The sequence below is a fragment of the Neolamprologus brichardi genome, chromosome 3 (genome assembly GCF_056152115.1).
Source record: "Neolamprologus brichardi isolate AB-2024 chromosome 3, ASM5615211v1, whole genome shotgun sequence".
In the NCBI taxonomy this organism is placed as follows: domain Eukaryota; kingdom Metazoa; phylum Chordata; class Actinopteri; order Cichliformes; family Cichlidae; genus Neolamprologus; species Neolamprologus brichardi.
In genome coordinates, this window is record NC_142106.1 from 17,957,686 (window position 1) to 18,025,945 (window position 68,260).

At 38.2% G+C, this 68,260-nt stretch overlaps 3 protein-coding genes and 1 pseudogene across 3 annotated transcripts in view; 1 reads left to right on the forward strand and 3 right to left on the reverse strand.

Moving 5' to 3' along the window:
• Positions 1 to 1,528: 1,528 nt before the first annotated feature.
• On the reverse strand, positions 1,529 to 4,952 carry LOC148103702 (low affinity immunoglobulin gamma Fc region receptor II-like). Its single transcript, XM_087838189.1, has 4 exons — positions 4,766 to 4,952; positions 2,555 to 2,809; positions 1,872 to 2,117; positions 1,529 to 1,711 (listed from the first exon to the last, which is right to left on the reverse strand). Exons 1-4 carry the CDS (start codon positions 4,950 to 4,952, stop codon positions 1,563 to 1,565), a joined length of 837 nt encoding a protein of 278 aa, XP_087694315.1. The 3' UTR covers positions 1,529 to 1,562.
• A 3,845-nt stretch (positions 4,953 to 8,797) lies between these two features.
• Positions 8,798 to 9,719, reverse strand: LOC148103703 (syncytin-A-like; annotated as a pseudogene).
• Positions 9,720 to 18,913: 9,194 nt separating this feature from the next.
• On the forward strand, positions 18,914 to 26,104 carry LOC148103704 (uncharacterized). The gene is made up of 6 exons (XM_087832985.1): positions 18,914 to 19,119; positions 19,600 to 19,638; positions 22,438 to 23,475; positions 23,570 to 23,725; positions 25,079 to 25,168; positions 25,787 to 26,104. Exons 3-6 carry the CDS (start codon positions 22,453 to 22,455, stop codon positions 26,102 to 26,104), a joined length of 1,587 nt encoding a protein of 528 aa, XP_087689111.1. The 5' UTR covers positions 18,914 to 19,119; positions 19,600 to 19,638; positions 22,438 to 22,452.
• Positions 26,105 to 63,469: 37,365 nt separating this feature from the next.
• The window catches only part of LOC148103705 (uncharacterized), a 6,384-nt gene continuing 1,593 nt past the window's right edge, over positions 63,470 to 68,260 (reverse strand). The window contains exons 7-9 of the mRNA XM_087839514.1: positions 67,760 to 67,846; positions 67,502 to 67,596; positions 63,470 to 63,505 (exon numbers count right to left, since the gene is read on the reverse strand). Coding sequence (XP_087695640.1) covers positions 63,470 to 63,505; positions 67,502 to 67,596; positions 67,760 to 67,846 — 218 coding nt within the window. The remainder of the gene's footprint in view (positions 63,506 to 67,501; positions 67,597 to 67,759; positions 67,847 to 68,260) is intronic.

Consider the following 68,260-nt stretch of genomic DNA (forward strand, 5'->3'; position numbering starts at 1 on the left):
ATTTCCCAAATACTAAAATTGGTTTAGTCTTTGTTTAATTAAGTAGAAAATGCATAAATCTTATCAACTAAGAATATGTTGATAATTCACTGCTGTGTCTGATTTATTAAGTTAATTTTATTTTTTGAAAGATTTTCTCGAACTTATTTTAAGCTAGTTAAGCAACCAATCAATTATTTGATCAGGTAACAACTCATGAGCTAAAGCACTATTCTGGGAACATTTGTGTGTCTGTGTGTTTAATAGGGTTAATATTGTGTTCATTTGTCTGTGTCAGACAAATAGAACTGTGATGTTGCTGTGTTATGGTGTTTCAGAAACATTTATATATAATAAAAAAAATGTTAAGTGAAGTAAGAAATGGAAAAAATAATCTTGATCTTTTAATATTAAATTTCAAACTTAATACTAAAAAAAAAATAAAGTTCCAAAACATGTTTCACATTTTTCTTTTTCTGTATGTAAACATATATTTTGTTTCTTTCTTTTCTCATAGATGATATTTTCACTTGGTGTCACATAAATGGACCCAAAAGCAGACACTATGCTCAACAGCGACAAGTTTGCAGTGAATTTATTTGGGACGAAGTAGTAAAAGTTCACGGCGGGAGTCTCGCGGGGCACAGTGCCTGAAATGGGAGAGAGAGTGGAATTAGTCCATGGCGAAGTTTGTGACGACGAGAGATTAAACAGTGAGAAAGGGGTTTGCCTTACTTGTAGCGCGGGGGGCAGGAGAGCTGTGGATCGAGGGCAGGTAGTTAAGGGCAGTTTCCAGCAGGTGAAGAGCCGCAGATGTCCTTACAGGTGGGTGACAGCGTGGGAGGAAACCAGGTGAGGCTTGGATCCGCCGACTAGAGGCGGGCCGCTCTTCAGCAGAGAAGAATAGCTGAGCCCCGATCACCAACACCCGAGTGGATGACACTGAGATTGTCTTTATATATATATATTTTGTCAATTATTTTAAAACAGTTAACAAATTTAAAGGTGAATGAATGAAATGAAAGTAGTAACTGAGATCCACACCCCTCTGTTGGGTCATTTTATTTTAAAATATATTAATATATATATAAGTTATTGTTCTTGCCATGCTTACTATTTAGCTGCAGAAGATACACTGACATGTAGAATTTTTAAGCCACAAGCTGGCACTGAAATGATCACGCTGACGTATTTTAACTCTACTGTGAACAAACATTTTCTCATGCGGTTTGTATCTAAGAAGCTAAAATTACTGGAGCGTCTGCAGCATCGAAAATAATCACACGCTGAGTAAACTGAGATACTGAGAGGTCTACATGCTCAGCAGGCCTGTGGTTTTAAACTCTTCTGTGCATGACTAGTTTAACAGCAACCAACAAAGTCAACGGAATAAAAAAGGAAAAAAAGTATATAGTAAAAAAAAACTGAAGTCGAAGTATTTTTTTACAATATTTGCAATCACCTGTCATAGTGTAGCTCTTATAATTGTCCAGTTTACTGCACTGTTTTATTATCTAAATGTTAAAACATTCAGAACATTCTACATCAGTCATCAATCAGTCATCTTTATATACAGATACCATTTATGTCTGTGTAACACTGAGTTTTCCAAAGTGAAGTAATCCCACTAACAAAAGCAGCAGAACCACCATCACAATGGTGAAAATAGTCCTCAACATTAGGAACACCTGGACGGCAGAACAAGAAGATGAGCAGGTCTCTCTGTGAAGTGCTGCAATGATAAAAATACATCTGCTGTAAAACAAATAAGGTTTACCTTTAAATGACAGAATGGGAAAACTGATTGTCTCCACTTAATTATATTTAGCTACACTCTAAAATTATAATTTATTCTAGCTCTTAATGTCGGATTCAAAATGTCTGATTTGTACCTGTGACAGTCAACAAGCTCTCTGGTGATTCTCCAGTATTAAAGATCATACACTTGTAGAGTCCTTCATCAGACCTGGAAACTCTGTGGATGGTCATCTCTCCTGTGTAGCTGTTCCCAATGAGGAAGCCATCTTTATAGAAATCAGCTGTGAGGTTTGAAGTCTTTGTCTTGTTCCTGCAGCGCAGAGTCACATTGTTTTCCTCCTCGACGGGGACAACAGGACTCTCTAGGACTACAGAACCAGCTGAAAAACAAGACTTTTTATCTGATACAGAAATCTGTAACATTCCAAACCAAACAAGCAAAACACTGAAATAATAAGTGGAACATTTTTTTAGTTAACAGCTGCCATGGCAACGAAATTTTGGACTCATTGATAGTCACTAATTTTAATGTTAATTTTTATTAATAGTACATAAGACTGAACAAATACTGTGTCTTGATTCATCAATATTGTGGCAACATTTGAATGGAATCGTTATGGTTCGTTAAAATAATTAAGTTAAATGCTGTTTGCAATAAATAATCACAATAATAGTTCCGAATACTGTAGCTATAGATACCAATAGAACATTTTTATGTTAGAAAATCTTTCTGAATGACATTTATAAATCCATCAGGTCATTAATGACCTCATCTTTTCATAATAAAATATTTCGGTCACTCGAATGTTAAACATACGAGTTATTGTGATGTTGACACTGATGCTTTTCTCTCCTGCTCCAGTCTCACACCAGTATTCACCGCTGTCTGTTGCATAGGCTCGATGAAGCGCACACAGTAGTGTTGGTGAGCTCTCATCACACGCTGAAATGAAGGCCTCAGTATTTCTGATCCCTTTTAACTGAGAAGCTCCATCAAGACCCTCACAGTGAAAGAAGACAGACTCCAGTTCAAAGAACTGCAGTCTTTTTGGGACGATGCGAAACGCAGCATCTTAACCAGAATGAGATCAAATGTAGTTACTGTATAGAGTAAAGGAACAATCAATAATTTCTGTAGTAAACAAAAGTTTGTGGACAAAATCATGTGATTTAAGAGAGAAACTTGCTCAGCTGCTTACCCCTGTTTTCAACATGTGTGGCCAGCAGAATAAATACAAGTAACACTGAAAAATTAAATAAATTATCAGCCAAAGAGTTTGTTACTGCAAATATAAACTCGGTTACAAATGAACTTCTGCACACCACCTCCTGCTGAATATTTATAAATTTATATTTATAATAATATAATTTATATATTTATAAATTATGACATTTTAATCTGTCAGACCTTCAGTGAGTTTTATTTAATGCAAACTGTGAACATACTGACAAACATGACAAAGACCAGATTGACAGAAACACTGTAATTAAATAAGTTTCCAATGTTAATGCTGTTAAAACCGTTTGTTTTATTCAAGGACACAGAAATATGTAAAACCAGAGAACTCACACATTGTGAAGCCGACAGCTGTAACCTTCATGTTGTACTGCAGCTGAATGTCTGAGCCTGAAATACAGCTGCTCTGTACTGCAGATGAAAACTTCCTCTTCCTGTGCAGTTTGACTTTAATAACATGAAGCCTGACTCACTGTGGTTCTACCAGAGAGCAGGTTAAGGACAAAGAGAGTAGTTAGAAGTTTGATACTGACCATGAACTGCAAAAACAAGTCCAGCTGAAACTATTCTTTACATACAGATGAGTTACAATATATTTGTGTCTTTGTTTTAGGTTTTGAGTTTTAATCGCTTCCTTTAAATTCAGTCTGCAGATTAAACAGCAGTTTAAGATTAATATCGTGTTTTAATTTGACATTAACAAACAAATTTTACAGATTTTGACCTCTACTACTCCAGTCTGCACGTCAAAGTGTCCTTAAGAAAGATAGTAAACGCCATGTTGCCCAAATGCATCCACCAGAGTGTGAGTGAATGTTAAACTGCTTAAACACCAAGTGCTCTATGAATGTCTGTGTGATTGTATCAATGAGGCTTGTAGTAAAAACATCTATGAGCACTCAGAGTAAGAAAGACTGAGAATGCGTCATCTATATTTATTCAAAGTATAAACTGTATTTATAAATGTCTCACATGTGAAGTCTCTTTAAACCACATACTCTATTGTTTTTATTACATGTGATTAGCTGTTGTGTGTGTCATGTGTCATGTGTAGTGTTATCTGATTACTGTTGAGCTCATAGTGATGAAAAGTGTGAGTGACATTGCTTAAGGAAAGTCACCGGTTACAGTAATGTTGAATAAACACATGGGATGATCCATGTCTGGGGCGAATTATGGCAATAATTCTGGTTTAATGATTTGAGAAAACCTGCACAGGATACTTGTCTTCGATGCTGAATACTTCATTACTCTTATGATCTACAATTGTGTGCAAGTGTGAAGTTTGATTTACCTTCCAGATCTTGTTTTCCAGGCAATGATGGTGTGTATGCAGGCTCCTGGCAGAGCCAGGTGTTAAGCAAACCTAATATGCAAAACACACTAACATCTTTTATTGCAGGGTTCCAGAGCCCTGATGTTGCATTGGCAATGATCTAACTAACCTTTTTCTTTAAGAAAGGAGCCTATTTCTGATGAGTTGACTCATGGGAGTGTCCATGCATCAAGCGGAGGAATTCCAGGTTTAACATGAAACTATGTAACATGAAACAATGTTTTCTGTGTTTTCCATGAGTTTTTCATGATGATTTTCTCCACGGCTTTTTACTGTGACTTGTGGGATTAACATGTTATGGACAGGTATTAAACATCAGGTGGTAAATCCATGTTCAGATGAGGGTTTGAAAATCTATAAGTGAAATTCACTAAACCGAAAGGATAAATGTGGATTGATGTTAGTTGATATATTTCCCAAATGGTTAGAAGTTTTTCCTTCTACTAGGGAGCTACAAGTGCCACCCAAGCCAGAGTATTGCTGGAAGAAATCATCCCAAGGGTGGAATCTCCTGACTGAGACTGGGTGCTGATCAGAAGTCTTCAGAGACCCAGCAAGAAGCAGGGACCATTCATAGCAGAGCTGACAGCCCAGGCAGTAGTTGAGGTCAAAGGTCGTGCGGTTTGGGGCCCTACTAGTCATTATGAGAAGATTCCAGAACCACAGCAATAACCATAAAGCTGTGTTGGAACGAGAGGGTGAGGGGTGAAAAGAGCACCCTCCTCCAACAAGAGCGCACCAAGCTCCAACTCAGCGACTGCAGAGCAGACTCTGTGTCACCCAAGAGGGATCATAAATGCAGATGACACCTTATTAAACAATCAGGCAGTTGTGCCTGAAGTAGTTCCGTGTGGTTTTGTGTTAAGGGGGTCGTTGGTGTGACATTTCTAATCATCTTATAACTGATATGCATTTACATGACTCTCTGAACATCACAAACTCTGTTAGATTCCTGAGCCTGATTAGAAGTGACTGGAGTAGTTATAGCATGCAAGTTTTAAAGCAACCTAACTAATAATTATTTGTGTATATTGTGTAGGGCAGCTAGACTGATTTTCTAGCATGTAAGTTCCTGATCCGTAAGTGCATTAGGCCCTCATTGTCTGAGTAAACATAGTAACAACAGTTGTGAGTTCTTTTGACATGTGTACTCAGCTTTGACACGTTGTTTGACAGCCTAAAGTAGGATTTTGGGTTCATCACATTTCATTGAGGGATTTTGATAGGCCTCAAACATGCTGGAAGCACCTAAGGATGAGGTTGTTCTTCTAGAGTTAAATGCGGTTGTTTTGGTTTCCCCAATCACTGATGTGGGGACAGTAAAGATAATTGTAAATGTCTTTGAGAGGGTTTACACTGTTTAGATGGGTCTACAGTAGTAAAGATCTATGCACACTGCATAGATAGAGAGGAAAGATCTCTCTCAGATCTCTCTGTTGTAAATGTTGCTCAGAAGTGTTTGATTTATGTTGGCTGTGTGGAAATTCATGGCTACGTCTGGGTTGTACCCCAGACTGTAGATAGCACTAACACTGAAGTTAGTTTATGTTTGTGGTATTCACTTAGGTACAAATATAGTCACTGTCCTTTATCGCAAACATCTGGACAGGGCAAAGCAAATGGCACAAAGGAGTGTGTGTGATGTTTGGTGAGGCATTTGTGCCTCAATCCCTAATAACACTGGGGATGAGGGTCTTTTACAGAAACCGTTAATAAAATGGGAAACATGGGTTGATGAATTTAATGATAAAGTGGAAAATATATCACATTGAAAGACTTCCTTGTCTAAACAACGGGTTCTTATGAAAGAACAGCTTGATGTAACTAAGGTTAAAGTTTTCTTTTGCAGATGAACAACGAAGGCTGTTTCATTTCTGTATATGATCTCATATTGTGTTTTCTTTTATGATATAACTGCCATCCTTTGAAGAAAGGGTGGAGACTCAGATGGAGCGAAGATGACCATAAAGTGTGAATTTGTTTTTTTCCTCCTGATTATAGGGAGGATGCACATTATGGAATTTCTTTGAGTACGCAATTGTGCTGATGTTATGTTCAGTAGTTAGAAAAGAAATCTCCATGTTTTTATGTGATTCTTAATTGTGGTATCACAAAGGGTGGAATGTGGTGGCAGATTTCTTTTCTCATATATTAATTACATATTTAATTATTTCACATTAGTTATAGTAATATCACTTTCTCACTTTACCATAGTAAGAGCACTCCTGCCACTACTTTACATGCATGTGGAAAGTTAACACAGTGAGTCCGTTGTAATGGGTGACATTAAACAGATAGTGAGGCTCCTTCTGCTTATCAGGGATGTAAATCCTTAGGTGAAGGCTAAGCAGAAAACAAGGCCATAATTCTCTCTGTGAGGGAGGAGGTATAGCCCCCCACCCCATGAGAGGGGCCAACATGTAAGAGTTTGAGGATGTTCTTTGTCTGTGTCTCTGTATATAAGATGTAAGGGAGGTGGCCCCAATTCAGAGATGGTCCTAATGTTTCACTGGGATGCTCGCTCCACATTGCAATGTGTTTATTAAGCCCACTTCAAATCAAGCTCACTGCGTGAGTTGGAGGTTATTGTTAATATTTCCATAACACAGCGTTCCATTTTCAGCCATCCTTATGCTTACTTGTATTTATCTATTTAAAAGGAAATCCTTCAGCCATTTGAAAATCCAACTTAACTAATAAGCCATGTCTCCACATCAAGTCATGCTTTTTCAATATCAAAAAATACTACTACTACACCTTCTTTATTTACCTGTATTTACCTAAACATAAAATCGGATCCATCAGATCCTCTGCTAAACCCACTTTGATACTGTGATATAGAGCCTTTACTTTCTATGTAATACATCAATCTATCATTGATCATTCTCTCCATTATTTTGCATTTGTTAGAAGTCAATGCTATTGGTCTGTCATCCCCTGGTTTTGTTTCATCTTTCCCTGGTTTGCGTTTCAGGATTATCACTGCTTCCTTCCCACTCTGTGCTTGTTTCCCACCTTTCCAAATCTTATTGTAGACTTAGTAAGACATCCTTGGATGCCTCACTATGGTGATTCATCGTTATATAGCAGATCTGGTCTTTTCCCGAAGTTGATATCTTGGATTTCTTAAGTGCTCTGTTCAATTACTTTTTTGTAAATTATATACTGTATTTAGTAAATCATTAGTGTCTTCCTCTTAATAATTCTTAATTCTCAGCCAGTGTCCGTTCTTTTCCTCTTTTCCTTTCTTCATCAATATTGTCTGAACTGTGAATTTTAGCAAATGATTTTGTCATCACATCAGCCTTCTGTTCATTTCTAATTGCTTTTATTTCTCCATTACCCAGGATTGCATCCCCATATTCTCTTTTAATCCCATTAATTTTCCTTATCATTGACCATACCTGATTTATTTTAGTCTGTCCTCCCAATGAATTACAAATATTCCTCCACAAATGTGTCTTTGCATTTTTTATCATTCTTCTCAAATTACCCTGTGACCTTTTATACTCAATAGGATTCTGAGTGCTATGATTTCTTTTCAACATTTTGAAAGCTTCATTTCAAGACTTAATGTCTACATCACATTTCTTTCTCCATCACAATAAGATCTTCTTCTTGGTCTTACCTCCTTTCTTCTTTATTAATTGATTAGTTGCTTCCAGAATGGCACAACACAGATAAATGTAAATCATCAGCATCAACACGTAAATCAGCTCTTTGTAACTGCTCTTCACTTATGGGCCTAAATGATTCCCAGTCAGTGCTACTGAAATTCCACCTCTCTACTGCTCCTATTTCATGCTCTTCCACATCAAATTTATTTCTGTCATTATAGGATAGTGATCACTGCCTATTGTGTTACTTTCTGTCAAGAGATGTATTCTAAAGACACTTCTTCAGCTGAGAGTCAGAGAGTGGAGACACACACGCTGCAGTTTTTACTTGCAAAGGCGGTCACAGAGCGCTCGCACCCGAGAGTGGGGGCTCAGGGACTCGAGCTCTGCCACTGCTCTGGTCTTTATTTATATACAAAGGTAATACAACAGTGAACACAATGAATACACTTGTAGGAATGTTATGCGTATGTGAGTGTGTGTGTGTGTGTGTGTGTGTGTGTAGGTGTGTGTGTGTGTGTGTGTGTGTGTGTGTGTGTGTGTGTGTGTGTGTGTGTGTTTGAGTGTGTGTGAGCGGGGAAGCAACTCCTCTTCCTGGTACGAGTGAAACTGCTTGTTCAGCTCTTATTATCGCTGTGGGAAGAAACTGATAAAAGAGAACAGAACAAGTCTCTGTAGTGAACAACAGTCTAAGTCATCAAAAGGTCATCATGCAGTATTCTATCATATGTAAACTTATATCATTAAAAGCTCATACTGACTACTAAGTACAATTTTCCATTGACATTCCCTCCTGTTGTCATGTATAACTTTTAGTGAGATATCAGTATGTAACATCTTGTTGTACATTTTCTGTCACATCGTCATTAATCACACAAAGTCTTCATGTTCCAACAGGTCGGGGTCATCATCATCATCATTTGTCACGGCTATGCATGCAGCAACAGTGGAAACAATTATGCGGTTAATCATGAGTTTTAGACATGGCAGTATACATGTTACAAAAACACAAAATAAAAGTAAAAATACTCCAACTCCAATGAGCAGTCTTTTTAGCACCTGTAGCCAGGAGCCAGTGTAAAGCCAAGAAAACCAGTCACTTGTATCACTTACATAGTCCTGATTTTGGGCCTGTTGGATCTGTCTCAAGGTGTTCAGGGCGTCAGTCATGTTTGATGAGTGTACACTGTCTGGTATGTAAGTGCAGCAGGTGTTGTTGAAGAGGACGCAAAGTCCCACTTTCTCTGCTAGTATCATGTCCAGAGCTACTCGATGTTGCATCACTGCAATCCGAAATGCATCAATTTCCTGGTTCTGTTGTTCGTTGATCTTACACGAAGAGTTCAAGAAGACTCCAAAACGGTAGTCCAGAGTTTCAATCCTCAGCATGTTTTTTTCCAGTTCCCACCCAGGGGAACAATGAATGGAGTACTTTCTGTCCGGTAGTCCACAATTTGAATTCCTTGGGTACGACGCTCCCCCATATTGGGTCATGTGGCTGAATTTTGGGGAACGTTGATCTTCTTTTCCAGCATGCTGTAGAAGTGGTGTTTACTGCGGTCAGCCTGAAAGTGTGGTCTGACAGGAATATGGGAGCACATGTTCCTGTCCAGCCTGGGGGCAGTATGAAATATGCCTATTGTCCACATAGCCAGGCCATTCCTTGCACCCAGTACGTGCCATTAGATGGTCCAGTCGTGTTCACAGGGGCACCTTCTCCTCCTTCAGCGGTCTGGTTGCAGTTAGTGGTGTTTCCAAGCGGCCTGTTACCTTTGCTTTGTTTATAGCACATGGAGTGGTTCTTCCCTGGGGTTTGGTCCAAGAACACTGGGAAGTGTATTCCGGTTTGTCACATTGAAGTTGATCCAGAAGTTGATTTTTTCAAATCTAGTATCAATCAACTAATTTGCATATCAGCTCATAATGCGCTAAGTTGACAGGTCAATGAAAATGCACGTTCAAAATGTTATCACAAAAGAGAATTTCCTTCATACAGTAAACTACTTGTGTTGCATCAATCAAACAGAAAGCATCTCACAATTTATTGTATTACCAAATAAATGTATTGTCTGATTACTGCTTGGTCATACCAGACTCTCTCGGTCTTTATTTTTTCTTCTCTGTTTTCACAAACGTTTCACCTATTGTCGAGCTGGAGAGTTAAATGTCAACAGTGGATAAATTCAGCATTTGATAACAAAACTCTGTTAAGTTTTCCCTGCTTTAACACCAATGGGAGATACAGGCGCATGTATAGTGTGTGCTGTAGTGTAAGCTGTTCTTCATTGCATGTATGTGTGTTAGTACACTTGCATGCAGGGCCTGTGGGCCTGTCTCACCCAAAAGGGCATTTTCTTAACAGCTGCCTTTCTCTCACGTGTGTTAAGAAAGGCAAATGTGCTTGTAGCAGTTGTGAGATTATTATGCTGTTATATGTTACATTATACCTGTAATCAAAATGAGTATTGATACTGCTGTAGGCCACATCATACTTCTTGTGTAATCAGTATGTAGTTTTAGTTTGGATCATACTTCTGAGTTAAAAGAATGTGAAAATCATTAGATTTATTAGATAGGTTTGTATCATCCTATGCTGCTGATTTTCTGTGAGTGAGTTTCACTGTTTCATGACATTTCATACCAGACATTTCATACCAGACATTTCAACCCAGCTCTCAGCTGGCTCTGAACTTATCACCATCAAGGTCGCATGGTGAGAGCTACTTCAGAAGTCAGAAAAGCAGAAAAGAAAGTTTTGAAAGAGAAAGTACACTGTAGAGGTCTGTGCAAAGTTATTCTTCCAAGTATTTTTTCTTCTGTTTTAACAATGTTCTACTTTGAGTAAAGAAAACTGAAGGCATTAAAATATTTAAAATATTTTATATTTGACTGATTTACAGCAGCTGTGCAAAGTCAAGCAGCTAAAAAGTCAATTTGCAGTCTACACTCACAGCAAACTGTCTCTGTTGGCTGAAGTTTACCAGTTGTGATTCCAACTTTTCATAAACAGCTATTTTATGGAATTTATGGTGAGACCAGCTTTTGTCCATGTGCAGAAAATTATGAGATGGAAACAATAAATAATAAACTTTAAAATACTTTTATTATGGATATCTTTTGAAATAAATGAGAACATGTGCAAACATCAGATATGGTTATCCAACTCTGAACTTTTAATCTATAAACACAGATTTTGATCAGATCACTTTGTATTTATTTGTTGTTTATTTTATATTGCACTATTTTTTTTTCTTTATCCTGCTGCTGTAACAAACCAATTTCCCTTGTGGATCAATACAGTACCTATCTATGAAACCTTATTATCTGATAGCTAAGCTTTCTTTGCGGCCCGTTACACAATCAAAACAATCAGCAGCAGACAGAGTTCATCTCAAAGCTAAAGATGACACTGACCAAAAGTTATTCTCTAGGCTGCAATTTAGCACTAATGTGAAGTAATGTGTTCACTTTAATCAGTAACTAAATGTCTGGTGCCTTAACTCTGGAGTTAACAGAAAGTTATAGTTCTAAGTGCATGTTGAAGGCCTCATGACAGTACTTGACATATTAAAACATATAACATGTAAAATATGTTTTGTCTTGAATAAGTTGATTTTAATGACCTCTTGTGGCCACACTTGTATTTATCATTGATGTATTTTCAGAGGAGGATGCTTCCACAGATAGATGCCCTCTCCCTTTCTCCAGTCAAAGTCTTCAGTATTTTCATTTTCCATCTTCTAATACACTTAAATCGAGGTAAGTTTGATGTTACATGCATAATATTTTTATTACAGTGCATATAAAAAAAATAGTGCAAATATGTTAAATTTGGTACAAACTGTAGTTTATAATTTGTTTTTTATGATTTGTTGCCTGCCTGCAAGTGTTTATTTAATTCTTTAGTGAAACATGTTTTTAATATTTTTATCTTCATCAAAATTTTTAAAACAAGAAAGAAAAATAATGCTCTATGCTGAGAAGAACCTCATAGGGAGCTGTGCTTTTGATTTTTACTCCGTCGCATGCGATGAGAGCACCGATGCTACAGACGCTGCACAGCTGCTCATTTTTTTGCGGGGAGTGGACGAGAGCACGAGCGCTTTAGGTGAGTAAAAAATATATTCCACAGTACCCGTGTGTTAATGTGCAGGTACACATGCTTCAAATATCAATAATGCGCATCAATTCTGTCACTACCCTGCTTTTGCGCACCACTTTCTTAAATGCTTTTTTTTCTTGTTAACACACAGAGTAGACACCGCTGTGCACAGGGCACGCACACGCAAAGTCAGCTGATCTCATCTGATGCAGATTTGCTCCTTGATCAAGTGACATTTGTCCGGATTTTTGGCACGAGTGGCGATCAGCACCGCAGCTGGATGGCCTGATTTACATACCCCAGCGCAGCTGATACTCACCAGAATAATTTACTAAAATTATGAACTGCTGTTATTAAGTCCAGTTCAGTCTGTTAATGTTGATAACCATTTCAAACGAACGTTAATAGGTGTGTTGCTAAGCCTAATAACTTAAATAACAAACTTGAAACATACACGTCCCATTTTCCCCTTTATTGTTTTTTCTCTGTGCTGTAAATCTTCTGTCTAAGAGGAAATCTGAGGCTGCTGTTCTGAGAATGAGCTAACAAAGCTTTTTCTGAATAAATCAATAAAGATCCATTTATGGAAAGCTGTGATGAAGGCAGTTTTGTCTTTAATCATATTCAACAATATACCATATTTGACCACTTTTAAGGGATTTTTCTAGCTTTAATACACTAAAGTTAAGGTTATATACCTAATTTCTAGTAAGTGGCCCAGCCCCTCCTATATTTTTATGTATGTGGCCCTCAGTGAAAAAAGTTTGGACACCCCTGCTCTACACCCTACAGAGTTTTATCAGAATACACAACCTTTTAGAGCTGTTTAGAGACAAAATGAAATGCAAATACTACCAAAAACATGAGCTCCTTGTTGACAGTAATAACAAACTGCTGAGCCATTTGCACATGATCTGAACTGATCTGAAGCAGTATGCAATCAAGGTCAACCGTCTCTGTGTTCATTATGCTCAGTGTTTATCTGATAGACCAAGGAATGTACAGCAATGAACGTTAGAAACTGATCCAACCAGAATGCCTGGTTTGCAGTGACTCATTAATACTGAGTTTTTGTTTCCTGCTCGGCTCCAGTGACTTGTTTCACTTTGACAGTTTGGATCACTGTGTCGAAGTCTGGGGTCTATCTGTGGTAAGTCTTCTTTTGTTTGTTTGTTTTGTTTTGGGGTTGTTTTTGAGTCAGAGGACAAACAAAAAAGAAGCTTATAACAAAACACTACTATTTGTGGTAAAAAAAAAAAAAAGAAGAAAGGAATATTTTCTACATGTTACTGAATAAACTCTGAATAAAGTCAGACTGCTGTTTCTTTGTCAAACTGTAAGAAACATACTAGATGACAAATGTCTGTCAGTTGTTAAAAGCTCCCACAAAGCTCCAAATGTAGCAGCAAAGTGTGAGAAAAGCTGTATTTATGTTTATAAAGAACTGTTCTTGGAGTCAGAGACCTGCACTTAAAGCAGGACTTTGTCTCATCGAGGTGACTTATTAAAAGAAACTCTGAGCTTTCAGTTTAAGTCGTGTGCTTAGGTTACACTGCTATGGAGCAGGTTCATTTCAAAATAAAAGGTCATAGTCTAAGCCAGGGGTAGGCAACCTTTCTGATGAACAAATGTAATTGTATAAAGTTGTTCTATATAGTGTGTAACTGTTAATACAGAGTGTTATTAAATTGATTGCTAATGCACTCGACACATTGACTTGTTTTTTTGAATTGAATTTTTATTTATTTCATTTTAAACTTCAATAACAGAACTTAAAGAAAAATACATAAATAAATAATTTAAAAAAGAAACAAACAAAACAACAACAACAACGAAAAAACAAACAACCCCCCCCCCCCCCCCCCAAAAAAAAAGAAACCAAAAAAACAAAAACACCCCAATCCCCACACCACCACTCTGTCATTACTCCTCTGTTCTTCAAGTTACATAAAGCCAGCTTGTAAAGGGGGACCAAATACAATCATATTGATGCAATTTGTCTAATAAACTATAAGTCACTTTTTCGTAAGACGCCAACTTAGCCATTGTCATTAGCCACTCTTCATAGGGAGGGGGGTTCTTTTTCCACCAATGTCTTAGCAGGACCCGTTTGGCCGTAGTAAGATGGCACATTGACTTCTGAGGAAATTTTAGATGGCACTCATCATCAGAAAGGTTGCCTACCCCTGTTGTAGATGCAAGCTGCTATTCATATTTTAGGTCACCAGATGTCACTAAAGAGGACTGTTTAGAAAAGCTTTGAGTAATGAACTGTTTTTCAATAAAAGCTTCAGAAAGTTTTATTTGGTCATTGCTAACCCTGAGTCTCTTATCAGTGTGCATTCAGTCGTCTACTGCCACCTTCAGTAAGATAGCTGAGACAACACCTACCATGTGAATGCATCTTTTTGAACACTGCAAAGACAGATATGGTTTCATCTTGATTATTTTATAACAGGCTCAAAGTTCAGCATTTGACACACTGGACAACTGATCTAACCAGAATCAACAATGGATGCGAGCACATATGAGGCATTTGGAGTTGATAAGCCAAAGTAAGGCCAGCAGGTTAATGATTTTCAAACTTCACCCTTTTAGGCTCACACAACTTTCCACAGGTAAGTCTCTTTCAAATTGTCTATTTATAAGTTCTACATGCTTTTCTGGTGTCTCGTTATGAAGTCTGATTATAGTATAATTTATTTCACTGACATAAATAAATCTGTGTAAATGAAATTAAACATTTTACAAATGAATGACAAAGGTTTCAAATATTTGATGTGAAAACTAAAGGCATTAAAACACTGTAAATATTATATATTTGAGTGATTTACAACATTTGTTTACAGTCAGGCAGCTAGAAAGTCACTTTTCAGTCTGCACTCACACCAAACTGTACTTTATTAGTTGTGATTCCAACTTTTCATAAACAGCCAATTTATGGATTTTATGGTGAGACCAGCTGTTGTTCCTGTGCAGACAATTATGAGATGGAAAACAATAAATGATACATTTTAAAATACTTTAATTATGGGATGTCTTTGGAAATAAAGGAGAACATGTGCAAACATCTGATATGGTTGTCCAATTCTGAACTTGTAATCTATAAACACAGATTTTGATCAGATCACTTTGTATTTATTTGTTGTTTATTTTATATTGCACTATTTTTATTCTTTATCCTGCTGATGTAACAGAACAATTTCCCTTGTGGATCAATACTGTACCTATCTATTTAAAAGAGATGATCTGATGGCTAAGCTTTCCCTGCGGCCCATTACACAATCAAAACAATCAGCAGCAGAGTTCACCTCAAAGATAACTGACCAAAAGTTCTCTAGGCTGCAATTTAGCAATAATGTAAAGTAATGTGTTCACTTTTATCAATACCAAAATGTCTGGTGCTTTAAATCTGGAGTTAATGGACAGCAATAGTGCTAAGTGCATGATGATGACCTCATGACAGTACTTAACATATTAAAACATGTAACATGTAAAATATGTGTTCAATCGTGAATAAGTTGATTTTAGATATGAAATTGACAAATTCTTATTATTACAATAACTTCTTGCAGCCACACATGTATGTATCACTGATGTATTTTCAGAGGAGGATGCTTCCACAGATAGATGTGCTCTCCCTTTCTCCAGTCAAAGTCTTCAGTATTTTCATTTTCCATCTTCTAATACACTTAAATAGAGGTAAGTTTGATGTTACATGCATAATATTTTTTTATTACAGTGCATATAAACAAAATAGTAAATATGTTACATTTGGTACAAACTGCAGTTTATAATTTGATTTTTGTAATTTGTTGCCTGCCTGCAAGTGTTTATTTAATTCTTTAGTGAAACATCTTTTTTTAAACATTTTTATCTTCATCAATTTTTTTAAAAAGTGAAAGAAAAATAATGCTCTATGCTGAGTGTCATCTTTAACTATATATATGCATTCAAACTGGCTGCAGAAATTAATGGGCACGTCTTTCTTTCTTTCTTTGTTTTGTCTCCTGTCTACAGCGGAGTCTCAGGTGGTTGGTCCACATCAGCCAGTAGTTGCATTAGTTGATGATGATGTTATTTTACCATGTCACGTGGAGCCTGCAGAGGATGTTACAGCTGAGATATTGGAGTGGACAAGATCTGACTTGAACCCAAGATTTGTCCATGTGTGGCGATCCGGTCAGGATCTGGTGACTACAAGAAATCCTTCATACAGGGGAAGAACATCACTGTTCATCAATGAACTGAAGCGTGGAAACATTTCACTGAAACTCTCCAGAGTAAAACTCTCTGATGGAGGAACATATGAATGCAGCATTCCTTTAATGGAGAAAAAATCTTTTGTTAAGCTTGTGGTTGGTAAGTAGACTTTAGAAAAGAGAACACGCCAAATGCGTCAGAATTATAAAATTTAAATAATTTAATAACTGTGAATTAGTGTCCATAATGGGATTTTTTTCACCCACTAACATCTTTTTGTAAACTCTTCTTTTTGCTCAGCATCAGATGCTGCCACCTCTCCTGTCATCAGTTTATCAGGGATTGACAAAAACAGAGGAGGAGTGGTGTTGCAGTGTGAGTCTGCAGGCTGGTATCCAGAGCCTGAGCTGCTGTGGTTGGACGGTGAGGGAAACCTCCTCTCTGCTGGACCTACAGAGACCCTCAGAGGTCCTGATGACCTCTATACTGTCAGCAGCAGAGTGACTGTGGAGAAGAGACACAGCAACAAGATCACCTGCAGAGTCCAACAGAGGAACACCAACCAGAGCAGAGAGACACGCATACATGTTCAAGGTTCAAATTATATTTTTACATTTATGATAGAAACACTTTTTGAACATCTGAAGTCCAAATTTATTCAAACTTCGTTCTTTTGTACGATTTCAGAGGATTTCTTTGAGATTTTGAGAACTGAGCCCAGTTCTTCCTCTGTCATCATCGGTTTGGCTGTTAGTTTGGCTCTTTGCATCCTCCTGTTAATTTTTTCAGTTGTTGTTCTTGTACGTAGAAAGAGGAAACACATGAGTAAGTCACTGATTAATTATTCTTTATCGGTACTATGAATCAATGTTTTCATTGAGACTCTGATGAGAGGTTTAATATTTTAATCCAAGTTTGGACATTTCCTTCTTATTTAATTTTAATTTCAAAAAGAGAACAACAGAAGACCAAAGGATCAGACTGACACAGTAGATGCTGAAGAAGCCAGAGAGACAGAGCATCTCAATACCAGCAGCTCTTCTATCAACACTAAGAAGCAGACTTCATGCGTGAGTAGATAAACATGAATAAGTTAAATATCAAGATATGCATTGTTTTCAGAAATGAAATTAAATACTAATACTAATCAGGATTTCACAATTAAAGTACCTGAAATAATAATCAACAGAAAAAAGAAGAAAAGAAGAAAAAAAAAACTGCACAGAGTTACCACACAGACAATAACTGTATTTTGGACATTTACTAAGGTTGAGTAGAAAGAATCCTCTTTTGATTTTAAAGAGATTATTAAATACAGTTTTTTTGAATTCTTTTGGCGGCAGAAAAAGACTGGACTCAGAGTGGTCAAAGCTCAAAAAATAATCTTTATTTTACATTTCCGGAAATGGAGGCCTGAACACACTAAGACAAAAGCTCAGGTCTGAAAGCTTTAGAAGCCAGCATGGTTATATGTATATTTCCGCTGCACGTCACACACACCAAGTTTCGATGAAAACACTGCTTAGTTTCACTTTCTGTCTGCACCTCCTGTGCTCTGTAAAAGCATGCAGTTTCCTGTCAGTACTCTTGGCTCAGACTCTACTCAGAGACGGCTCTTTTAGACTATATTTAAAACAAGTAACAATAAGCACTAACAATATATTTATTTTATGACAAGATGAAGCAGAAATAATGTGTTTCACATTATCATTATTAGATTACTATTTCAGTAATGTCACCACAGTCTCTGTTTTGGTAAAAATGTTGCTATACTGTTTAAATGATTTTATATAATCAAACCTTTCCTGATGAAAACACACATCACCAACAAAGACAATAGGTGTGCTCATAAATAAAAGAAACCGCATATTTGTGTTTTTATGTCATATAAGCAGATTTATTGATTGTGGCTTTAACCAGTGTTCTCTCATGCTGTAGAAGTTACATTATTTATTACCTGGAGTGAGTAATCAATTACACTATGTGTTACATTACTTTTGTGTTACTAGATAACAAAACCAGAAATCCACCTTTACATAATTACCATTTAACAATATAATCCTTAAGAGTACAATCCCACAGACTGACACAAATCTCCATCCTAATGACGAGCAGACAAAAAAAAGAACATTTAAAAAACCTCCATTTTCTGTTGGCTCCATTGTAGAGGGTCAGACTTACAGCAGCTGGACCTTTAAGAGGACATGAAAGCTGCGCACATAAAGGCTAATTTACACAACGAGCCCTCAAACACTGACACAGATGTGTGTGAATGTGTGTGTGAATGGGTGGATGACTGGATATGTAAAGCGCTTTGGGGTCCTTAGGGACTAGTAAAGCGCTATATAAATACAGGCCATTACCATTACCAGGCCATTAGAGATGTAACTGTGAAGCTGGATTTAAGAATAAAATGCTTAAAGTTTTAAAAACATGTTTAGCGCCATCTTCTGTCAGTACTTGATGTCATGTGGTTGGTTACGGTACACTGAAAAAAATGTTTTTTTGGCCCTGTAATTATTATTTCAATTAGCTATATAAATTTTACAAAAAAATACAAATTCAGTGCTATTACTTTAAAATAGCAGTTTTTCTTGTAGTGCATTACTTGAGGATTGTTTGTAATTATGTGTCCTCAGTTTTGTATGTAAATTGAATCATTCAATCCAAGTAATATTCACTAAACCAATTCATTGGCTTAATTAGTTGATATTTCCAAGTAAAATGTAATGGAGTGACATCAGTGAATATGGCCACCTTCTCTGCATTCGGAGCATGACGTCAAAGCCCCTCCCCACATTTGAGCGGTCTTTCTTCAGACATACCATGGTCCACATTTCGGCGGTTGGCAGACTTGACGGAAACGGGAAGAAGTGGAACCATGAATGTAAGTTTTAAGCGGGCAAACTTTGTACGTTCCTGTTGTCTCACCTACTTAAGTCAGTTTCTCCGCACTGAAAGCAGCTGCGCTAGCAAATAGTGTATTTTCCTGCTAGACTTGCTAACTAACTTTCCTGGCAGGAGGTATGTCCAGAATTTCCCACAGCACTTTACAGCTTAGATGGCCACCTAAACAACACACGCCTGCTGCCTTAACTAACGTCTTTGTGAATAAAACGACCACGGTCCAGTTTAAAATAATTGCTGCACCGCTGCTACGAGGTGTATTTTGAAAAACAAAAAACAAAAACGATGTACGCACTCAATTTCACTCAAGTCTTCATGTTGACCTGTTTTAAATTTGACACCGAGCTGACATATGTTTAAAAAAAAAAAAAAATCAGTGTGCATCCTTGAGTTAGTAGAAATTAGTTGAAAAGCATATAGATAACCTTTTTTCTTTTCTTTTCTTTTCTTTTTTTTACAGAACATAGGACCTTCTGACTGCTAATTTGAACTCCACAAGGTAAGATCAAATTAGTAACGATTAGGTTTAACTTGTCACATAATTTCTTTGTGTGGCAGTTTGGTTTAATTTTGAGATGGTCAATTTGTCTGTTTAAGGTGCCACAACATGAGATGGATGTGTAAGATATGTAGCTTTGAGTCAGAGAAGAGGTTGGGATTGTTAAAACACTACAGACTAAAGCATGGAAATGGTGGTCGCAGCCAGTCAGTCCCTTGTCTTCACACTGATTGCCCTTGCTCGTTTAAAACATTTAATGCCCTTAAGACCCATTTGTCTCGACACCATGTGAAGATGGTCACACAAAGTGGACCTCTTTCATTTACTTGTCTACTTTGCTGCTCTGTTTTTTTTAATTCAGAGAAGCAGTATTTTGAGCATCTTAACAACCACTTAAGGAAGTTTGAAGTAGTTGCATGTGTCTTCAAAAACTGCAACTTCAGTACAAATATTTATTCCACCTTTGCTACACATAGACACAGAAAACACCAGTCACACACCCTTGAGGATTTTAAAACTGAAGTATTAAAAAGCAAACCTAATGAACCCATGTTTGCTCAGGATGAGACCTGTGTGGAAGAGAGCTTAGAACTTTGGGATGGGGAAACACAGGAGTTGTCTCAAGATATAGAAGAGAAATTTGGCCATCTATTTTTAAAGTTAGAAAGCATGTTCAATGTCCCAAACAAATGCATTGATGAAATAGTAGATGAGCTTCAGTTTATATCCACCTCTGCATCTGGTCCACTTTTAAGAGATGTGGTGGTGTCCACCTTGAAAAGCCATAATTGTGATCTGGATCCAGCCATTATCTCAGATTTAGTGAAAAATCTTTGTGAGACACACCCTATAAGTACTGCCTTGGGGACAGGTGGCCCTTTCACAACTTATTACAAGAGAAGAGAATTTATGAAGAAGCATTTTTCAGTTGTTGAACCAGAAGAACACATACTTGATAAAAAAAGGGGCAAAACCTTCCAGTATGTCCCAATATTGCCCTCCTTGGTGCAGGTCCTAAGTAAGTCTTTTCAAGAAAACACATTTGAAGGTGAAAAAAAAACTGAAAATGACTTTAAGTACCAGACATTTCGTGATGGATCTCACTATCAAAACAACAAGTTTTTCTCTGTAGAGGAGAACAGAGTGAGTCTCATCCTGTACGTTGATGACTTTGAGGTATGTAATCCTCTTGGGACATCTCGAAAAAAGCACAAAGTCACAGCTGTCTATTGGGTGTTGGGAAACATTCCGGTGCAGTTACGTTCCACATTGACATCAATCTACCTTGCAATTCTGTGTAAGGCTGAAGACACCAAGCAGTTTGGATTCCAGCGAGTTTTAGAGCCACTGTTAACAGATATCCAAAGCTTGGAGAAAGATGGTCTTTTTGTTCCAGCGTTAGGGAAAGCCATCAAAGGGACTGTGGTCAGTGTGGTGGCAGATAATTTGGGGGCGCACTCTGTGGCAGGATTTGTCGAAAGCTTTGCAGGGTCATACATCTGCCGGTTTTGTGTTGGGGAGCGATCCAAGTTTCAGTCCAATGAAGTGAGATCTGGGTCTTTTCATCAAAGAACCAAAGATCAACATACACTGCATGTACAGACAGCTGTGTCTAGTCCAGATCACCCTCATTGTTATGGTGTAAAAAAACAGTGTGCATTGTCAGAAAAACTTGAGCATTTTCATGTTACATCTGGTTACCCTCCAGATGTTTTACATGATCTGCTGGAGGGCATTGTTCCAGTGGAACTGGCTTTGGCATTTGATAACTTGATCAAGAAAAAATATTTTTCTCTCATGGAACTGAATGATGCCATTTCCAATTTCCCATACAAGTGGAGTGATAAAACAAATCGCCCTCATCTCATTCCTGCTAACTTTTCGACTCGAAAATCAGTAGGGGGCAACGCACATGAAAATTGGTGCTTATTACGTCTTTTGCCTCTGATTATAGGTTTAAAAGTACCCCAACAAGAGCCTGTATGGCAGATGCTGATGACACTGAAAGACATTGTGGACCTTGTCATGTCTCGAGCCCATACTGAAGAAAGCATTTGCTATCTTGACAGCATCATTTCAGAACACCGAAGCAGATTCCTTGATGTTTTCCCCCAACATAAGCTCATTCCCAAGCACCATTTCCTTGAGCACTATCCTCAGCTCATTCGGGAATTTGGCCCCCTGGCTGCCCTCTGGACAATGAGATTCGAGGCCAAACACAGCTTTTTCAAGAAGGTGGTCAGACACACTGGTTGTTTCAGGAATATTTTGCTGTCCCTTGCAAATAAGCACCAGCTCATGGTTGCATATCATCAATCACATTCTGTCAAACCATCACTTGCAGTCACAAAAACAACAGAGGTCTCTTTAGATGTGCTTAAGGATGATCTAAAAGACCTGGTGAAATGCAAATTCCCTGCTGTTACAGCTGTGCATGTTGCCAATAATGTGTGCAGTTTAGGCACCAACTATGCAGTGGGAATGTTGTTGTGTTGTGGTTCCACTGCAGGACTGCCTGACTTTTCTGAAGTGTTACAGATAATGGTGATTTATAACAAACTGACTTTTTTCGTGAGACAACAAAATACATGGTACAATGAACACCTGAGGAGTTATGAGCTGGAGAACACAGGGAGTGTGCAGTTACTTGAGCAAAGAGAGCTTAAAGATTTTTATCCTTTGGCTTCATACACCCTTGCAGGAAGACGCCTGACAACTTTAAAGCACCACATTTGCCTATCCTTTTGAAATGTGAGGAGTGAATAAATGTCTGTGTATTTCTCTTCTCTGTTGTTGCAGCTTCTTCCTGTTGATATGGCACCCTCAGCGAAACTGCGGATAATTTTTGGGGAGGATGATGTCCACAAACTACTTTTACCTGCAGGCATCCCAAGCACACTTCAGGACCTCAATGATGTTCTTCGAGAGACATTTGATATTACAGGACCATTCACTGTTATGTACCAGGACATGGATTTCGACGGTCAGTTCTTCACTTTGACCTCGATTGAGGAAGTACAAGATAAAGCTAACCTCAAAGTAGTAAAAACTGAACCAGTAATCTTGAGTCTCACTACTGTGGACATGTCAGAAGTCGAATCTCCAGTTCCACTATCTACAGAAGCAAGCTCCTCCTCATCTGTATGCGACACAATCCTGTTGTCCTCCCCAGATGAGAGTGGACCATCCTACAGGTCTAAGCCATGGCCATTTAAGTTTGAAATACCAGACTTCTCTTATGATATAGACCTTGCACTGGAAGCAGGAAAGCAAGCTTATGAAAATGATGGCACACTTTTGAACAACCCAAGCGTAACTAGTAGCATTCTTGAGAAGCTTGCAGAGACTATATTTGGCTTCACAGCATATCCAACTGGTGTCCAGATTTTAGCTGTTGCTGAAGCCTTGGTAGCAAAATACCCATGCCTCAAAGAGCCAGGGTCTTTTAATGGCCTATATGGTTGGCAACAGAGGATAAAGTATAAAATGGGCAACTACAGGGCAAAGTTAAGAGGTCGCCAATTAGCCATTCCAGAGCTCGAGGTGAACACACTGAAGAGACGATGCTCCAGTGACGAGGGTTCACTTAAAGGCTTTAAAAGGGCAAAAAAAGCTGAAGTCAACTATCTGCCACCACTGCCATTCGGTGAGACTGAGGAAACCTTAGAGATGGAGAGACTAGATTTGCTGAAGGAAATGAAGAAGAAGCACAATGAGAGGGCAATTAATGAGAAAATGGAGAAGTCTTTCGCTATGAGAAGAAAAGAGGTTGTCAAGGATTGCCCTGCAATCCAAGACCTCTTAGAGAGGTGGCCTTCTCTGTTCTGTGAAAATCAGGTAAATCCAGTTCTTGTTCATGCAGCAACTAAGTGTATGTGAGATCTCATGAGTCATCTTTGACATTATTTTGTGTTTTTATCTCTCATTTCAGATCAAAGAGGAGTTTAAGCGAATAACCACAATTCATCTGGAGCGAACGTTTTTGTCCAGATTGGACGGGTACACCACCAAACTCCTGGAGATATTTCGAAGGAAGGGTGGGACTGCAGGGACCAAAATAAAACCAATGTTGGACTCACTGAATAAGGTAACATTTTAAATTATTTTAATTACATAATCTAATGGAAAAGATGAGGTCATACACACTGAGAATGTATCACTCTTATTTAAAGGACAAGTTTGTTATTTTACACTTAAAGCTTTGTTTTCAGATTGTTTATGATGAAATCGAACGATTTTGATTGAAATTTGGACACATGCTGCTGGCCCGAGCTTTTTTGGTTTCTGTGGTAGCACACCCCCACCTCCACAATGGCTTCATACAAAGACGTGAAACTCACTGAGTGGTCAGGGGTGTTCACTGATATGTTCACACACATCGCTGCAAAAATGCTTTCCAACAGGTGTTTTACCATTTGTTGTAAAACTGTGGACCTATTTTTTCAAACGCCTCACACCTGTACATTCTTCCGTACAGAGCTTGAATAATAGAATAGAATAGCGGCGGACTAATACCGTACATCACAGCACATCTAATACAAGTCAATGGAGTTGGACAAAAACTACAATAAAAACCAGTTGGAAAGTATCTTTTGCAGCGATTTTTGTGTGAACATATCAGTGAACACTCCTGACCACTCGGTGAGTTTCATGTCTTTGTAAACGACAGTTTTATGCGTTTTAGGAAGGATTGTTCCAGTGCACCTATGAAGCCATTGTGGAGGTGGGGGTGTGCTACCACAGAAACCAAAAAAGCTCGGGCCAGCAGTATGTGTCCAAATTTCAATCAAAATCGTTCGATTTCATCATAAACTGAAAACAGGGCTTTAAGTGTAAAATACTGAACTTGTCCTTTAATCTGATCAGTGTCTGTGTTGGCTGAAACTGTTCTCCTGATCCTGACACTGTGGCCACAATTAACAATTTATGCACATGATTGTCTCTACAAGTGTATACAAACCTGTCATCTCTCCCTTAATATGCGCTCAAAAGCAGAGAAATTTACAGAATTTTCAAAGTGACCCTCTGAGTGCAGCGAGATCCCTTCCTGCTGCCCATAGACTCCAATACAATTATTTCCCAAAATATTACTCTTGTGTGTGGGAATTCCTGTCCTTGACTGGTTAATATTGTGATAGGAGGTACTGATATGTTGCGAAAAATTCATTTGCATGTCCAGTGATGAGGCAGAAAACTTTCCTCACTGGGCAGAGACAGTTTCTGGACCCACAGATTATGACATGCACTGGACTCTTGTCTTAACACACATCGTTGAGAAATTCATGTTAAGTTGCACACTTCACAACGTTAGAATGTAGCTGCAGGCTTACATTCTCCATGGGTAACTTTCTGTTTACATCTGTATGTGCTGTTATGTATGTATGTTACATATGTTATGTTGTGTATTTTCTGCAATAAATTTTCTTTTTGGGTTTAATAGCATCATGTCGATGGCAGAAGGGACATTATCATTCGTTGCTTAGTTGAGTATCTTGGAGAGAGTGGAGAGGAGCTGATCAAAGACCATCAGGTATCTGATTATCATAATGACTGTATTAAAATTATTGTCTAACCTTATAATCTGGTCTTCACTTGTGATGATATATTGAAGGTCAAAGATTCTCTACACTCGTGATGTTTTTTAAAAAAGACTCAAGATTAATATTTTTAATCAGGCTTTGAACTAATTTCTTAAATCTTTATGCTCTTACCCTTTATTTTTTAAATCATATTTAATCTTTATCTTATCTGCCTTAAACTTTAACTTGCCTTTTGTCTGATTTTTTTCTGACTATTTAACGATCACTTATTAACTTTATTTTATGAGCAAAAGAGTATTTAATTTGATTATACCTTTATAACCTATTTTAATGATTTAATGGTTCTGGTCTACCAACACGCATGCCGTCCCATGGACAGCTCCAGGCTGGATGGCCCCCAAAAGTGATTTTCTTTGTCTCAGGGTCAGCCTCTGTGAAGCACATTCTGTAACTTTACGTATGAAAAGTGCCATATGAATATTGTTTGATTTGAGTATACTAAATTGAGTATACCTCTTTTTTTATTTTTACATTTTTTTCTCTTAACCTTTTCTTTTACTTGGAATCTATTCTAGTTATTTCTAATTGTGGTTTGTTTGTTTTCACAGGACGTCAGCCAAGAAGCATTGAAAGAGGACTGCAGTAATCACATGATGAAGATCATTGTAATCCATCCCAATGTGGCACAGGAAAACCAAGATCCTGTGAACATGTCGGTCATCATTGAGGGGACAGAAATTCTGGAGGACTGCGGAAGTGTGACAAACGCTTGCCTCCTGCTCATGGGTGTCATCTATGCTGTCAACTTAAGTTACCCACTGAAACTGAAATATACATTTGAGGTATTTCAGAAGCTGTTTCTTGAGCTTGACATCCTTAAAATGTCACCAAAGGTCCAGTCTCTCCACAAGAAACTTTTAGCGTGAGTGGTCAGTGTTATTTGTGCTTTTGTCCAGCACAATTAATTTGTTTGCATTTTGTCTGTTTTCTGACAGTAATTTCAAGTGTTGCTCAGTTTTATACAAGTTCTTTCTGTCCTGAACGTTCTGAGAATGTCTGCAAAGGTGGTGATTGCAACTGTTAATGGACAGAGTTGATGTATGTGTTCTGAAAGTTAATTAGAAGAAAGGGGACAGTGCACACTGAGTTTTTGAATAGCATGTTTTTTTTTTGTATATGTGTATATGCTCTGTTTTGAAATTTGCGAGCAAGAAGTTCTATGGCCATGTTTTTTGTGGTTATAATGTTATGTAGATATTTTAAATATATCTATGCCATTTCAACTGTGAAATAAAAGTGTCCCTTAAGCTGCAAATATTTGTTTTGGAAAATATTGATTTATTATTTAATAGAATAATAAGAATATTTATTCAATTCGATTAATATTAACTAGTACATTCATAATAAATATTACTTAATAATTACATAGAATATAACAAAGAAAAGATGAGTAAGAAACACAAAAAAATATCAGCAATGTTCACTTGGGTTTTGTAATTGGATGCAATGGTATTCTGAGTAAAAGTTACAATCTATAGATGAGTATTGCCAGTGCAATTTACTTGTGTATTTCACATTAGAAATAGATGGTTCTAGTAAGTAAATATTACTTAGAAATAGCCCGAGTAAAGATTACAAGCACTTTCTGTGTGAAAAAAGTTGCCTAGCTTTTTTTAAGTAAATGTCACTCCAATTTTTTTTCAGTGCAGTAAACTTGAAGCCAGTTCAACACAGTCTGCTTCCATGGCTGTGACGGCTGGATTGCTGTCCTGATGCAGGTGCAGAGGTCACGAAGAAACTGTTCAATTGCTCCATTTGCAGCTGGGTAGTAGACAGATGTTCTGCTGTGAGATATGCCTGTATTATGGATGAATGAGGTGAACAATTCAGAGTTAAACTGTGTACCATTGTCTGTTACAATGTTTTCTGGGTTGCCGTGACAACTAAAGACAGACGAGAGGAGTTGAATAAGCTCAGGCCATTTGGAGTAGTAGTCAGTCAATGCCACCAGTAGAGGTCTCTTAATCTTTGCTTTGTGTTCACAATCCTTTGGTGACTTTCACTTTCTAGTGCGATCAGTTTAGGTCTCACTGAACATGGTGCAGTGAGTCTTGAGCATCTGTGAACATAATTACTTAGAGTTGAGAGTTCATTATGGGTTTTGTAGTAAGATGCAAGCGATGCAGACAAAACACTTTGTATTTGTGAGCGCAAAGCAAACAGTTCAGGTCAAGTCGAACAGGCAGAGTGAAAATCAGCAACTGGAGGTGACGACATGGCAGCAGAAATTTGAGCTACCATTTCAAGTTCTGCATCCGAAGTGTGATGGGAAGAAACAGGCAGAAGCAGACGAGATAGACAGTCAGCTGTATGACTCAGAGAATCTGGGCAGTAAATAACAGCAAACCAGCGGGTGATACTCATTCTCGCCCTATGAATCCCTTTGGCGTTGTCAGAGCTTGGTGGTCTGTCTGCAGAGTGAAACATCAGCCTCACAAATATGTTCTCCTTTTCTCTGCAGCACACACACCAGCAAGAGCTTCTTTTTCAACAGTTGAACATGTTTGTTCTGTTGCTGACAGTTTGGGGGAAGCAAACACAGGTTTCTCTGTGCCATGTGGTGGAAATTTCTTTATTTTATGTATTGATCACATATTTTAACCATATCACTTTAGTAACAGTTGTATCACTTTGTCACTTAGGTTAGCTCCACAAACGTGTCTTATGCTCTATCACGTGTTCTACACAGAAACACACAGCGGCCGCTGCAGTAAGTCAGAGACATTCAGGCGTGTGGGGGTTAGATAGATAGAGTGGGGCACTCCTGCTCATCTGTGGAAGAAGGGAGGCAACAGCTCAGTGAAAAACAGTCGTAAATGTCTCTCCTTGAAGGGAAGGTATAAGCCTGTGAGGCGAGGCAACATATAAGAGTTGTGGAAAATCTTTGTGTCTGTGTGTGTATATAAGATGTGAGGGCGGCAGCCATCGTCAGAGAGGACCCTGGTGTTTGTCTACAGCAGTGGTTCCCAAATGTTTTTTGCCAGGCCCCCTTTGTTTTACAAGAAAATCTTGTCTCGTTCGGAGGCATGGGAGTTGTTTTTCAGAGTTGTTTCACTTTATGCACACAGTCAATATCCGGGGCAGCAGGGATGCAGGAAGCAGGTGATGTGTTTGTAGAGATCACAGAAGCAGTAGGAGCAGCACATGGGGGTAGAACAGTGTTGCCTAAAAGGGTGATGTTCAGCCTATCACAGGAATTATTTTCTTTGTGTATGTAACCATGTGGTTTTAGTGGTGTATCACTGAAGTGCTCTTTCTATGGACTTAGTTTGTTGAACGGCAAATTCCGTTTGTGTTGCCAGTGTAGCATCCAGAGTCAATCAGGTTCAAGCAAGACTCTTTCTCTTATGCTGGAGCTAAACACATGTTCAAACAGCTGATTGTTTCTTCTGTTCTGTCATCAAACTCACATTTACAAGCAAGGTGACACAAGCTGACCACATACTGAATGTCTTATGTGAAGCTTGTGTTTACTTTGTGAAAGCATGTGTTTCCACAACAACATTTACTTTAAGTAAAAAGTGTTGTTTTAGGGCAGCAACAGCAGAGGCAAAAGTGTCACCTGTATTTGGAAGTGAGTAGAAAATTCTTTGTCCCTCTGTTTCTAGGAGTGATGTAAAGCAGCTCTTTGTGCTTCAGACATTACCTGTTGCATTGATGTATGTTTGCAGCCATGATGACTCAGCAAAACTCAATGTAGGGGGAAAATACACGCAGAGTCACTCGTTGCCAAAATGTAATAGTGACTGATAATGAAACAAGTCCTCAGCAAGGAACAGGTGCCTTTGAATGTCTGCAGCACATAAACACACATGTAATGCCACATTCAACTATGTAGGTTTATCAGCTCGCCATCATTCTTCTACATTTTTAAAACACCACCCTCTAGTGGTGCAGTTTGGTATGTAGCATTATAGGACAACATGGATGAAGCCGCAAACACAGTTTGTGTCCTACAGAACAATAAAAAAAAATCCTATATGTCATTTGTGTATAAGCGAAAAGCATAAAGTACTAAAACAATATTGTTTCTGTGTTAAAAACTGTGATGTTTCTTCGTCCTGTCTGCAGCTGGAAAATAAACTCAAGGATGAGGAAAAGAGGAACGAAGAAACAAAGGAAAAAGTCAAAAAGGTACTTTTGTGTTTTAATTCTGACACTGATGCTGTTAAATTTTACCAACAAACACAATACACCAAAAACCTTTTAGTGACACTGAAATCCAGCTGCACTCAAGTAAAAGATAACTAAACCGTCAATAGTTGTTTCGTTTTATAAATCAGATTTTATAAATGTTATATTGTGTGTGTGAGTGTTTAAGTAAAATCTCCCTTATATTTACATAATGCAGCTTTAATGTGACTGGTTGTGTTTCATTATTGTGTCTTAAACATGAACATTTCTTCCTTCTGCTCTTTCTTCATGTAACATTTCACCTGCAGTCAGAGAAGATTACTGAAAACATTAATCAGCAGCTCCAGCAGTTGAAACAAACAACAGCAACACTGAAGGATCAGGTGGAGAAGAATTCTCTTGAGGTTTGTCTTTCAGTTGTAAACATTCAAAATGTGCTGACTGAACTCTCTTCATGAATAGAATGCACATCAATATTTACTCACCAAATCTGAAGGTCTGAAATATAAAAAAAAGAATCCAGGATGTGTACATGTAAGAATATGTGCTGGATCTCAGGGTCTCATTGTCCTAACCCTCCCCACTCAGTTTAAGATCTGCATGTTCAGGCAGTCTACAGCCAAACATCAGTCACAGCAGAAATTTCTCTGTAGAGAGATTTTTTGGATGTTGTGGAAAAAATAAATCAAAGTGATTTTCTGAGATTTTTTAAAAGAAAGTTAAAACCTTTACAAAGGGATCAATACAGCATGAACAGGGTTCTTACAAGCAGTGACAAACAAGCAAAATAATAACATCTCCTTTGAGACCGCTCTCTTTCCCAACGTGTAACATGCCGGCATTTTGTCACATCCTGAGGCAAAAGGTTCTACAACAAACCTTCAGTGTCCCTATGATACACGCTCCTGGTGGTAAGACACGATCCAGCTGCTTATTCCAGCCCTAACCACAGTCTTAATCGTGTCAGACAGTGTTTTTCAAAGTGATGATAAAGTAAAATAAATGTACATGTGTAGATTCATTCCAAACGGTTCTCATGTTTTCAAACGTGTAACATACAGACATGTTGGGTGGGTGAAAGCGTAACGTACCGACAATTTGTCACAGTGTCGATATGTTACGCTTTGGGATAAGAACATGTTGCTCTTTTATGGCCATCGTGTGGATACAGTTTTTATCTGTTCAGTTGTAGGAAGCAGGATGTAGAACCTTCACTCATTCTTTGTTTAACAAACTTTAGCCACATACCAAAAGCACAATGAGGGTAAAAGAGGATGAAACATTACATTATCACACAGCTGATCAAATAACACTGAGTGAAAGTGAGATTTATAGCTTCTGTTTATTGTTACGTTTGATGTGATTAACTGTGTGTGACGAGACAAAGACAAGAGTGAGAATATTGCACATGTTCATTTTATTAAAGATACAGTTGAAACCAGATATTTACAGACACTTCAGAAAAAAAACAAAAGCATTTTTCTTTACTGTCAAACATCAAATCAGAGTAAATTTTTTTGTTTTGATCAATAAATATTGACATATTTTTTGTATTTGTGAAATGTCAGAATAGAGAGAGATATTTGTTGTGGGTTTTTTATTACTTTCATCAGAGTCAGAAGTATACATGCACTTCTTAGTATTTAGTAGAATTACTCGCAAACTGTTTCACTTCAGCCAAACGTTTCAGATTTCCTTCCACAAACTTTGTCAATAGTTTTCTTGAATCTGGGCTCACTGAGAGACAGAACTGGTGTAACTGGGTCGGGTTTGTAGGCCTTCTTGCTGGCACTCACCTTTTCAGTGCTGCCCACAAATTCTCTGTTGGACTGAGATCAGGGCTTTGTGATGGCCACTCTGAGACCCTGACTTTGTTGTCTTTAAAACACTTTGTAACTAATTTGGAGGTATGTTTGGGGTTATTGTCCATTCGGAAGACCAATTTGCACCCAAGCTTCAACGTTGTGGCTGATGTCTTCAGATGTTGCTTAAACGTGTACGTGCTATCTATTTTGTGAAATGCATCAGTCCCTTCTGCAGCAAAAAACAGCTCCACAACATGATGCTGTCGCCCCCACACTTCAGAGTTGGGATGATGTTCTGAGTCTTCAGAGCTTCCTCCTTTTTCCTCAAATATACAGTTTATCATTACAGTTCAGTTTTTGTTTGGTCAGACCTCAGGACATGTCCCCAAATATTACGATTTTTGTCCCGATGTTGCAAACTGTAGTCTGACTTTTTTATGATGGTTTTGCAGTAATGGCTTTCTCCTCCCAGAGTAACCTTTCAGCTCGACTCAGAATCTGTCTCCTTCCCGAGCAGTATGATGGTTGTACGTTCCCATGTTTTCATACTTGTGTATTATTGTTTGAACTGATGAACGTGGGACCTTCAGTTATCTGGAAATTGCACCAATAGATGAGCCACACATGTGGAAGTCCACAGTTGTTTTCCTGAAGTCTTGTTAGATAAAGACACAATAAACTTAGTGCATGAAAGTAATGGAAAAACTGTGTTCTTTGTCTTTATACTGACATTACACAAATACAAAAAAATATGTTAATATTTATTGATCTAAAACAAAACAAAAAAGTTTGATCTTTGCCAGTAAAGAAAAAAGTTTTTTTATGAAGTGTTTGTAAATATCTGGTTTCACCTGTGTACTGAAGTATCCTTGTAAAAGCTGTGGTTCTGTTTAAATCCTTAATTATTCTATAAAATAAAATTCACATTAACAGAAATAATAAAGGTTTTTTTCTGGCATCAGGGTCTGCAATTATTTTTCAAGGTCATAACCTGGAGCAGAGTAGCACCAACCCTCATTTGTTGTATGTAAAGAAAGTGCTGAAGAAATAAATTAATTAATAAATTGACTTCAGTTTAGTGAGTTTGTGACCGTAATTAAATGAATCATTAAAATAACTGCACCAATCAGATTGAATAAGAGGACACAATGGTTGGAAACATGCTGCTCACAGTGAAGCTTCAATAATTTTGTCACTTTTACAAGCAAAACACTGCAGAAACATCAACATCTGTCTTTATTTCTGACAGACGATCAAATCCGACATGGAGCTGGATGAATTCATTCAGAAGGTGATGCCAACATTTCTTACACTGGAATCAAAGGTCAGTGAAAGCATCTCTCAGCACACAGAGGTAAACATGGACACATGTGATGCTGTCATCCTCCCAATGATCATAGACCTGTGCACTTATATTCCTGCAGTTTTGTCCAGCAGCAGTTTCTTTATCATTAATCAAACACAACTTTGACATCCAACCACTGCAAGATTGTTGACATCATCACACAACACTTAATGTTGTTAGCATCATGCTACATCAGCTCCCTTATATTTACATAATGCAGCTTTAATGTGACTCTGGTTGTGTTTTCATTATTGTGTCTTAAATGTAACATTTCATCTGCAGGGGAGGTGGAATACTGACATCAGCAAAAAGCTCCAGGATGTGAAACTAACAGCAGAGAACCTGAAGGCTGAGCTGGAGTTCAGAAGTCGTGAGGTTTGTGTTTCCATAAACATTGTGAATTTGTTGACTCAACTCTCTTTATAAATAGAATAAAAGTGCACACAAGTATTTTGTCACCATCACACCGTACAATATGTGTAGAAAAAGAATTCTAGGCTATATTTATTTAAGAACATAAAAAAGTCTTTATGCAAATTATTAGTGCGGGAAATCACAGAATCTTTGGATCTTTGAGTTTAAACACATTGAGACAGTTTACAGCCAAACATCAGTCACAGCAGATATTTTTTTGATGTGGGTGTTGTGAAAAAATAAATCAAACAGATTTTTTGAGATTTATCTAAACGGAGTGAGTCATGACCTTAAACACAGTTTACAGTTAGTTTGTTTTAAATCTGATCGTTAGTTCAAGTAAGTTACAGCTACAGACCAACGGCAAACTGAGGTTGAATCAGGTGAAACACAAATTTCACATTTCTACCCTTTTGAGTATTTTTAATCATTTTAATAACAATAAAAATTAAAATAGAAAGTTCACAGATTACAGAGTTTACATGAACACATCATAAACTGGAAATATAAATTACCATTAGCAGTTTAACTGTTATCTGAACTTGATTTAAATAAATTTAAACTTGATTTAAATAAAGCTGTTCACTCATGAGAGATTGTTGTTCAATTTGGTGTGAGACATCTTTATCAAAGTTCATCTTTAAATCCATCAGCTAATGTTTCTAATGTGGAAAACAATCATCAGCAACACACACTGGATGATAATGAGCCTAATGCGAAGATGTTCTGAGACCGCTGTATATCCAGGACTTTGACAGGTGTCTGGGTGATGCTGAACCATCCAGATAAAAATAAAAACACCAGTTAGCCAGCAGTGTGTCCTGTAGGTCAGTTTGGTTGAACAGATTTCAGAAAAAGCTGCTATAAAGTCACATGGTTCACAATCTGCTTCCAACAGGGAGAAGTGAAGCTGAACTCTGTGTCAAAGATTCAAGTTGCAGTTATTTATATTTCATATCACCTTAAATCTTCACTCAAAGACCAGTATCTTTGATAGTGTATATACATATGTATTATTTATAAGAGACAAATATTGTTCGTTTAATATGTTGGCATTACTAAATTTGGCTCGATGCTTACATATATGTATAAAAAGAAAATGTACAAGCTGTGATAACTGTTTCTGATAGAATGAAGAGTAGACTGATATATTAAATATTCCTTTATTGGGTAAGAAAATCAGACCATGTCTGATGCAGAAATATAAACATCTGTCTTTGTTTCTGACAGATGATCAACTCTGAGAAGGAGAAGGATGAAATCATTCGGAAGCTGATGAAAACATTTCCTACACTGGAATCAAAGGTCAGTGAAAGCATCGCTCAGCAGACAGAGGTAAACATGAACATATGTGATGCTGTCATCCTCCCAATGATCACAGACCTGTGCACTTATATTCCTGCAGTTTTGGCAAGCAGCAGCTTTTTTGTAGTAACTAGTAACTATAATTAATTACTTTTTCAAAGTAACTTGCCCAACACTGGTCACCAGCTGCTCTGTGTTGGATGAAAAGTGGTTTGTCTGAAAGAAGCCAAAAGGTTTATTATAATGGTTATTTCTCAGATAGCTGCGATATGAACTGTGGTCCATCCCAAGGCAGCTGCCTCGGTCCTCTTCTCTATTCAGTTTTCATTAATGATCTGCCACATGTCTTGGGCAAATCTCATCTTGTAATGTACTTAGATGATTTCACCATGTTTTATTCAGCTAGCAATAATTCAGAATTGACCAGCATATTTGCTGAACGTGTTTTACTGGATAAGTAAAAATAACATGATTCTAATTAATCTAAACCTAAATCTATGTTAACTGGAAGTAGACTGTGTTTAGTCAACAGTCCACAACTAATTCTTCATAGCTGGATCAGTATAAGAACAGGTCACCCAGATTAAACTAATTGGTGTTACTATAAATCACCACCTCATGGTCTCAACATATAGACTCTGTCATTAAGAAAATGAGACAGACCATAGCTGTGGTTAGGAAATGCTCCTTCTAAATAAGATGTTATTAATGCACAATCGAATAGATAATAAACATTTTTGGCTTCCAGTACAAACTAAATTACACTTTGGCTTCTTTTTATTTATAAAGAAAGTAACACTGTTAAACACAACACATTTTTTTCTCTGCTCAGCTGCAGTATCGTATTAAATACACAATCATGCTACACAGTGTGTACAAACTGCAATTTAGTAATTCCTTGATCCAAAACCAATTTTTTTTAAAAATCGTTATATTGACAGCATATTTTAAGTGGAATAAACTGCCTTATGCAATTAGAGAACTAGCTACTATTCGTAATTTAAAAAAAAATTAAAAATCTATTTACGCAGTTTTTAATTATTGTAAATACTGTAAGAGCGTTTCTGATTTTTATGCATTGTGCACGAAGACCAGCAATTACTGTTGTGGAAGCTAATGGGGTTCCTTATATATAAGTAAAAAATAAATAAAAAACACTTAATGTTGTTAACATCATGCTACATTTCACCTGCAGTGGAAGAAGAACACTGATATCATCAAACAGCTCGTGCAGGTGAAACAAAAAGCAGAAGACCTGAAGAAACAGCTGAAGCCCCAAACTCATGAGGTTTGTCTTTCCATTTTTTCTATAATTGAATAGAAGAAAAGTGCACATCAGTACTTACTCACCAGCAGACTTTACAATATAAACGAAGGTCTAAATATATCATCCATACATGATATTGAGGCAGTCTACAACCAAACATCAGTCAATGTCATGGTAAATTTTCTGTGGGAGGCAGAGTTGTGGACTCTCAGGCAAAACTGTGTTAGAAATAGTTTTATTGCTAAATTCCCAGAAAACAGGTGATGTGAACATGAACTGGGAACTAACTCTTTGAAATACTACAGAAACTTTCAAAACTGACAAGACACACAGCTAGACAGAGCACACAACACCAAATAGACGGAGACACAGACATCATACACAAGAGGACATCAGGGCAGAGAGGAGACACCCGGGGAACACAGCTGGACATGATGCACACAGGACAGGAGACTGAAATAAAATGGGAAACCTGAGAAACACACACTGAGACACACTGAGTGCAAATGAGATGGAGAGACGTGACCTAATAAGTATTACTTATACTTACCTAATAAGTATAAGTAATAAGCAAATAAGTATGGAGACAAGACTGAGACACAAATAACAAACAGAACTAGACACAAGAGGACGGGGAACACAGAGGGAGGGATTATTCTAACCTAAACACACTTAAAGTATAATATAAATGAAACCAACACAGAATATTCAAACATTATAAAGTCCAGAGACCTGGAACCACTGTGTCACTGACTCAGGACCATGACAGTCAAAGCAGAAACTTCACTTTTGGTGTTTGTGATCATGTAGAGGATCAGTTCTGTTTCAGCTTCTCATTAAACTAAAGCTGCTGCTTCACTTTACATACATGATTTGTTGGCTTTGTGTGATGGTGCTGCTGTCGTAGGCTGATGGAGAGGAGTAAACTCACTCCTGTGTAAAAGGATCGTTCCTGATTTGTTTGTCATTCACATGTTAGAAGGAACAAGTTTCAGTTTTCCAGTTTAGATTTCAATCTGGAAAGTCTCCTGTTGATCTCAGTAGAGAGCATTTCTTCCTTCTGCTCTTTCTTCATGTAAAATTTCACCTGCAGTCTGAGGAGAAAACTGAAACCATCCATCAGCTCCAGCAGTTGGAACAAGCAGCAGAGATCCTGAAGTTTCAGCTGGAGTCCAAAAATCAGCAGGTTTGTCTTTTCATCATAAATATTATGAATTTGCTGACTCGGCTCTCTTTATGAATAAAACAATAGTCCAAATCAGTATTAACACACCAACAGACTATTTAAATAAATAAATAAATAAAACTAAATGTAAAGGTGTAAAATATATTTTAAATACAAATTTAGAAGCTATACATGCTGCTGTGGATCTCAGTAAATAAACAGTCACCTTCCTCCCTGTACAGGGATTTTTAGATGTTGATGAAGGAAGATGAAACACTGTACAATCAACTCTTCAGTAAAGTAGAAAATGTTTTTCCCATCAAATCAGAGTGTTTTCTAACTTTGATATGTAGAATCTATCAGAGCTGAATATTTGGTCTAATGTAGATTTTACTTAAACTGACAGCATTTTGTGTTGTTGAAATTTGAGCTTATTTCATATTAAATATTGATGTTATCACACACCTGATCAAATAGCAGGTGAGATTTAAAGCTTCTGTTTATTTTTACGTTTGATGTGATTAACAGTGTGTAAAGAAACAAAGACAAGAGTGAGAATATTGCACATTCATTTCAGTAAAGATATAGTATCCTGTAAGAGCTGTGTTAGGTTTAAATTCATCATTATTCTATTAACCTTATATTGACAGCAATAATAAAATTTCTTTCCACTATGTTTTTATTTATTGTTCTGATTACAGTTCATAAGCTGAAGCAGCGTAGCACCAACTCTCAGCAGTTATGGTTGAGTTTAGTTTTTATGAGTTTGTGACTTTACATAATTTAGATTCTTTACATTTTATCATTTATCTATTTCTATAGCACATTTCATTACAACAGCAATGTTGATCAAAGTGCTTTACAAAAATACAAAATAACTAGTAAAATAACTTATAATATTCATACCAAACATCAAATACCAAATAACTCTCAAACTTTATTAAAAGCCAGTGAATACAAATGTATTTTAAGATAAGATTTAAAACGATTGACAGTAGGAGTCTGTCTGATGTGTAGCCGTCAATTATTCCATAGTTTAGGAGCTACGACCCCAAACGCTCAATCACCTCTGTGAACCAGCTTTGACCTTTGTATGGCTAAATGCAAAAGATCATCTGATCTAAGAGACCTAGAAGGTGGTCAGACAAATACCTGAGAGCCTGTCCATTCAGGGCTTTGTAAGTTAACAATACAATTTTTAAATGAATTCTGAAGTGAAGGCAAGCACCGGGGAAATATGTTCAAGTCTTTTAGTTCGTGTTAGAAGACGAGCTGCAGCATTTGGACCAACTGCAGCTGGTCTCCAGCTGGGATGTAATAAAAGCATGGATCATCCTTTCAAAGTTTTTAAAAGATAAAAATGATTTCATCTTAGGTAAAAGCCTCAGTTTAAAAAAAGGCCGCTGTAAGTTAACTTTGTAAGTTAACAATAAAATGTTAAAAATAAATTCTGAAGTGAACAGTGTGCCAGTGAAGAGAGGCAAGCACCGGGGAAATGTGTAGTTCGTGTCAGAAGATGAGCTGCGGCATTTTGGACCAACTGCAGTCTTACAAGGTAGGTCTGGTCAACTCCAACATATAAGGAGTTACAATAGTCCAGCTGGGATGTAATAAAAGCATGGCTCGTCTGTTCAAAGTTTGTAAAAGATAAAAATTATTTCAGAGATAGATATAAGGTTGAAAAAAGACCGCTGGGCTGTTTTTTCAAATGCGAACTTTCTGCCAATTATAACCCCCACATTTTTGGCATGCGATTTAATAAAAGGCTATATACTGTGCAGGTTAACAAGAGACGTGCTGGGATTGCAACTTGGTCCAAAAATCATGACTTTGGTTTTGTTCTCATTAAAGTTAAGGAAGTTAGAAGACATCCAGGCTTTAACTTCACCAAGACACTGAAGTAAGGGTTCAGGTAGGGCAGAACAGTTTCTGTTCAGTTGAAGACAGATCTGAGTGTCATCGAGATATGAATGGAAACATGTTATATTTTCCAAAAAATAGACCTGGAAGCAGCATATAAATAGATAATAAAATTGGCCACCACAAGTAAGGGGAGCTGAGGAAGAGATAAAATCTCCAAAGCTCACAGAGAAAGTCCTGTGAGACAGGTAAGACCTGAACCACTCTGATGGAGTGACCTTGATGCTGCAATGCTCCAACTGTGAGATCAAGATCATGTGGTCAACAGTATCAAAGGCAGCGGTCAGATCCAAAAGCAGAAACAGAGCTGAGTCACCTGAGTCAGTGGCTAATAAAATATCACTAAGAACTTTTAAAATTGTCGTTTCAGTGAAGAGGATTTAAACCAGACTGAAACCTCTCAAGAACTAGTGTCCATTTACAAAAGATTGCAGCTGAACAAATACAATCTTTCCCGAAATTTTTGATAGAAAAGGAAGCTTTGAAATAGGCCTGAAATTTGGGAGAAAAGAGGACTCGAAGTTAGTTTTTTTAAATACAGGTTGTACAACAGAATGTTTAAAACAGGCTGACACAACAACTGTTAAAAATCCTGAAAAAAAAAGAAAAAAAAGAAAAGATATTTAAATTAAGATATTCACAGTCTGAAGGTAAAGGTTCCGTAAAACAGCTGGACTCACCTGCCAGGCTTCTGCCACAAGGATTAGATGCAGTTCCTGATTCGTGAAGAAGTCCTTAAGAATGAAAGTTTTATTTGTTACCGACCGAGCACTAACAAGACTTATCCTTCAATTCAATTCAATTCAATTCAATTTTATTTATATAGTGCCAAATCACAACAAAGGTCGCCTCAAGGCGCTTTATATTGTACAGTAGATACAGAGGAAAAACCCAACAATCATATGACCCTATGAGCAAGCACAGTGGGAAGGACAAACTCCCTTTTAACAGGAAGAAACTTCCACCAGAAACCAGGCTCAGGGAGGGGCGGCCATCTGCTGGGTTAGAGAAGGAAGACAGGATAAAAGACATGCTGTGGAAGAGAGACAGAGGTTAATAACAGATATGATTCAATGCAGAGAGGTCTATTAACACATAGTGAATATGAAAGGTGACTGGAAAGGAAAAACTCAATGCATCATGGGAATCCCCCGGCAGCCTACATCTATTGCAGCATAACTAAGGGAGGATTCAGGGTCACCTGGTCCAGCCCTAACTATATGCTTTAGCAAAAAGGAAAGTTTTAAGCCTAATCTTAAAAGTAGAGATAGTCTGTCTCCCGAATCCAAACTGGAAGCTGGTTCCACAGAAGAGGGGCCTGAAAACTGAAGGCTCTCCCTCCCATTCTACTTTTAAATACTCTAGGAACAACAAGTAGGCCTGCAGAGCGGGACCGAAGTGCTCTAATAGGGTGATATGGTACTACAAGGTCATTAAGATAAGATGGGGCCTGATTATTTAAGACCTTGTATGTGAGGAGCAGGATTTTGAATTCAATTCTGGATTTAACAGGAAGCCAATGAAGGGAAGCCAAAACAGGAGAAATATGCTCTCTCTTTCTAGTCCCTGTCAGGACTCTTGCTGCAGCATTTTGGATTAGCTGAAGGCTTTTCAACGAGTTTTTAGGACATCCTGATAACAATGAATTGCAGTAGTCCAGCCTGGAAGTAATAAATGCATGAACTAGTTTTTCAGCGTCACTCTGAGACAGGATATTTCTAATTTTAGAGATGTTGCACAAATGGAAGAACGCAGTCTTACATATTTGTTTAATATGTGCGTTGAAGGACATATCCTGGTCAAAAATGACTCCAAGGTTCCTCACAGTGTTACTGGAGGCCAAGGTAATGCCATCCAGAGTAAGAATCTGGTTAGATACCATATTTCTAAGATTTTCAGGGCCGAGTACAATAACCTCAGTTTGATCTGAATTAAGAAGCAGAAAGTTAGCGGCCATCCAGGTCTTTATGTCTTTAAGACATTCCTGCAGTTTAACTAATTGGTGTGTGTTATCTGGCTTCATAGATAGATAGAGCTGGGTGTCATCTGCATAGCAGTGAAAATGTATGCTATGTCTTCTAATGATGCTGCCTAGGGGAAGCATGTATAATGTAAACAGAATCCTTAGTAATACCAACGGCCGATGTGGGTGCTCGACCTATCGGCCATAGGTTCTGAGGGTTTACTTCACCTGAGCGCTGACGGGGAGAGCACTTGGCATGAGGTTATTGTAATAAACCCAACAAGAGGTGTAAGCCATATACTAGAGTACCAGTAGTTGACGCTGTCAAATCCAGTTAGGATAGCGTGAGACGTTTTTGCAAATCATGCCAAGGTAGCCTTCATTCTCACTAATAACCAATGCATTTCCCACAGCATCTACGACGCCCTCTCAGTTGAAGTACAACAGAGACAAGAACTCCTGACAGGAATTGTGGGGAGAAGGTTCCCTGATATTTTAAATAAGAAGATATTTTAGCCAGGGGTGTTTGGCGATTATATACAAGCAGGAAGTTAGCATTTTTAAGACGAATAAAAAAAATTAAACACTTGTACGAACAGAGTCAGATGGCAGGCCGTACACACTGACGCAATCTTGGTTTCTCTTAGACAAAGTAGAGAAATTTTATTCTATACAGTGTGTATCATTAAAAAAAAAAGAAAACCACCAATCAAACTGAGTACGGTTGGAAACATGCTGCTCACAGTGTGAAGCTTCAATAATTTTGTCACTTTTAGAAACAAAGCGCTGCAGAAATATCAACATCTGTCTTTTTTTCTGACAGATGATCAAATCTGAGATGGAGAAGGATGAATTCATTCAGAAGCTGATGAAAACATTTCCTACACTGGACTCAAAGGTCAGTGAAAGCATCTCTCATCACACAGAGGTAAACATGGACATATGTGATGCTGTCATCCTCCCAATGATCACAGACCTGTGCACTTATATTCCTGCGATTTTGTCCAGCAGCAGTTTCTGTGTCATTAACCAAACACACACTGAAATCCTGCCACTGCAAGATTGTTGACATCATTCCACAACACTTAATGTTGTTAGCACCATGCTACATCAGCTTCCTCATGTTTAAATCATACAGCTTTAATGTGACTCTGGTTGTGTTTCATTATTGTGTTTTAAACATGAACATTTCTTCCTTCTGCTCTTTCTTCATGTAACATTTCACCTGCAGTGGAAGGAGAATACTAAAATCATCAATCAGCTTCAGGAGGTGAAAGAAACAGCAGAGAAACTGAAGCAGCTGGAGAAAAAAAATCAGCAGGTTTGTGTTTCCATTATAAACACTTTGAATTTACTGACCCAACTCTCTTTATGAATAGAATAATTGCACACATCAATATTTACTCACCATCAGACTGTACAGTATAAATGAATATATATATAAATGAATCAATAAATCAAAATCTTAGAATCTAAATTATAAAAAAAAAAACCCAGATATATACATGTAAGAATATAAGAAAAAACAGTGTGCATGCATAATCCCAAAAGGTTGATTCTGTTCATCTGGACGTAGCGTTTTCAGTGGAAGAAACATTTTGTCACTCATCCAAGTAACTTATTCAGTTTCAGCTGACTGCAGGTTTCCCCCAACCTTATAAACAGTAGATTTACATAATTAATTAAGAAATCAGCAGACCTGATGTGTTGTGGGAATTATATAATTTTTATATCATGTTTATTCTTCTATATCCTTTTTATTTAAGCATTTATTCAATTTATTAAACACACGTGTGGGAAGATACACAGCACTACATTGTCAACACAGATTTCCGCTCAAAGCATACTTTTAAAATAGTTTTATTATGTCAGGGTTCACACCCCTTCTCACGTCAATAAAGAATATAACAGGCATAAGTTATAATTAATGACAGTTAAACAAGTTTCCGTGTTCAACAACATTTTGCCCTATATGGCTGTCTCACCCTCCAGATGTTTCCTGTCGACTTATTCATGGCATGCTTATCTTTAACACCTTCTGCATCACTAGTTGCTAAGCAAGCATAAATCAAAACATGTTTCACATTTACTATAGAAATAAATCTATGTGATGTCTGTAAACATGATATAAAAATGATATAATTCCCACAGTGTGCATATTATTAGTAAGGGAAAAGTAAAAGCTGGTTTTAGGTTTAGAAACTCTAAATTGAAACTAAGATATTTCCTTAGTGTTATTTACAAATATTAATTTATGTTATCCAGCTTATATTTACATAATACAGATTTTATTTCCAGCTTTAATTGAACTCTTATTGTGTTATTAATATTGTAATAATATTATTGTCTTAAACATGATCGTTTCTTTCTTCTGCTCTTTGCTCATGTAACATTTCAGCTGCAGGGTGAGACAGACAGTGAAATCATTTATTTAAATCCTATTGTGTTATTAATATTGTGTCTTAAACGTGAACATTTCTTCCGTCTGCTCTTTCTTCATATAACATTTCAGGGTAAGACAGATGAAATCATCAAACAGCTCGAGCGGGAGAAAGAAACAGCAGAGAAGCTGAAGCAGCTTCAGGTTTGTCTTTCTGTTATAAACATTCTGAATTTACTGACCCAACTCTATTGATGAATAGAATAATTACATACATCAATATTTACTCAGCGTCAGACTCTTTAATATAAATGAATAAATTTATATTAAATTTAAATCTACGTGTCTCAGTTAAATAAAAAAAAAATCCAGGACATATATATGTAAGTATATAGGAAAAATTGTCCATGCATATTCCCAGAAAGTTGAATCTGTTCATCTGGACGCAGCTTTTTACATAATTCATTAAATCAGCAGCACTAATGAACATTGGGCTGTGTGTGCATAGTATTAGTAAGTAAAAAGTAAAAGCTGGTTTTAGTTTTAGAGACACTACATTGAAACTAAGATATTTCCTTACCATCTTCAGTTATTTACAAATATTTATTTATATTTTCCAACTTATATTTTCATAATACAGCTTTTATTTACAGATTTAATTTAACTCTGGTTGTGTTTTCATGATTGTGTCTTAAACATGAACATTTCTTCCTTCTGCTCTTTCCTCATGTAACATTTCAGCTCCAGGGTAAGACAGACAGTGAAATCATCAAACAGCTCCAGCAGGACAAAAAAACAGCAAAGAAGGTGGAGCAGCTTCAGGTTTGTCTTTCTGTTATAAACATTCTGAATTTACTGACTTTACTGAACTCTATTTATGAATAGAATAATTACATACATCAATATTTACTCACCGTCAGACTCTTCAATATAAATGAATAAATTTATATTAAATTTAAATCATCTGGATGCAGCGTTTTACATAATTCATTAAATCAGCAGCACTGATGAACAATATTTACATAATGCAGCTTTTATTTGACTCTGGTTGTGTTATTATTGTCTTAAACATGATCGTCTCTTTCTTCTGCTCTTTCCTCATGTAACATTTCAGCTCCAGGGTGAGACAGATAGTAACATCATTGATCAGCTCCAGGAGGCGAAAGACAGCAGAGAATCTGAAGAAGCAGGTGGAGTCCCAAAATTGGGAGGTTTGTGTTTCCTTTATACTCAATGAGTATTTGCTGACTCGGCTCTCTTTGGTAATACAGAATAGAACAGAATAGAACAGAATAGAACAGAATAGCCACATTATTGTCATTCAGAACATATACAGTTAGTGTCAGTATTTACATCAAACTGCACAATATAAATAAACATTACCCCACCACACACCGACTTTTTATTATTATTATTATTATTAAACTGAAATTTAGAGAGTCCAGTTAGAGAAAACTTCTTGATGCAAAGATCCAGATGATCATAATGTCTCATTATTTAGTGTAAACACACAGTCATAGATAAAAGGAAACCTCTGTTCAGTTTTTGGATTTTGGTTTATTGTTGGCTGATCTGTCATTATGGAAACTGTATCATTTTAACAGTGATAGTTTATTATATTAAAAGCACTTAAGCAGTTAAGTCCAGCAGTTACATTCCAGTTAGTTAGTTAGTTAGTTAGTTAGTTAGTTAGTTAGTGCTGGAATGTAAAATCATCTGCTTCGGTAAATACAAATTCCTTACTTACAAAAATAATAATCCAAAAATATTCAATTCTAAAATTTTCTTTACATTACAGTAATAAACAAAGTTGAATAAACAAATTTTGGAAGCTGACAAAAGAAAGATGAACCTCATCAACTTTAACTGGTCCCTCAAACCCTATATTTTCCTCTCAGCATCTCGTCTTCTCTTTGTCCTGATGACGCTGATCCTAAATATAGAATCATTGTTCTCTGACTGATTAGTTAGTTAGTTAACTAAGAAAGATATTGCAGAAGTAATTAGAAGAATATTTCCATTAAAAATATACTGATGTTTTCATTTCTCTCCTCTGCTATTTGGAAAAGATGCTCCAGGCTGAGAAGAGGAATGAGGAAGCTGACAGAAAACTCAAAGAGGTAAATCTTTTCACCCAAAGCAGTTCGCTGCTGTCATCTCTCTTTTATCTCTTTGTATACAATCCAAATTTGGAATTTCTTCACAAACATTAATTTTCCAGCACAAACACATATTTAAGTTCATAGCTGTGATCTTTTTCTTCATCTCTCTTCTGTCCTTTAGTTGGTAAAGCAGCTCGAGGAGAAGAAGAAAACTGAGCAAAATCTCAATGAGGTAAATCTTTGTCACCCAAATCAATCACCTGCTATTATCTCTGTTTTCTACGTGTTCAGGTTACAATCACACATGAGAACAAACCTCAGACACCAAATAACTGTTAGTGAAGCTCAAGTTTGTTCTCACTGTTTTCAAACTTGAAACTTAAAAACATCATCAAACACTTTATATTTACATAACACACATTTTAATTTACATTAAAAATGTTTTTTTTCTTTAGTGAGGTTTGTGAATGTATTGTTGTATCATGTCTTATAAAAGAGCACGTCTCCAGTCACGTGTCCTCTCACCTGCTGTTAAAGGAAACATATTAAGACTTATACAATCAGCTGAAAAAACTAAAGTCCAGAAATCAGGGATTTCATCTCTCTGTTATAATTCTCCTGAATTTCATTCTAAACATAAAAAAACATAAAATCCAAATGCAAAAGCGTTTCAAACACAAATACAGAAAACTATTAACTTGGATATTTACCACACAAACCAGTAAAGCAGATTTAACTCTGTCTGCAAGGCTGGATTTAAGGAATAAGTGTTCTCTGTTATAGTTTGTTAGAATGTGTGTAGATCCATCTTGTGTGAGTACAATACGTGACCTCACTGGTTTGGTTGGTTGGTGCTAATAGACTGACATTAGTTTGTGTTAGCGAACTATAGCTGCAACAATGAGTTTCATGCTGAAAAGAAAAACAAGCATATACTTCCCACTTTCACTGTCTGTCTCTGAAGCAGTCAGTGGTTCTTCAATGATGAAACAGGAAACTCCACCTGTTAGCTTTAAGGTCTGCAGAACACTTTATGGAGTGTGGAGAAGAAGCTGTTAGAGTCATGTGCACTGGTGGTTCACCTGACTAACAGCTGAAGTCTGACATTGTAACCTTTTTGATTTAGATTTTTCTTGGTGGGCTCAGGTTTACAGACTGAGAGGTGCTATGAGGTGGCAGAGCAGATGTTCACAAGCTGTGAGCAACAATATTTTAGGCAATATTCAGGTCATAAGAAACCAAAACATATTACAACTCCACTGTAATAAAACAGAGAAATTATAAACAGACAAGACTTTAAACTGTTGTTGGGAGGAGTTACATTCAAATGATTCTCTGGAGTTTTTGTTTATTTGCATTAAGCAGTAATACAATACAGTTGTATTTAAATAAATTGGAGCTTTAACTGGAGCTTTAGTGAAGTGTGGATTTTTTTTTTCTTCCAAAAAACGTCTTTCACTTCCTTTTCATAGCTGTGAACTTCTCTCTCTTCTGTCTTCCAGTTGGTAAAGCAGCTCGAGGAGGAGAAAACTGAGGTAAATCCTGCTATTATCTCTCTTTTCTACATGTTTTATGTAACAGGTTCCTACATGTGCATCATGGGTACATTTCTTACTGAAGCATGATTGGGAATCCTTACATTCATCATCTTACACTCACCTTAGATGTTCTTTGGTTTGTTTGCTAAAGATTAATTTTCTTTCCAACATCCATTCATTTATTTTCTTTAGCCATAGCATCTTAGCCATCTACTTAGATTTTTAAATCATTGTTTATCCCCTAGCCCCAGATAAGCAGAAGAAGGATGGTTGGATATTATTTTAAGAATTCTGGTCGGGTTTGTTTCTTAGCTCTGTACTTATTGTTGTTACTTCCTCATACTCTGGGGGGATCTAACAATTTGTTATTTTAAAAACTGACTTGGAGTTCACACAGACTTGGTTCTTTTTGCTTTCAGAATGAACATCTGAGCAGCCAGCCTGTGTTACTTTATTTCTTTTATTTTCTCATCATTCTAACAGCATGAATCTGATGAAGTACTATGATAAACCTTTAATCTTATAATCACTGAACTTTATATGTTGCTCTATAGAAACCAAACTAATATTACAGGGCAGCTGAGGGTGTTGGGACAAACACTTTAAATCTGTCTTCCAAGTTTAGAGACTGTAGTTTTTACAGCTGTGATGAATTGTGTTTACAAACGAAGAACACTAACTGATGTCTGCCAACAGGAATCCCTTGGATCTCGGTTCATGTCCAGATTTAGGAAATGATCCAATCAAAACAAATCCAGAAGTTGCTCAACATGTAACTGAGGAGATCTTGAGGTCAAAGTGCTTCATCATGGAGAAACTTGATGTCTGTTATGTCAGTGATTCATGTTTAAATAGTCAGTGGTTCAACTTGAAAAACTTTATTCAGTCAAAACTCGGTTAAGTGAAGTAAGCAAAAGCTTATCATCCATCTAAAATTCCCAAATACTAAAGTTTTTCAGTCCTTGTTCAGTTGAACAGAAAAACTAATAAACCTTATCAACTAAAATTATGTTGAAAATGCACTGCTGATTTATTAACTTAATTTTGTTTTTTGAAAGATTTTAAACTTGTTTTAAGTTAGTAAACCAACCGATCAATAAAAATTGATCAGGTAACAACTCCTGAGCCAAAGCACTATTCTGGGAACATTTTTGTGTCTCTGTGTTTAATATTTTGTTCATTTTTCTGTGTCAGACAAATAGAACTGTAATGTTGCTGTATCTGTGTTATTGTGTTTCAAAACCATGTTTATATAAGTCTGAGTTTAAATGTTAATTAAAGTGAGAAATGGAAGAAACTATGTTGGATTTTTAATGCTAAATTTCAAAATTATTACTAAAATAAATAAAGTTCTAATTTTTCCTGTGCTGTATATAAACATATTTTGTTTGTTTCTTTTCTCATACATTACATTTTCACTGGGTGTCAGCGAACAATAGCCAAGCCCGAGTGCATAACACACACACACAAGCACACACATATGTATATATATGTATATGTATGTAGTTAGTTCATGTCACCTCTAATAGAAAACAATGTGTTTGTTTTATTTCAGCAAACATGTAATTGGTGCAGGCAGAGCCTTTGTATGTGTACTGTATGTATACTGAATCACTGATCTGCTGTCAGGTCAAACAGATCAAACCTCTTGCTCAGGCTTCGCTGTCCCACTCCCATCTCCCCACTCCTGACACAGAACCAGCCCCACTGACACCTGAATTAAAAAAAAAATCTAAAAAGAGCTCTGTCTTTGAGCTCCACTAAGTCTCAGGACAGAGACACATTTTAGTTGACTAAACTTTGTTTGAAAACTGATATACAAACTATTGTTATATTTGCCAATACCAGATCCCTGTCTCACCCCTGCTCACACTGAAATGGATCATTTAAAACACCCCTGAGTAGCTTATCAGTGTGTGTTCAAATATCAGTCCTGTACTGCCACCTTCAGTATGATAGCTGAGATAACACATAATACGTAAATGCTTCCCCCTTTTTGAACACCGTAAAGACAGATATGGTTTTAGCTCGATTATTTTATAACAGGCTCAAAGTTCAGCATTCGACACAGTGTATACCTGATCTAACCAGATTGGACCAGAACGTGATGCATTCATATTTTTACAGCATTATACTTTGATTAAGAAGAACTTGAGCCTATTTTTTCCATAACTCTGAGCTTATATGAGGGATCTGCAGTTCATAAGCCAAAGTAAGTTCAGGCCACAGGTTAATGATTTTCAGACTTCACCTTGTTGTCTCACACAACTTTCCACAGGTAAGTCTCTTTCAAATTGTGTATTTAGTGTGTTTAAGTTCTACATGCTTTTCTGATGTCTAGATATAAAGTCTAATTATAGTATAATTTATTTCACTGTCATGAATAGATCTTTGTAAATGTTATCAAATGTTTTAGAAATGAATCACCGAGATTTTAAATATTTGACTGGAGAGCAGAAAATAACATTTTTAAATTTAAAGCATACTGTAGAGGTATGGCCAGAGATATTCTATTGTGGATCAATATAGTATCTATCTATGAAAAGTCATACAGAGAGATACTCAGCCATTTCAAGAACAGAGATAGCACTGATCAAAGGTTATTCTCTAGTCTGCAATTTGGCACTAATGTAAAGTAATGGGTTTGCTTTAATCAACAACTTTATGTCTGTTGCTTTAACTCTGGAGTTACTGGAGAGCAATAACATGTTAAGTGAAAGTCATGTTGATGACCTCATGAAGGTACTTAATATACTGAAATAACATCTAAAATATGTGTTTATTCTTGAATAAGTTGATTTTAGATATGAAATGAACAAATTATTATTATATTAACTTTTGTGACCACACTTGATGTATTTTCAGAGGAGGATGCTTCCACAGATAGATGCCCTCTCCCTTTCTCCAGTCAAAGTCTTCAGTATTTTGAGTTTCCATATTCTAATACACTTAAATAAAGGTAAGTTTGATGTTACATGTGTAATGTTTTTTATTATCATTGATGCAAATGTTCTCACTTTTTTTTGTGCAGTAAAACTGTATAAAAACCATACAGTTATTACAAAATGGTGCAAATTTGTTACATTTGGTTCAAATAGTAATTTGTACTTTGGTGCTTTTATTTGTTTCCTGACTGCATTTTTTAAATTTAATTCTTTAGTGAAACATCAGTTTTTGACATTTTTATGGTAGCCAAGATTAAAAAATAAATAAAAAATAAAGACAGATAATGCTCTATGCTGAGTGTCATCAAGTTTGATATATGCATTCACTCCTGCTGCAGAAACTAATAAACTAATTTTCTTTGTTTCTTTCTTTGTTTCTTTCTTTCTTTTTTTTTGTCTCCTGTCTACAGCGGAGTCTCAGGTGGTTGGTCCACATCAACCAGTAGTTGCATTAGTTGATGATGATGTTATTTTACCATGTCACGTGGAGCCTGCAGAAGATGTGACAGCTGAGATATTGGAGTGGACAAGATCTGACTTGAACCCAAGATTTGTCCATGTGTGGCGATCCGGTCAGGGTCTGGTGAATACAAGAAATCCTTCATACAGGGGAAGAACATCACTGTTCATCAATGAACTGAAGCGTGGAAACATTTCACTGAAACTCTCCAGAGTAAAACTCTCTGATGAAGGAACATATGAATGCAGCATTCCTTTAATGGGGAAAAGATCTTTTGTTAAACTTGTGGTTGGTAAGTAGATACACATCATATGTTCATGGTGTAGTGGATTTAGTTACAGTGAAAATTAATATTTGTGTAGGATGAGGAAAGATTTTATCCCAGAAATGTTTATTTATTAACTTTACAAAGAGAAAAAAAACAAACAGACTTTGAATATCTGAACTCCAGTTTTATTGAAATATAGTTTTTTATGATTTCAGAGGATTTCTTTAACATCCCATCCAGTGCTCCCTCATTCACAGACACTTCGCCTGTTAGTTTGGCTCTTTGCATCATGCTGTTAATTTTATCAGTTGTTTTTCTTGTGCATAGAAAGAGGAAACACCTGATGAGTAAGTCGCTGATTAATTATTCTTTACCTTAACAAAGCATCAATGTTTTCACTGAGACTCTGATGAGAGTTATAATATTTCACACTAAGTTTTGGCATTTCCTTCTTGTTCAATTTTAATTTCAAAAAGGGACCAACAGAAGGCCAAAGAATCACACTGAAGATTTTCAAATTTCTTCTGAAGAAGACAGAGAGCGAGAGCAGCTCAATATGAAGGTAAGAGGAAAAATTGAGAAGCAGAATTTATGTGTGAGTAGACAAACATGAATAACATGTTAAATATCAAGTTGTTCTTGGTTTATCAGGAAATGTAATACTAATCAAACAAAATGTTACCACTGATTTCTCACTTAGATAGGCAACATTTGTGCTCATTGTGTCTTATTCAACACAATTTTATAATGAAACTTAAAAATAAGAATATCAGGTTTTAAAACAGAACCCTAATATGAAAAACAGGGCTAAGTGTAAAAGTTTTGACCTTTTGAAATTGTGTTTTATATCATATGAGCAGATCTACTGATGTGGTTACAACTAGTGTTGGGCTCATACTGTAACTCATATTACACTTTAAAGTAATGTGTTAAATTATTTATCACTTGGAGTGAGTAATCCATTACACCATGTTTTATATTACCTTTATGCTATTCATAACAAGGCCCGCAGTGCACTTTGATATAAGTACCATTTAACAACATGAACCTAGACTAAAGTAGCACAGACTAACACAAATTGTCATCTTAACAATGACAGCAGAAGTACAGACAATCTGTATTAGACGTACAGGCATGTAAAAAAAACCTCTAAAAATACTCCAGGAGAAAAATAGAGGACATGACACAAAAGCAAAACAACTCCGTCACAATTAAACACATTTAGTGACATGACTGTGACTGTAATGTGACTACTGGGAAAATAATTAGAAAAGTACTATGCTACAGCAAAATGTAATGTGATTACATTAATATTTTACAAAGTCATGTGTTAGACCAAACCCTGGTTATAACTCTGGTAATTAAATGTTTTTTGTTTTTCACTTTATTCTCTCTTTCTCTCCTTCCGTTTATTAATTCTGTTATCAAATTATCACCCCTGTTTAGCTGTACTGTAAAGTACTAATGTCATGTTGTCCACATTGATTTAATATGAATTTGAAAAACTTTATTATCTTGTAATCACTCTCTCAATGGAAGTTGCCAATAACTTCAAGGCAGCAGCTCCAGGAGGAACAACAGAGGAGGGAGGATGCTGAAAATAAACTTGGTGACCTGCAGAATGATAAAGAAAAGGTTGATATTTGTCATTTGTTTTATGTTTTGTGTGTCTTTGTCTATTAAAAGATGTGTGATGCCTCTCCCTCCTGTCTGCAGCTGGAAAATGAGCACCAGGATGAGAAGAAGAGGAATGTAGAACAAGAAGCTAAACTCAAAGAGGTACATTTTTCAAATATGTTTTTCATCTTTGTTTTATCTTTTTACATTTAACACTAAAACTGTTACTAAAACACAAAAAGTTTTATTTACAACTTAAATAAAATGTTATTATTATTGTGTCTTAAACATGTGCATTTCTTTCTTCTGGTCTTTCTTCATGTAACATTTCACCTGCAGTCAGAGAAGACGAATACTGAAATCATCAATCAGCTCCAGCAGGAGAAAGAAACATTAGAGGAGCTGATGATATTGTAAAGAGTTATGGAGGAAACTTTATAAATTAGAATAAAATGATCAGGCTCTTAATTCTATATAGTACAATCATTCAATTAATCAAAAAAAATGTTTCTTCATCTCATCTCTCTTCTTTTATCTTCTCAATTGCAGCTTTCTGACAGCATCAGTGAGCTTAATAGGAAGAAAATGATAAGGGAGAGTGAAATAAACACCATGAAGGATCAGCTGGAGTCCAACAAACAGGAGTTTCATTTCATCATTTGATACTCAGCTGTCTGTCACTGTCATATGAAAGATATTTAAACATGTCCAGCATGTTCTTCATCTGCTAAATAATTTTTCATCACTGGTGGAGAACCTTATTGTCTCCAGGATCTAAAGCAGCGGTCCCCAACCTTTTTTGCGCCACGGACCGGTTTGTGCCCTACAATATTTTCACGGACCAGCCTTTAAGGTGTCGCGGATAAATACAACAAAATAAAACTATTAATAAGATTTATTCATAACACACGTGAAAAGACCCAGGAAAACCGAGTTAACGGAAAAAAAACCAATAACAAAATAATGCTAAAAAACGATAAAAACCCTGAAAACCATATGTCTGTGAAGGTTCTCAGTCATCCAGGTCATCGTAGTCAAAGGAGCTTGCAAAGAAAAGCGTCTGGACTTCTTTAAGTTGCTTGAAGACGTTTCACCTCTCATCCGAGAAGCTTCTTCAGTTCTAAGGTCAAATGGTGGAGAGTCCCAGATATAAACCTGGTGGGAGTTTCCCCCCAAAGAGGGACAAAAGGACCACCTGATGATCCTCTAATCGCCTGAGCCAAGATGTGAAACTGGGTGTGGGTCCCAATCAGCGAGGGTTTCGGGTGAGCTCATTGTGAAACCTGGCCCCACCTTATCATGTTATTTCCTGAGGTCAGATGGCCCAGGATGTGAGTAGGCGTCAAGGCATCTGGGGAGGGAACTCAAAACTGGATTATAGATGGCAGACAGTTGGTGTTGTAAACCACCGCCTCTGTTCAAAGATGGTCACTCACAGTGGACATAAATGGCTTCTTTCACTCCTCTTTCAAACCATCTGTCCTCTCTGTCCAAAATGTGAACATTGGCATCCTCGAAAGAATGACCTTTATCCTTAGGATGCTGCACTGTACAGCATACACCACATTGCCATCTATAATCCAGTTTTGAGTTCCCTCCCCAGGCTAAACTAAGTAACATGAAAGCATTTCATCGAGACAATACATTAACGGAGAATACACTAAAGAGAAATCCCACAACATTCTTTTTTATAGATACAAAAATATGTAAATGTACTGATCTGAATTATAATATTTCTGACTGTCAAAATTTCCCAGATTCAAATCGAATTGAATCAAATCGAATCGAATTGAATTGAAACGAATCGTGGATCGAATTGATCCGGGACCTTGTGAATCGGAATCGAATCGATTCTAGAAATCAGTGACGATACCCAGCCCTAGTGTCATGTATCTGTAAAGTATTTCTTTAAATGCACAATGATCTGCTCAAAACAAGATAATTAGAAACTTAAAAGCACAGGAAAACTAAACTAGGAAACATAACATCAGAGTAATAACAAACAAACAAAACGTACGGTTACGGTGTAACCTTGGTTCTCTTAGTGAGAGACTATCTCTCCACACCGTTACATATTCCATATGTACGACCCCCCTTGGTCGTGGCGTGTGGATATTTCTTTAAGACACTCCGGCACGCCCGGCTACACCCCACAGCTTACGTATAAAACAGCTGTGCGGACGTGACACCGGTGATAGTTTGATCGGAATGCGTCTCCGAGCATCCTCATGGTGGAGAGATAGTCTCTCACTAAGAGAAGTAAGGTTACACCGTAACCATATGTTCTCTAGCATATCGAGACTCTCTCTCCACACCGTTACATATTCCATATGTACGGGGTAACTCTGTAAGACACCCCGTGAGGAGACAGTGCACCGCCGAGAGTGAAGGTGCCGGGAGTCAGTGACAACGCACCAAGAAGGACACCACCCTGGTCAGGGCTTCGCAATGCAAAGGCCGAGCCAGGGAGTGGAGGCAGCAGTCTGCAGACGCTAGACTGGCCTGAACCGGCTGTGCAGGACACAGGACCGCAAGTGATTGGCCGCTCAAGGTCAGCCTGGGAACCGCGAGGCAGACCGCCAGGGAACGCAGCACACCGAGCTGAAAAGTAGCATCCCACTGGTCGCATAGGCCTACGACATGCGGGCAATGCCAGACAGAGAGTCAGTACTACAGGCTGGAGAACTCTCACTCGCCACAGCGAGGTCCGACTGGCGTGTACGCCGGCGAAGCGGGCAACACGCCACAGGAACACAGCCAGCAACCGCAGGTGAAGCTGGGGATGTGACCCGTCCATCCTCAAAGCTGAAGCCACCCGAGCTGTTCACAGACAGGGAGGGGGGCAGCCTAGCCTGTATAAGTGGAGGGCTGAGCAAGGCGATGACCCGAAGGTCCACCCCCAGCACTGTCACCACGTGCTTGTCTGTAGACAGAGGAGCCTCAAGAGTGAACTCGCAATGAGACACTCGAGGCCAGACACGAAGTCCCAGCTACTGGGCGTCCCCGTTCTGGCCGTGTAAGTCCGTGACACACAGTCAAAGCACCAACAGGGAGCCAGCATCGCAGGCTGGGGGACACTCACTCGCTTGCTGAGGCATCAGAGACAGCGAGGACCGACCGGTGGGCAAGCCGACAAATGCGGCAACACGCCAGGAGAACACAGCCTGCAGTCGCAGCAGCCTATATGCCAGACAGAGACTGGCCAAGGAGGCTGGAGAACACACATTTGCTGGCTGATGTATCAGACACAGCAAGGCCCGACTGGCGTGTAAGCTGGCGAATGCGGCAAGACGCCAGGGGAACACAGCAAGCAGCTATAGTGCAGCCGCTGGCGAGGAGCTCAAAGCCAGGGACGCGACCCACAGGTCGCCCCAGGGCCAAGCAGCACAACAAACTCGCTGGCTGGCTTATCAGACACAGCGAGGCCCGGCTAACACGCAACGGGCGAACTGCCTGCAGGGAGCCAGGCACTGCGGGCTGGAGAACACTCACACACTGACTGAGCGTCAGACACAGCGAGGTCCAGCTGGCGCGTAAACCGGCGATGTGCAGGCAATACGCCAGGGGAACACAGCCTGCAGCAGCAGCAGTAGCAGTAGCTGCAGCAGTAGCTGCAGCAGTAGCAGCAGCAGTGGCGGCTGAAGCTGCGGTTGAAGCCGAGAAGCTGCCCCACTCGAGTAATGACAGGAGCCCTGCCGGCCGTGTGAACCGCGCACTGCGGGCAAACCGCCAGACAGAAACAGAAACACTAGGCTGGAGAATGCCACTCGCCGCAGCGGGTTGCGACTGGCGTGGAAGCCGGCAAACGTGGGCAAACGCCAGGGCAACACAGCCTACCAAGCCACTCGAGCACAGCAGCTGGCTATCGCTGTGACAGAAGCCCGCAATATACAGATGATGCCCCAGGAGGGGAGGCGGAGTCGCCAGCTGGAGAAGTCAAGCCACAACAGGGCCCTGCCTGGAACTAGGCAGTGACAGTGCCAGGGAGAAAGAGCCTGTCGAAGCATCTCGGCCACTCAGCGTAGGGAGGACAAGGCCCAGGGCCTGTCCCAGGAGTAGAGCAGCTGACCTGCACCATCCACGATAGGGGAGGTGCTGGTGGCTCAGGCCACTGAGGGCCCAAGTGAGGAGCAACCCAAGTTTCATCACCAGGGCATAGCAGCCACTATGCGGTGTCTATAGACATGGGGGCAGCAGAGGGGGCCTGATGAGACACTAACGGACAGATGGGAGGTGTCAACTCACTGAGCGGGAACCTGCTGGCCATGTGACCCGAGATACAGGGGCAACCCACTAGATAGAGTGCTGGAGAACACCCACTCGCCAACTGACGTGTCAGACACAGCAGGGTCCGACTGGCGTGTGAGTCTGCGAACCATACGCCAGAGGAACACAGCCCACAGCAGCAGTACAGCTGCAAAGACGCAGGGCCAAGGCAGGGGTCCAACCTGTAGGGTCCATTCAACCACGGAGCCACCCAGCCGTCCGCAGACGGGGGGGGGGGGGGGGGGGGGGGGGGGTGGGCTGGCAGTCCAGCCCGCTGAAGGCCAAGCGGGAACTTAACACGTCCGGATCCTACTCCAGTGACAGCCGGAGGGGATGGAGCTGCTTCAACATCCACCTCATGATAACCAACTTCCACCGGCCCAGGCCTCGCAGAGGCAGAGCCATGGGAGAGAATGCCGCGGCCTTCAACCTCATATAGGCAGAGAGGCACAGGATTGGGGGAGACCCACCGTGCCCAGCCCACCTGCAGCTGTCGTGTCAAGCTCCATCCCATAGAGGGAGCGACAAAATGGCCAGCAGCAGAGCATAGGTAACCCTCACACCCCTGTAGGGCACGCCGCCCTGCCCAGGGAAGGCCCAAAGGGGCAACCAGGGACCGTGGGGGGGCAACGGGGGAGAGGCCGAAGGCAACTACTCCCGCCATGCACGGCAGCATCCAACTGCGGGCAGGGGATCATAAACGCCAGAGGCAGGGCACACATGGCCTGCAACCAGGCCAACCAGGCAGCAGTGGGACCTTAGGCAGTAGGCGCTGAGGCTGCATGATGGCAACAACCTGGAGGTCCACTCTACTAGATGGGACCTCAAGAAGGGCTAATTCCCACACCCAGCATGCTCCAATCAGGAGCTGAAGGGACCCATCTCGCCAGACACCGTGCCTGGAGACCAGCAGGGGGCAGCCCAGGGACAGGTGGGCAACACCAGAGGAGAGGATGGAAGCTTCTACGACATCCGCCACCCGACAGTCAACCTCCACCAGCCCAGGCCTCACAGAGGCGGAGCCATGGGAGGGACGTTGTGGGAGGGGCAACAGGTGTGGTGGGGGGACCCAGCCCATGGCCTGCCTAACTGGAGTCACAGCAGTGGCAGCCATGTTCCCCATAATAGCCTGCTCTCTCATTTTTGGAAACAGGAGAAGGGGCGGGCCATTCAATGCTTTCAAACCCAGCACGGTCTGCCTAGTCCGTGCTGGCAACAAAGCAGTGCAGGCAAGCATGAGCTACTTCAGCCAGCACAGCATTCTCTAGGCTGCTTTCATATTAGTTATATATCTGCCCGTTTTCACCCAGGCACAGCCACACTGCTCGTGCCTACCGTAAAAAGGCAAAAATGCCATACACAGACATGTTTGGGACGTGTGGGCTGCCATACTTCTGCTACCAAGCAAGGGGGCGGGGCCACATGCTAACCAGGACGTGCTAACAGGTAGCCGGCGTTAGCTGCTGACAGGTAAAAGCAGAAATTGGTTGTATATTTTTAATGTCTATAATCCTTCTTAAGACCATATTAGACATTTTTAATTAAGGTATTTTATTATTTTTTCTGGCAATTTCACCAAAATAGCTATTTTTCCATTTGCATGGAGAGAAAGAAGCATATAGAAGATAGAGTAATCCTTTAATTGTCCCACAAGGGGAAATTTGGTTGTAACAACAGCCAGAAAGACACATATACAAACAAACAGTACACAGGACACAGAACAGAAACATACACAATTTTTCCTACATATTTACATTAAGGACAATGGTTACTATAAACAGAGTACTGTACACTTATTAAATTAAATAAAATTAACTACAGATAAGAGGCAAACCAGGTTGTAGTGCAAATCGGTTGATTAACTTATTGCAGTTACAGCGCAGATGTAAACATCTATGTTTGTTGGGAGCAGTTCTGATTGTATGAAGGATGAGTCTGAAAAAAAAGAGAAAGAGCAGCTCATTGCAGAAAGTAAGAAGTCTGAAGAATTAGAGAAGAAGGAGGAAAGAGGGTGGAGATGTAGTATGCTGGCAGTGAGCCCAGCATTCCTCACCTGCAGCTGCCTCCACTACTCCTGTCTTCTCCAAATCCCAGCAGCTACAGAAATAGGGAAAGTGTGGCTAGAGTAATGGCTATGAACTCTTAAATAGGGACATTTTGAACTCAACAACCTATAAAATTTGACTAAACACAGACATTTTAACTTTCATTCTTAGTAGTGCCCTGACCTGCGTATTTGAACAAATCCATCTATATTACCAAACATGACTGTTTTGTTAGTTTTCTCTTCTTTTGCTCTGTGTTAAATCTTCAGATTCATAATATGTACAGTTCAAAATAGGATAAAAAATTCTGGCTTGTTTGGAAGGATTTCCAGGAGAAAACTGGAATGGTCTGGAATCTGTGGACTCCGTGTTTATGTTTTGTGTTTATTAATATCCAGTGTTTTAGTGTTCTCTGTGCCACCCTTCTGTTCCTTGTGTTGTGTTTAGTGTTTTTGGTTCTATGTTCATGTTTTCTGTTTTGCTTCCTCCCAGTCTTGTCTGATTAAAGTCAGCTGTGTTCCCTGCCTGTCTGCCATTTCCTCGTTCCAGTGGCTACTGAAATACAGAATGCATGGCTAGAGTAATGGCTATCAACTGTGTCAGGCAGCCTTCCCTCGCACTGTCCCCTGAACCCACTCCTCCACCCCTCCCCTGCAGCTGAACCACGAACCACACACTGGCAAATATGCATTTGGATATTCTTTGGGTGATAACTGCATTTAAAATTGTTGTGCTGATGGACTGTTTTGTTTTCCACTACAAATTGTGTAGCACAAGACCTTTTGAATGTAAAAGTAATATCACCAGTTTAACTAGTTTAACCATAGTTTGCAGAAAATGTAAAGACAGTAAACTCTTAGGTAGACCTGAAAAAGTAATAAAAGATAGCTATTTTAGTAGGTTAAAGAAAGACAAAAAGTTGAACTGAGAAGCTTTCCTTTCAGATAGGGACCTAATGAACTCAACTAGCTATAAAATTTGAGCAAAAACAGATATTTTCACTGCTTTAGATGTTCAGATTCATAACAATACAATTCAAAATAGGATAAAAAATTCTGGCTTGTTTGAAAGGATTACCAGGAGATAACATGTTCTTTCTAAAGAGACCTTGACAGTATCACTTTAAATTTGCAAAACTGCGTTTGGACAAAGAACACTGTTTGTAAGATGAAGGAACATACAGGTGCTTCATTCCTGGACTGAATGCAGATTTTAGGTTCAACCCTGTTGTTCTCGGTAAGTGGAAAAACTGTATATGCTGCTATAGATAAAAATTGCGTTACTGTTCATCTTTTATGTCACTATTTTATGTTATTCAGAAGCTGATATTCAGCTAACCAAAGTCAGTTCTGGAGTATTAGAATGTAAATCCAAAGGTTGGTATCCAGAACCAGAGGTGTTTTGGCTGGTGAGCGAGAGAAAGATAATTTCTTCTGGGCCTACAGCTCAGGTCCTGATGACCTTCATGTCCTCAGCAGCAGACTGTCTCTGGAAAAAGGACACAGCAACAACATCACCTGTAGAATCCAACAAAACAACCAGTACAGAGAAGCTATGATCCATGTTCCAGGTTAAGTTTTTATTAATGATGTGATCCATATTTAAGCTCCAAACTAGCAAACTTGACAAAGCCTACTGTATATAAGCTTATTAAGAATTGTCATATCTTATGTGCTTTATCATTTCAGATGATTTTTCTGTTGATTTAGATACATCTACCGTTGCTATATTGATTGCTGGCATTACATTTTTAACATTTGTTGCTTTTCTTGTTTGGAAATGCAGAAAAAATAACATGGGTGAGACTAATGTATTTTGAGAGCCTTTGACTGATGCTGTTGTTCTAGTCTCAATGTACTGATGGATACCGATAATGGGTTTTGTTTGTTTAGTGGAAGTAATTCCAAGTTTAGGTCTCTCTAATAATCACATGATTGATGGCTCTGGCAATATTTTGTGCATCACTGCTAGTCCACAGTTCAACAGCACCAATTGCAAGTGGAATCAGAGAATATTTTAAAAATAGTATGAAATGAAAAAATAAGAATGCTTGGACACTGTGAGCATAATGGACAGAAAAATATTTCTTCACATCATTATGTAGGCTGCAAGTAGAGGTGACATGGGCCACGAGATTGAGATACAGGCATTAGAGCCTCTTAATGGGTGTTTTGTTTGGGTTTCCACCGGCGTGGAATTACCAAAAATAGAGAGGGCATAGACTAGCATATGATACAGGAAAAGACCTCCGTGTGATCCATTTATTTTAACAAAGTAACTGAATACCACCCTTTTAAACAGTAACTGTAACGGAATACAGTTGCTTATATTTTGTATTTTAAATACGTAGCTGCGGTACATGTATTCCGTTACTCCCCAACACTGAGTACTGAGGTCACCCGAAATAAAAGAAAAATGAAAAACAGAAAATTTTGCAAACACAGCAGACAGTAGCTTCAGTGTACACTTTTTATTGTTTTCAGCCCGCAGTGTCACTTCAGGTCTTTAAAATAATGCTCTATAAAATAAATTTAAATATTCCTCTAAATCCTTTAGTCTTAACCTCATATTCAAACACTCATTCTAATGTCTTTTCACATACTACTAGTACAGCTAATAATAAAAATACATGAAATACTTTGATGATTTTGAGCTGTAGGTATTCAGGAGTTTAAGGTGGATTTTAGATGGATCATCAGATTTCTATGAAATTTATTTTTAACTTTGTTGTTGTCGTTGTTGGGGGGGGCATTCAGCTGATGGAGAATCCACACCTCTGTATTCAGCACAAAAACTTCAATCAAACTAAAAATAATAAATACATTTTTAAAAATCTAAATACCAGGTAAGCTACACTAAAACCTGAGAAATATTAGTGGGATCCTGGCACACACAGAGTCCAGGGTTTCACTTTCTATTAACGTTTTTTGCATGTTCAGAGCTGATTGCTCAGTTTGTCTCTATATGCCACTCCAGCTGTGTTTCAGATCAGCTCTCTGCCCACACTGCTGCACTCCTCTCCTGCAGTTGAGCCACAAACCACACTTCCCATAACCAGAAACAAGTTTATTCTTGTTTTTGTTACTTTTTCTTTTTATAAAAATGATTAAGATGAAAGTTGCATTATCTAACTTCAAGTGGCAGTAAAGGATTTACACGTGTGACAAATTTTAGTAAAAATACTAATCATGAGCATTTCACAAGTTTCAAGTTTTATTGGACAATAAATTAAAATTTAGTTTTGAATGGAACATAACTAAAACACATAAACAAGCAATACGAAAGATTTTGTCACAACGGTATCTGTTATACCAAAATAGTATTCTGTATTGTTCAGAATACTCTAAGAACAAATTTTAATACTGCTGACGCAGGCTGTATTATTCAGCTCTTAAACAAAACAAGTTATAGCATATATGACTACTTCTACTAATACTAGTACTAATAATAATAAATCAGTATTTAAATGTATTACATTTGGTGTCCAACCTTGAAATGGGCATATTCTTACTTTCCTTTAACTCAGTTGTACTGTTTTATAATGCTTTATTAACCATACATGTGATGATTATATATTAATGAAACCTTAAATCCTTAGTTGTTAGTAGTTACCTCATATCCTACATCTTTCTTTTCTCGTGTATTAATCACATATTTTAACCATATCACATTAGTAGTAGTAGTAGTAGTAGTAATATCACTTTCTCACTTAGTTGTATGCATGTGCACTACAGTTGGGCTGTTTATGCTCTATCACGTGAGTTCTACACACACAATGGGGCCATTTTAAGTTCACATGATACGTTAAACAGATAGTGAGACTCCTTCTGCTTATCAGGGATGTAAATCTTCAGGTGACAAGGTCATAATTCTCTCTGTGAGGAAGGAGGGGCTAAGGATGGAGCTGCAGGTATATCCCCTGATCTGGGCCAACATATAAGAGTTGTGGAATGTCTTTGTCTGTGTATAAAAGCCTGGCCATGATGATCCGGGTGTTTCTCTGGGATGCTCTCCCCACATTGTAATGTGTTTGTTAAACACACTTCAAAACGCTCACTGGGTGTGTTGCAGGTTATTGTTAAAATTTCCATGACAATAGACAATAGATTACTTGCAGATAACAACAGAGACAAAAAAAAAGTCTGATACCAAAAGTAAAGTCAGATTCAAAGAGTGTTAAACTGTGATAAAATGACATCGAGTTAAACCAAAAATTTTACATGTCACATGTCATTATCCCACATTTGAAGGGATTTAAGTATGTTAAGTTAAGTATGCTTAACTATTGAATATTAACATAAACAAACATAAAATACAGCTCTTTATTTTCCACCACCTTGATAGCTATAGACACAAAATGCCAAAGTTGCGTTACTGTCAGTACTGTTTCAGACCAAATTATAATTTCTTAATTTTGCATTGACTTTGTTTTAGTAGAAAGCAAACACGCCAAGCAAAGATAAGCAACATGTAATTACCCTTTTATAACATGTGAAAGCTTTGATTTACATAAAGCTGACAGTGGATGATAGTGTGTATAGACACTACACAAACACTATAACAATTATTAGAAAGTTGCAATTTTAACAAAGCAAATGTTCTTAATCTTCTGCACATATCAAGTGTGGCTTCAAGTGTGTTTTGTCAGGATACACTGTGTGACAGGCAGATTTTAAACCCAATATGCAGGACTGCAGAGACAAAGGGCAAACTCGAGAAGACTGTTTTATTACTGGAACTCACAGGAGAATATAAAACAAAGCTGGACTTACAAAAGTGCAAAAACAAAATCCCAATATACAGCAATAGATAATAATAACAAAAAATATAATATGTGGGAGAACACAACAGGGAACTGAGGAAAACTGAGTGCTTAAATATACACACGAGGTAATCAGGGAGAGAGACACAGCTGGGGAAGCAGAGAGACTGGCAAAATAAGACATGACATATCATAACATGCGAACACCTAATTTAGCTGCACACAGGAAACACAGAAGAGAGTGTGAAAATATAACAAGAGACAACACCAGATTATCAGAATACTAAAAGAAAAAAACAATTAAATTCAATTTATTTATAAAGTGCAAGATCACAACAACAATGGCCTCAAGGCACAAATAAACATTAACTAAAACTCAAGGAGTAGATCTTAACCATAACCTTAGAACTCTAATTTTGAGAACACTGGAAATAATTAAGAAAACTCTTAAGTGGGAATGAAGAGAAATGAACTCAAAGTACTCAGTCAATGACCCAGGAACCATGACAGGTTTGCCTCCTTTCTGCAGTTTACTGTTCAGGTGTTTGACGTTTGCTCATTGTGGCCTGTAAGACAGAAAAAAAAAAAACACTATAATATAACACTTAGCTTTTACAGGATATTGCCTTGATGTTCACGCTCGTTTTTTAACTTAATGTAGACACTGTACATGCTACTGTACATTTCTCTTTCATGCTCTCACTTTCTGTAGGGATGCTAGTCAGGTTAGTCAGGTTGCACTTTAATCAAAGGGTGGGGTCTGCAAACGGCCATTACTTTAAAAGGCAACATCAGAGCAGCTTGAAATTGACATTGAATCCTTGTGTGGTTTTATACTGTCAATATAAACTGCAGTTATAATAATAATGGATTGGATTTATATAGAACTTTTCAAGGCACCCAAAGTGCTTTACAATACCACTATTCATTCACTCTCACATTCACACACTGGTGGAGGCAAGCTACAGTTGTAGCCACAGCTGCCCTGGGGCAGATTGACAGAAGCGAGGCTGCCATATTGTGCCATCGGCCCCTCTGGCCAACACCAGTAGGATAAAGTGTCTTGCCCAAGGACACAATGACCAGGACAGAGAGCCCGGGAATCGAAACGGCGACCTTCCGGTTACAGATGCGCTGAGCCACTAGTTAGTCTCTCAGTTAATCTCTGGAAAAATGAATTTTCCTTTTGATGAATTTTCCTTTTAAGAGCATTTCTAAGTCATTGAAAGTTATATATGGGCAATTTCAAAGGGCTTTTATTTTGGAAGACAAAATAAATCAGACTGACTTGATATTGACATGGTATACCTGTCAGGTTGTATACTTTCGATATGAACTGCAATTATCCTGTGGAAACACGATTTTCCTTTTAAGAGCATTCTGAAGTCACTGAAAGTAGTTCATATAGCGGCAATTTCAAAGGGCTTTTGTTTTGGAAGAGAAAATGTGACAGACATGACATGATGTCCCCGTGAGGTTGTATACTGTCGATATAAACTTACTTTGAAATCCAAACGAAGATATTGACAGGGAACCGCTAAAGTACAAATGACATAAAATGACATGTGGTGTGCCTCAAGGGTCAGTTTTAGGCCCTGTACTTTCTAATTTGTATATGCTCCCTCTCGGCGGTGTCATCAGGAGGCATGGAGTGAACTTTCACAGTTACGCTGATGACACTCAGCTGTACATTTCCATGTCTCCTGATGACACCAGACCAATGGATGCCCTTTTTAACTGTATTTTAGATATAAGATCTTGGATGGCAGAAAACTTTTTACAGCTTAACCAGGACAAAACTGAAGTTTTAATCGTCGGTCCTGAGGCTCAGAGAGAGAAACTCTTGTCTAAATTACAGGCATTTTCACTATGTCCTTCGCTACAAGTGAAAAATCTGGGTGTTATTTTTGACTCTGAGCTTGGTTTTATCCCACATATTAAACATGTAACCAAAATTGGATTTTATCATCTAAAAAATATAGCCAGAGTCCGCCCTATTCTCTCTCGGGCCAACACGGAGATGCTGATGCATGCTTTTATTACTAGTCGCATTGATTACTGTAATGCCCTGCTCTCTGGTCTTCCTAAAAAGAATATTTCAACTTTACAACTTTTACAAAACTCTGCAGCTCAGAGGGCGGGCCCACATTACACCGGTTTTAGAATCGCTGCACTGGCTCCCCGTGTGTTTCAGGGTCGATTTTAAAGTTCTTTTATTGGTTTTTAAATGTCTTAATGGTCTCGGGCCTTCTTATCTCTCAGATCTGCTTTTACCATATGAACCCTCGCGGACCTTGAGGTCCTCTGGTACTGGCCTTTTGATTGTCCCTAAAGTCAGGACACATACTCACGGAGAGGCAGCTTTTCAGTGGTATGGTCCTCGTCTGTGGAACAGCCTGCGCTCAGGGGAGCTCAGGGCCGCAGAGAACGTACATGTTTTTAAGAACAGGCTCAAGACCCACCTTTTTAATTTGGCTTTTACTTAACGTTTATTTATTTTACGCTTATTTATTCTATCCTGTTATTTTATTGTTAATTTAGGTTTTACCTAATATTTATTGATTTTATTCTTATTCATTTTTTAATCTTCTTACTCTATTTATATTTATATTTATATTGTATCCCGTTCTTATTTATTTTATCTTTTTACCCAGTATATACTCTTATTAGGTCATATCTCCAGTGTTTCCTCAGAGGGCGCTCTCTGCACCGGGGCTGTGATCGACCTTGGCTGCTGGGGCTCTGGGGGTCCTCTCAGCCTGGCTGGGGGGCTTCTTTGCCTCCCTCCTGCTGTGTGCCCAGCCTGGAGGCTGCGGTCTGTGACCGGCTTCCGGTGCAGACGGCTCCCCATGATAGTGTTTCCTCACTTGGCTCATGCGTACCCAGTCCAATTTTACTTTTTAAGTGTGTGCGTGTGTGCGTGTGTGTGTGTGTGTGTGTGTGTGTGGGGGGGGGGGGGGGGGGGGGGGGGGCTGCTTTTAACCATGTAAAGCACTTTGTGCTACATTTTCTTTTTGTATGAAAAGTGCTTTATAAATAAAGATTGATTGATTGATTGATACAAGGGTGTGTCATTTGGATCTAACATTAGTGTGTGTCAACAAGATTAAATAATATTTGTTATTATGTACTAAACATGTCTGTTAAATTCATTCAGTGGGCTTTTATTTTGAAAACAAGTTTGAAGCCTTTTATTTTGAAATCAGGGTTAATGTTGAAGCTACAATTACTCGAAGTTGGTCTTTACCTTGAAATCAGGTTTTGAGAGCTTTCGTTTTGAAATCAGGTTTCGAGTCTCTTGTGGTTGGGACAGGGAATGCAAAACAAAGTGGAGGCTGGCTTGACACCAGTGCGTATTTGTGGTCCTGTCTGTAGAGTGGCTGATTTATTTAACTCCAGCCGTTGAGGAGAGGGGCAGTTTCAGCATTTAGCATTATTTTTCATTGACTCCAAATTAGAGAAAGCTAAGTGCTAAATGCATTTGTTATTTCCAGGACTTGCTTGCTGTCTGTTATAGCCTCTGCTCAGTGGTCAGTGGTGATTGTTTCTGCCCAGTCAACCTGAAGCAAATGCCTGCAGCAGCTGCTGCTTTGGGCTCATCCTTGAAGGAACGGCTGCCTTGTCTTGTTTTGTCTCGCCTCGCTTTATATACAGTTTTATTTTGTGATATTGTTTACACTTGTGCCCACGTAGCTGGGCTGGAGTGTTCCTTTGTCTGTGCGCTTTGCTGGTTGTTTATGATGATATTTGTACCTGCCCAGCTGACTTGCTCCACATGCCACAGAGAGCTGTACGGAATTCCTTTTTGGGGTATAATACGATCAAATATCACAACAACTATAACTTGTACAGGCCACAGTTTACTCGTGTGGTTCAAGTTACTAGGCCTGTGTATGTTTTTATTCTGTTTTAAATGTGTGTGTGCGCGCGTGTGTGTCTTTGCATTAAATGTTGAAAGATATATCAGTGTACTTTTAGGTTTTTGTGAACCTTTATGTTTTTTATTTTGTTTTTATTGCAGTGAACTGAGGACACAACAGTAGCTGTGGGACCTTCGGTGGTGGATTGTTGTCCACACCTCCTGTGTTGTACAGCACAGGGTGTAGATTTGGTTTTTACGTGTGATTTTCTTCTTTTGTGGTCCTCAGCTACTGGTAAGTCCAGTTCAATATATGGTGGCTTTATTTAATTTAGGACACTGTTACAGAATAGGCTGTGCCACGGTAAGTTTTTATTGTTTTATTGTTTTAATTTTTATTTTAACAAATGCCATTAAAGATATATTAGTATTGGAGGCCATCTTCCTCAGTCATGCATCGTATAACCTGCATAATCTTTTTATTTTATTTTTAACTTCTTTGAGCACTTCATCACATTAAGTTAACGTGGAATAAACAAAAACTATATAACTTGGGTCTAATGATAATACCAGAGCAAATTACAGAAACTTAAGGGGACCATAAAATATGGTTTACAGTAATAAAATTAAATATGTATTTACATTAAAAATATTATTTTGTAAATTCTAAAATGTAGCTCACTGTAGGCAAAAATAGTCTTACTGTCTGAATGGGTGAATAAATGACCGTCTCTGGAGAACTTGACTCTTCAACTGCTGGGGGACTCGGGGGCAGTGTGGAGCGTGATAATCCTGATTCTGCATTGATAATAAGAATACATGTTTTCTTTAAGGAAGCAAGCATTAATTTTTTTAATATAAGATATCTGTAAATATTTGTGAAATGTGACTTAACTGTTCTGGCATAAATTCATAAAAGGAAGGAAATAAAGAAAAAACCACATGTTCATAACATACGAACCACGTTCTTGAGTTTGTTCTGTCTTGTTTATGATCACAGTGGTGTAAACAGGTTGTTCTGAGATATCGTCTGAAGGGGAAGAATCATCTGTAGGCAAGAGAAGTTATTATGCATATATGTATTAGAATATATATATATGTTTATACAATAAAGTTGTTTTTGGTAGCCCTCACGCTTCTCTTTTTCAGGCTTTGTGCTGTGGTTTGACCTAAGACAGTTTTAAATTATCAAAGCATCAGCAGCGTCTAAAACAAACAACCCACATACGACATACTGAGCAGACACAAAAATAATCCCTCGGTGCAGCATATGCCATGTAAAAATACCACACTTCACTTTAAGCTTTCATTTAAATTTTGTTATATATAAACTTACTAGAAATTGTATCATTCAGTCTCTCAAACATGCGATACACTTTTAATCGATTTAAATTGATTAAGACAAAAGTCGTCCAATCCCACTGTGACCCTGTGTTGGACTGGTTAACAAATTTGATAAATA

Excerpts from the sequence above, each read along its gene's own strand:
- LOC148103702 (XM_087838189.1), bottom strand. The coding sequence starts at position 4,952 with ATGACTAGTAGGGCCCCAAACCGCACGACCTTTGACCTCAACTACTGC. Across the intron at positions 2,810-4,765 it reads CTCTGGCTTGGGTGGCACTT|ATGCTGCGTTTCGCATCGTC; the intron begins GTAGCTCCCTAG and ends ATTCTGGTTAAG. Across the intron at positions 1,712-1,871 it reads GAGCTTGTTGACTGTCACAG|CACTTCACAGAGAGACCTGC; the intron begins GTACAAATCAGA and ends TTATCATTGCAG.
- LOC148103704 (XM_087832985.1), top strand. The coding sequence starts at position 22,453 with ATGGCACCCTCAGCGAAACTGCGGATAATTTTTGGGGAGGATGATGTC. Across the intron at positions 23,476-23,569 it reads CTCTGTTCTGTGAAAATCAG|ATCAAAGAGGAGTTTAAGCG; the intron begins GTAAATCCAGTT and ends CTCTCATTTCAG. Across the intron at positions 23,726-25,078 it reads TGTTGGACTCACTGAATAAG|CATCATGTCGATGGCAGAAG; the intron begins GTAACATTTTAA and ends TGGGTTTAATAG.